Source organism: Moschus berezovskii, chromosome Y (genome assembly GCF_049115385.1).
Source record: "Moschus berezovskii isolate FMDL1 chromosome Y, NW_MosBer_1.0, whole genome shotgun sequence".
NCBI lineage: Eukaryota > Metazoa > Chordata > Mammalia > Artiodactyla > Moschidae > Moschus > Moschus berezovskii.
The window spans coordinates 3,337,758-3,408,563 of record NC_142489.1 but is presented as its reverse complement, the minus strand read 5'-3'; the positions used below and the strand labels follow the sequence as shown (position 1 = coordinate 3,408,563).

The following is a 70,806-nucleotide window of genomic DNA, read 5'->3' as shown; positions in this document are numbered from 1 at the left end:
ATCGGCAGACGGATTCTTTACCACCGAGCCACCCGGGAAGCCCCCTCGTGCAACTCACGACACTCAGCACGTCCGCAGAGCCTGGGTACAGAACCTTCCCCGTTGCCCCGAGGGAGACCTGTCCCCGAGCTGTCAGCCTCTACCCGTCGTCCCCCAGCCCCTCCGACCACGCACCCACTTTCTGCCTCCATGGACTCCCCCGCGCCGCTTCGCTTCCTATAAATGGACTCGAGTCATCCTTTGTGTTTTCACTTCTTGCCTGCTTTCCCTTCTTGCTTTGGTGATCACCCGGCCGCGCTTTCTTTCCCCATTTAAAGGTTTCAGTTTTACAGCCGTGTTGGAGGGTACTGACACCATCTCTCAGATTCAGGACACACCCTGGGGAGGGGGCTGGGTAACCGGGAAGCCGGTCCAAGGGGGACCCTTGCACGAGCTTGCCCGTGGAGCTCACCGTGCTTTTAGGCGTGCCAGGGAGTGCGTGAGTGAAAGTCACTCAGCCGTGTCCGACGCTTTGTGACTCCATGGACTGTATGGGATTCTCCAGGCCAGAATACTGGAGTGGGTAGCCTTTCCCTTCTGCAGGGGAAACTTCCCAACCCGGGGATCGAACCCAGGTCTCCCGCATTGCGGGCAGATTGTTTACCAGCTGAGCCACCAGGGAAGCCCAAGAAGACTGGAGCGGGTAGCCTATCCCTTCTCCAGGGGATCTTCCTGACCCGGGAATCGAACCAGGGTCTCCTGCATGGCAGGCGGATTCTTTACCCACTGAGCCACACAAAATGCAATGCCAGCGCCCCCAGGCAGCACCTGTAACCCCGACAGGCCCCTATCACTGCAGCACACACAGCTCGCAAACCCAAGTCTCGTTCCCATCCCGACAGGCACGGGCTGGCCCGGGGAACTCCGAAATCTCCCACCCGACCCTGGCCAAGTCCCCGGGAGCTCATTCGGGCCTGAGAACGCAGCGCCCCCACGCCACCCCTCACCGGTCACGCTGTCTGCCTGGGTGCCCGGCATCCGAAAGGTTTTTCACTGCACACCTTCAGGTTCCTGGGGCTTCCCAGGTGGTGCGAACGTTCCGGAATTCGCCTGCCCCTGCAGGAGACCCAGGGTTGACCCCTGGGTCAGGAAGATCCCCTGGAGGAGGGCATGGCCACCCACTGCAGCATTCTTGCCTGGAGAATCCCCACGGACAGAGGAGCCTGGCGGGGCTACAGTCCAGGGGGTCACGAAGAGTCGGACACGACTGAAGTGACTTAGCAGCCAGCACAGCAGAGCATTTTCGTTCTGACCCACCTGGAGCACCCACCGTCAACGGCAGCAACAGAAGCTGGAAAATGACACTTTGGAGGCCCCCGGGGGTCAAGGGGGACCAGGTGACACCCCTCCCCACCGACACACCCCCCACGCTCGCGTCCGCCGACCTGCGCTCCCCATCGCTGTCCTGCGAGGCTGCCACGTCTGAGCGCCCCGATGCATCTGTTGCTCATCCGACAGCGATGGCCCGGGGACGGCACGACCTGCAGCTGTGTTCCTGTTTTCTCCCCCTCAATTCCCTCCCCTTGCCACGCCCGCCACCAGGAGGAACTGGGACAGGCCCGTCCTCTGGTCTCCGCACCCCTCCCATCACTTGCGTGGAAAAGGTCGTCTGCTCAGAGTTGGACCAAACGCTTCACCAGATCTTCTCAGGTCAGGGACCAGGTGGGTCTGGTCTCACTGACCATTTTAATTTACTTTATTTATTTGATGTCTTGACTGTGCTGTGGTTTTCTCCAGCTGTGGTACACAGGCTTCTGACTGCAGTGGCTTCTCTTGCGCCGCGTGAGCTCCAGGGCCCCCGGATTTCAGGAGTTGTGATGCATGGGCTTAGTTGCTCCAAGGAACATGGGATTTTTTTCCCCCAATCGGGGATCGAACCCCTCTCTGCTGCTCTGGCAGGAGGGTTCTTTACCACTGAACCCACCAGGGAAGCCCCTCAGGGACCATTTTCATCAGAGATGTGGAAAGGGTCGTCCTCCCAGGAACTGGACCGGGTGGTTCACTGAGTCTACTCCGATCAGGCACCACGTTGGTCCCCTTCTCTCCGTTCAGTTCAGTTCCGTCGCTCCGTCGTGTCCGACTCTCTGCGACCTCGTGGACCGCAGCTCGCCAGGCCTCCCCGTCCGTCACCAAGTCCCGGAGCTTGCTCAGACTCACGTCCATTGAGTGATGCCAATGCAGGGGACGTTAAGAGACACAAGTTTGATCTCTGTGTCAGGAACATCCCCTGGAGGAGGAAATGGCAACCCGCTCCAGTCTTCTTGCCTGGAGAATCCCACGGACAGAGGAGCCTGGCGGGCCACAGTCCGTGGGGCCTCACAGACTCGGATACGACCGCAGCGACGTGGCACGCACGCCTCAACCGTGTATACCAGTCAACCTCAATTTCCCAGTTCGTCCCACCCCCGCCGTCCCCCCGTCAGAGCCCGAACGTCTGTGTCTCTCTTTCTGCTTTGCAAGGAAGAGCATCTCTGCCAGCTTTCTAGATCTCTCATACACCTGTCGAGACGCGATACCTGTCTTTCTCTTTCTGACTCCCTTCAGCCTGTATGACAGTCACTCGGTCTGGTTTTCATTCTCTCTGCTTTTTTCCATCTTCATCGCCCTGGCATGTTCCCGGATTGTGGCCATGGCGAACGACAGGGAAGGAGATGACGCCTGGTCCTGGGTGGCAGCCAAGGGGCCTTCGGGACGGTGTGCAGAGAGGTTGGAAGACGGGGCGGAGGGCCTGGGGGACAGAGTCCTCCAGAGTGACCACCGACTTACATGGGCTGCTGGCGAGTGGACGGTCCCTTTAACACAGCGCACGCGTGTTTTCATTTTCACTGCCTCTATGCTTTTGAACTGTGGTGTTGGAGAAGACTCTTGAGAGTCCCTTGTACCGCAAGGAGATCCAACCAGTCCATTCTAGGGGAGATCGATCCTGGGTGTTCATTGGAGGGACTGATGCTGAAGCTGAAACTGCAATCCTTTGGCCACCTCATGCGACGAGTTGACTCACTGGAAAAGACTCTGATGCTGGGAAGGGCTGGGGGCGGGAGGAGACGGGAACGACCGAGAATGAGATGGCTGGATGGCATCACCGACTCTGTGGACATGAGTTTGAATGAACTCCGGGAGTTGGTGATGGACAGGGAGGCCTGGCGTGCTGTGGTTCATGGGGTCGGACACGACTGAGCGACTGAACTGAACTGAACTGATTTGAGGCCTGGGTTTTTTTCTTTTTTCTCCCTCCGCCCCACAGAATACATTTTACCCTTTATTAAAGGTTAACTGTGAGATTCTGTAAAAAACTAGAAAAAGAACTGCCATACGACCCAGCAATCGCACTCCTGGGCATACACACCGAGGAAACCAGAATTGAAAGAGACACATGTACTCCAATGTTCATCGCAGCACTGTTTATAATAGCCAGGACATGGAAGCAACCTAGATGTCCATCTGCAGACGAATGGATAAGAAAGCTGTGGTACATTTACGCAATGGAGAATTACTCAGCCATTAAAAAGGATACATTTGAATCAGTTCTAATGAGGTGGATGAAACTGGAGCCTATTATACAGAGTGAAGTAAGCCAGAAACAAAAACACCAATACACTATACTAACGCATATATATGGAATTTAGAAAGATGGAAATATAACCCTGTAGACGAGACAGCAAAAGAGACACAGATGTATAGAACAGTCTTTGGGACTCTGTGGGAGAGGGTGAGGGCGGGATGATTTGGGAGAATGGCATTGAAACATGTATATTATCATATGTGAAATGAGTCGCCAGTCCAGCTTTGATGCATGAGACACAGTGCTCAGGGCTGGTATAATGGGATGACCCAGAGGGATGGGATGGGGGGGGAGGCGGGAGGGGGGTTCAAGATAGGGAACACATGTACACCCGGGGCGGATTCATGTCAGTGTATGGCAAAACCAAAACAATAATGTAAAGTAATTAGCCTCCAACTAAAATAAATAAATTGAAAATAAACTAATAATTAAAATTGGGGATAGAAAATAAAAACCACTACAATACTGTAAAGTACTTAGACTCCAATTAAAAAAAAAAGACTTAGCAACTGAACAAAAACAACAACAAAAAATGGACATATTTCAATCTTTTGGATGCTATTGCAAACAGACTCGTTTTCTGAATCTCATTTTTTGGATGGTCCGCCACACTTGGGTGTTTGTGTCTGAATCTTATACCCTGCTGCCAGGCCAAATCTGGGTCTCAGTTCTAAGATTTTTTTTTTTGTTTGTGGAGTCTCGTCAAGATTTTCTATATATAACAGTCATCTGCAGATGGATATAGTTCTACTTCTCTTTTCTGATCTGCATGTTAAAAAAAATTTGTTTTTCCGTTGAAGTAGAGTCCACATACAGGGCTGTGTCAGTTTAAGGTGTACAGCAGACTGACTGACTTACACATGCGTATATAGGCGTGCAAGCATGCCAAGTTGCTCAGTCGTGTCCAACTCCTTGCGACCCCATGGACTGCAGCCCGCCAGGCTCTGTCCCTGGGATTCTCCAGCAAGAACACTGGAGTGGGTTGCCATGCCCTCCTCCAGGGGGTCTTCCCAACCCAGGGATCGAACCTGAGTCTCTTATGTCTCCTGCATTGGAGGGCGGGTTCTTTACCGCTAAAGTACCTGGGAAGCACAGGGTACTATGCTCAAAACTTTGTAATAACCTATAATGGAAAAGAATCTAAAAAGGAAGATACATATGTGAATCCGAACGAAAGTATAGTACCCTGTACTAAAAACAGCAGATCCTTGTTGGTTGTGGCACAGTTTTCAAAATAATAAAATTTTAATCCGTTGTATATGTGTAAATTTGCTCACATTCTAATACATCTTTTGTCTAACTGGGCTTGGCTCCCGCTCCACACCCCGTAGGGCACGGGACTCCCCACATCACAGACACGTCCAGCCCCGGCTGTCGGCAGTGCTGAGGCTAAGGAACCCCGAGCAGGCAGGAGAGAGTCTGTCATCTAACCATCTGTCAGTCTCTTTGTCTGTCCGTCTGTACTCTCTAAGATTAGCGTAATTACGCCATCATTTCCCTATGATGTAGCATGGATATGTGCATATCTACGCAGCCGTCCATCCATTGACCAGTCCACCCACCGACCCACCCACTCATCCATCCACATATGCACCTATGGCCGTGGTTCACAGACTGGGAGGGCTTTACCCTCCGAGGGGACATATGACAACGTCTGGAGACATTCTGGCCGTGGCAGCGATGGGGGCAGGGGCTGCCCCTGAGGTGCGGTGGCGGGGGAGCCCAGGGACACTCCTCCACACCCCACACAGGGCCCAGGACGCCCCCCATCAGAGATTCGTTTGGCCCCAGATGCCAGGCGGCTGAGGCTGACCAGCTCGGCGCAGGCACTTGGTGACAGCCTCTCTTTGCCCTTTCTGCTGACACCAGCTCCTCCCCACCCCCTCATCCGCCAGAATCCCACTTTTCCGCCCTCCCAGACTCTCCTCCGGGTCAGAGAAGCAAAGGAGTCATGGGGAGGAAGGGGTCAGCGCCTCTTCCAGAGAAAAATGGAGCTGTGGTGGGCAGCAGGATCTCAGTGAGCCAGCGTTCCGGGGGAGGGTGGCGCCCACGAAGTTATAACATCCATTTTCCCAGAAAAGAAACCAGATACTAAGACACACATTTCCAAACAACCTCACAGTTTCTCAACTTCCTGATGGGCTGAGCCGGGCCTCACAGTGAAGGCGGGGGCCGGGGGGGAGGTGAGAGCTGGCTTCACTTCCTCCCAAACTCCGGGACAAAGATCTTCATGCAGCAGGAAGGCTGCGCTGCTGTTTTGTTTTTTTTTTTCTTTCTTTTTTTAAGTTTCATTTTATTTATTATTATTATTGGCCATACAAGAGGACTGCGAGATATTAGTCCCCTGACCAGGAATCAAACCCAGAACCTCCCCTCAAGTGCAAGCTCGCAGTCTTAATGTGTCTTTGAGTGTTTTTTAATTGGACTATGAAAGTGCAGTGAAAATATTAGGTGCTCAGTCGTGTCTGACTCTCTGCGACTCCGTGGACTGGAGCCCCCTGCCACTCTCCTCTGTCCACGGGATTCTCCAGGCAAGAACACTGGAGCGGGTTGCCGTGCGCTCCTCCAGGGCATCTTCCTGACCCAGGGATGGAACCCAGGTCTGCTGCATTGCAGGCAGAATCTTTACCATCTGAGCCATCAGGAAAGCCCTAAGTTGGCAAGCATAAGGTTTTCTCTTTTTAAGTCTGTGAGGCTCTTTCTGATTTTATAAATAAATGTATTTGCATCATTTTGTTTTAGATTCCACATATAAGTGACAGCATATGATATTTGTCTTTCTCTGACTTAGTTCACTGAGTATGATAACCTCTAGGTCCATCCCTGTTGCTGCAAACGGCAGTATTCCATTCTTTCTTATGGCTGAGGAGTATTCCCAGGTGGCTCAGTGGTAAAGACTCTGCCTGCCAATGCGGGAGACTCAAGTTCGATCCCTGGGTTGGGAAGATCCCCTGGAGAAGGGACTGGCAGCCCACTCGAGTATTGTGGCCTGGAGAATCCCATGGACAGAGGCGCCTGGAGGGCTACAGTCCTTGCGGTCGCAGAGTCGGACACGACTGAGCTGCTAAACGACAATTCGGAAGCAACCTTGGAGTCCATCGACTGATGGGTAGATACAGGTGATGTGGTCCATGTATACAACAGAGTATTACTCAGCCGTGAAAAAGAACGAAATAACGCCATTTGCAGCAATACGGATGATCATACTAGTGGAATAAGTCAGACAGGAAAAGACAAATATCGTACGATATAGCTTATATGTGGAATAAAAAAAGAGAGAGAGACACACAAATGAACTCATCTGCAAAGCAGAAACAGACTCACAGACACACACAACAGACTTGTGGTTGGCCAAGGGCTGATAAACTGGGGATCTGGAATTAACAGATACACACTGCTATATGCAAAATAAATAAAACACCAGGGCCTGCTGTACAGCACAGGAAACCACGCTCAACACCTTATATGAAATATACAGAAGCAAAGATCTACTGCACAGCACAGGGAACCACGCTCAATACCTTACATAAAATATACAGAAGCAATGACCTGCTGCACAGCACAGGGAACCATATTAAAATCTTGTAACAAGGTTTAAGTAAAGTCACTCTGTCATGTCCAACTGTTAGCAACCCTGTGGACTGTAGCCCACCAGGCTCCTCCATCCATGGGATTCTCTAGGCAACAGTACTGGAGTGGGTTGCCATTTCCTTCTCCAGGGGATCTTCCCAACCCAGGGATCGACCTGGGTCTCCCACATTGCAGGCAGACTCTTTATCATGTGAGCCACCATGGAAGTCTATAATGGAAAATAATCTGGAATGAGGATTCTCCAGGCAAGAATACTGGAGTGGGTTGCCATTGCCTTCTCCAGGGGATCTTCCCGACCCAGGGATCGAACCCGGGTCTCCCACATTGGAGGCAGACGCTTTAACCTCTGAGCCACCGGGGAAGCCCCTATATATATATATACACATATATATAATGTTTAAAGTCAGAAGACATAAGTAAGATCTGCTCTTAAAAATTTAACACTCAGGCCTTCCCTGGTGGCTCAGTGGTAAAGAAGCCTCCTGCCAAAGCAGGGGACATGGTCAGCATTCATCAACGGAGGAACAGATAAAGAAGACGCAGTCCATACACAGAATGGAATATTACTCAGCCATGAAAAAGAATGACGTGATGCTGCTTTGTAGCTACAGAGGTGGGCCTAGAGCTGATCGTGCGAAGGGAGGGAAGTCAAAGACAGACATCACGGGACATCACTTGGATGTGAAGTCCAAAATACGACACAAACGGACTCATCTCTGAAACAGACTCACAGACATACAGAACAGATCTGCAGATGCAAGTGGGGGGCGGGGGATGGGGTGAATGACAAGATCGGGATGGTCGTATACACAGCACAGTGACCTCTATTCAATATCTCATATGGCGGTGGTGGTCGAGCTAGCTGCTCAGTTGCGTCCGACTCTTTGTGACCCCGTGGACTGTAGCCCGCCAGGCTCCTCTGTCCGTGGGATTCTCCAGCCAAGCACACTGGAGTGGGTCGCCTATCCCTTCTCCAGGGGATCTTCCCCAACCCAGGGATCGAACCAGGTCTCCTGCATCGCAGGCAGATTCCTTAGCGACTGAACTACAAAGGAAGCACAAGTATCTTATAGAAAACATGGGAAGGCAAGGATTTACCCTGTAACACGGGGAAAGACGTTCATATCTCGTCATAACCTATGATGGAAAACAACTTGAAAAAAAATACATTATCTATAGAAAGCTGAAGGTCAGTAGACATAAGTAAGAACCATTCTTAGAAAGGGAAGAGTTGGGACTTCCCTGGAGGTCCAGTGGCTAAAACGCTGAGCTCCCAGTGCAGGGGGCCTAGGTTCGATCCCTGGTTCAGGGGACTAGACCCCACATGTAGCAACTAAAGATCAAAGAGCCTGCCTGCCACAGCTAAGGCTTGGCGATGCCAAATAAACAAATACTGCAGAAATAAAAAACACGTGAGACCTAGCTTCCTCACCTTCTGCCCTAGTTTGCAGAAAGAACTGAAAAAGCCTTCACAGATATTAAAGATGACATAAAGACATTACAGAAAACACGGCAAGCCACCCACAGGGTAAGACAGAGTCAGACATCCCCTGGAGCAAACGTTGGGCAGAAGAAAGGCCGGGGAGGACTCACAGAACAGTGTCCACGGCCTAACTTGTGCTGAGAACCCCTCTGGACACATAGTCAGAAATCCCCAAACCACGGCAGGTCCCTGGAGGTCCAGGGGTTACGACTCTTGCGCTTCCACCACAGTACGGGGGCACAGGTTCAGTCCCTGGTCGGGGAACTAAGATCCCACAGGCTGCAAAGTGACCAAAAAAAAAAAAAAAAAGACAAAAAGCAATCCCCAAACAAACCCCTGCTGCGACCCGCACCTTCAATGATAGCCGATGGAGAAAACGTGACCTCCTTGGGGCTTCCCTGGTGGCTCAGTGGTAAAGAATCCAGCTGCCGATGCAGGAGACACTGATTCACTCCCTGGTTAAGGGGAAAAAAAACAAAAACCCTCATTCCGTGAACCCCAATGAAGCCCTCACACCCCAACAAAGAGGTTGCACCTCACCCAACCACCCCAGCCTGCTCGCCTCAACTAGAGAGAAGCCCAGCGTGCAGCAAGGAAGGGCCAGCCTCAGCCAAACACACACACACAAATAAAATGATTGAATGCAACCTCCTTACCTGCAGCTCCTGGAGACGTGGAGGAGGCCAGGACTTGGTCTCGCGCTGGACGATCACTGCACGGGAGCCTCGTGGGCACGGCCACCTCTGAGCTGCACCCCCCGGGGAGGCATTCCTGGCCCAGCATCTGTCACCCCGGGGTCTCCCGGGGGTTAGACCGCGCATGTCGCATCTCCGCGTCCTCCGTCTCCCCAGCGCCCTGCACCCAGGCTGCCCACTTTCACTTTCAGTTTCTGTCCGTGGAGTCCAGCTCTCCTGGAGGAAGAAATGGCCCCAACCCCCAGTATGCCCGCCCGGAACTCCGCCACGGCCAGAGGAGCCCGGCGGGGCGCAGTCCAGCGGGGTGCGGGGGTCGCAAAGACCTGGACGCGGAGAAGCACGCCCGCGCGGGGTTTGCGAGGACCGCTGCTGACCTCTAGTGACCGGAACTTCCAGATTCCGCCACTGGAAGGACTGATGCTGAAGCTGCAATACCCTGGCCACCTGATGCCAAGAGCTGACTCACTGGAAAAGACCCTGGTGCTGGGAAGGATTGAGGGCAGGAGGAGACGGGGACGACAGAGGACGAGATGGCTGGATGGCATCACCCACTCCATGGACACGAGTTTGAGCAAGCTCCGGGAGTTGGTAATGGACACGGAGGCCTGGCGTGCTGCAGTCCATGGGCTCGCAGAGAGTCAGACACGACTGAGCGACTGAACAGAAACAATTCTAAACCACCCTCCACCTTCTGACTTAGCAAGCTCTGAGCTGCCCCGAAAGCCTGTGCCCTAGGGTCCTGCCGGGTGGAGCTGGGCAGGGTCAGTCCCCACCCCAGGCTCTGGAAGCGGCTGGGTGGGCGGGGAAGGGGTCTTGGCGCCTTTTGGAAGTTTTGGTCACTAGGGGTCAGTAGCGCTCTCTGCAAGCCCGATCCAGGCCAGCTGGGGTCCCAGGAGTTGCTGCCCTGGAAAGGGGCCTCCTATCCGCACTGATGTCTGGAACTCGTCTTTGGCCGAGCAGGAGTGTCCTTATGGCTGGGCGGAAGGAGCGTGGGGTTTCTGTGAGCCCACTCTCCCCGCTCAGACGGTAAAGAACCCACCTTTCCATGCAGGAGACGCGGGTTCGATCCCTGGGTGGGGAAGATCCCCTGGAGGAGGGCACGGAAACCCACTCCAGTATGCGTGCCTGGAGAATCCCCAAGGACAGAGGAGCCTGGCGGGGCTACAGTCCACGGGATCCCAAAGGGTCGGACATGAATAAACAATATACCCCCACCCCACCCCGCCGCTTGTGGCAGAGGTGTCACTGGGCACAGGGGTCATGCTGAAATGGGGCGGGGTTGTTCTCAAAACGCCCCCACCCCAGATTCTCCTTTAAATGCAAAAGCTCTTCTTCCCTGCTTTGAGCAAGCTCCGGGAGTTGGTGATGGACAGGGAGGCCTGGCGTGCTGCAGTCCACGGGGTTGCAAAGAGTCGGACTCGACTGAGTGACTGAACTGATTCTTCCCTGGGATGCACTGTGATGCAAACACAGGAGACAAACCATTGGCCGTTGGGTCCTAGGGTTTCCAACGTCAGCCAGAGACCACCCCCCAGCCCCCAAGGGACCCCGCCTGAGGTCACAGACTGTGAACTTGTTAGTCGCTCAGTCGTGTCTGACTGTTTGCCACCTTCTCCAGGCAAGAATACTGGAGTGGGCTGCCATTACCCTCCTCCAGGGGATCTTCCCGACCCAGGGATCGAACGCGCGTCTCCTGCAATGTAGGTGGATTTCCCCCTGAACCACTAGGGAAGCCCCAAGTTAATCACAAAGAACGCCCACCCAAATCTGGAGCGGGAAACCCACTGTGTACCGGCCACCCCGCCCCCAGGGAGGCCTCCTTCTTTTTCTTTTTTTAAAAAACAGTCATTTATTTTTTAACTGAAGGATAATAGCTTTACAGAATTTTGCTGTTTTCCGTCAAACATCAACATGCATCAGCCATAGGTATACCTCTGTCCCCTCCTGCTTCTATTCAGATATTTCTTTTCTTCCACGCCAGGCAGCTCGTCCCTGCCTGTCCACGCCTGCAGAAATAACTGCAGATTTTTTTTTTTCTTTCTGCCCAGGTGGTTGCAGAACCGGCTCACTCACTTTTTTTTTTTTAATTTAAACAGGAGATTAGCGTGCTTATCTGCTGGGCTCATCTCCATTGTCGCAGCAGTTTCGGAAACCCCCTCCCAGCCCCCAGGGCTGTAGTTGGAGGGGAGCTTCTGTTCCTGGAAAAATTTTTTTTTAAAAAGATAATTGGTGGGGAGAGGTTAGATGCAGGAGAGATTGGGATGGGTGGGGGTGGGGCATTGCTCTCTGCCGCTCGGAGGTGAGAGGGCATCTGAAAGCGCCTGGCTGTGCCTGGGGTCTGCGTGACCCCCACGGCCCCGGCTTTATCTCTCCGAGCTTTGATGTGTGTTCGCTGTTGTTCTCCCCTCTCCCCCCTGCCCATGTTTGTCTCCTGTGTTCACGTCTTGTCCAAGGATTAGGACGCGAGTCAGAGCAAGCTCCGGGAGCTGGTGATGGACAGGGAGGCCTGGCGCGCTGCAGTCCGTGGGGTCGCAGAGTCCACGGGGTGGGACACGGCTGAGCGACTGGACTGTGTCTCTCTCTCTCAAGGGTCGGGAGAAGAGATAAGAGTTGAGTGTTCTTGCACTTTCATGGTCAGATCTCTCGTGCACTGGCAGGTTTACGGTTACCCGATTTCTGACGATGCCCAGGCTCACTCCAGAGACACTCCCCTCCCAGTCACCCCAGCTTCCCATCTCTCACCCCAGAGACCCTCTAGTCACCCCAGGCTGTCTGCACTCACCCCCAGAGACGCCCACTCCCTTCAGATTTCTATCTCTGATCCCAGAGACCCTCGGGCTCACCACACACTTCCCCCAAACACCTCAGACATCCCCGTTCACCCCAGATTTCCATCTCACCCTAGAGCTCCCCACTCACCCCAGCTCTCCACCCCTCACCCTAAAGACCCCCATGCACCCCGCATTGGTATCCATCACCCCGGGAGTAACCCCACTCCCTCCAAATTCCTTTTCCCCACTCTGCCCAGAGATGGAAGCAAGAGCATCCCCGATTTCTGTCACCACAGAGACCACAGAATCACCCCTGGTTTTTGCAGCCCTCAGACACAGTGCCCGAGGCTCAGTGCCGAGCCCCAGGATAGGAGACACAGGGTCCCTCACGGGAAGGGGATCTTTGTCAGCCACTCAGCGTCTGCTTGAGCAACCAGCCTCCACCTCAGGGCTTCGTTAAACACCCCTGGGGTTTGTAGAGGAGCCTGGCGGGCTAGTGTCCACGGTGACGCAAGGAGTCGGACCTGACTGAGCTGTGTAAGCACACACACTCACACACACACAGGTCGTAGAGGGCCTGCGTGATGGAATCTCTTGATCCGAAGGTGAATTTGGCCACCTTTCTGAGGCCTTTGTTGCTGTTTCGTAGCTAAGTTGTGTCCGACTCTTGTGCGACCCTGCGGATGGTAGCCCCCGCCAGGCTCCTCCGTCTGTGGGATTCTCCGGGCAAGGATACTGGAGTGGGTTCCCACGCCCTCCTCCAGGGGATCTTCCCCACCCAGGGATCGAGCTTCTTGCCTTGCAGGCAGATTCTTTACTGTCTGAGTCACCAGGGAAGCCCCTGTTTTAGGTGCTTCTCTCCGGTGGATAACCAAGGCATTTAGCGCTTCATTTCTCCCTACCGTCGTCTGCAAGGAGCTTGAAAGGGCATGCCAGCTCACTAGCCCTGCAGAGTCCCAGCACCAAGCCAGAGAGAGCTGTGTGTAGGTTGGGGGTGGGGTGGGGGCTGCAGGGCGGGGAGCAGGTGATAGAGTTTTGGAGGGAAGGGAAGGACACAGTCACCCAATATTTTTTTCAAGCCTGGAGTGCAAAAGTTCGAAGGGTCGCCCGGGAAATTGCTGAAAACCCTCTCTCAGTCCACAGACAAGTGCTCTCTGAGTGCTTTTAAAGATTACAAAAGCCGGTTTCCCCAAAAGTCAGCCTCAGTCAGGGGCGATTCCCTGGAGGGCTATTTCCTGGGGTAAAACATCTACTTTCAGGGTAAAAATAATTTGGGATCAGGAGGTGGGTGCTTATTTTATAGTTCCCGCATGGCGGGCTGGAATTTCAATGACTGATACACAAGAGGGTAGAAATGTATTCTGCAGTATGTGTCTCGTGAAGAAGGGCTTCTGTATTTTTTTTGTGTGTGTGCTTATAATGCTGATGAAGCAGGCAGGAAGGCAGAGGGCTAACTGGGCTCTGGAGTTGCTAAGAACACGCTTCGTGCTGTTGGAGGAATACTGTGGGTGTCCCAGCCGCCAGCTCGGGGAGAAGGAAAGACACACATCGCGATCACAGCAACAGCAGAGAAAAAAAGCGTGACTTTCCGGGAAAAGGAGCGTGAAATTTTCAGGCAGTTTAGACCGTCAAACTTTTCACTCGTGGGGGCAGGCCCAGCTTTGTGTCAACAATTTGGTGACGGGTGTCTTTTTTTTTTTTCTTTAAATTATAGTTGAGAGTCCTTTTGGATGGCAAGGGAATCAGACCAGCCCATCCTAAAAGAAATCAACCCTGAATACACATATATATATATATACTTTTTCATATTCTTTTCCTGTGTGGTTTATCATAGGATATGGAATATAGATCCCTGTTCTCTACAGTAAGACCTTGTTTATCCATCATATATATATATTTATATAATATTCTGACCCGTTCCCTTCTCCAGGGCATCTTCCCGACCCAGGGATGGAACCCAGGTCTCCCGCATTGCGGGTGGATTCTTTACCACCTGAGCCACCAGGGAAGCCCAGGTTTGCAGCTGCTAACCCCAAACTCCCAATACTTCCCTCTCCTGTCTTCCGAGGAAGTGATATCTTTCGGGAAAGTAGTGGACGTTGTGCAGGAAAAGTGAACGTGAGCTTGAAGCAGAGCAGCAACCAGGGGCACATTTCGAAAAGCCTACGGGTTCCCAGATACCCCACCACCCGGGAAGGTGCGGTCTGAAGCTCTGACAGACAGGCTGCTGGGCTTGACTCTGCTGTGTCTTACCCCCGACTGACCAGCTTTGGGCTCCGGTCCCTGAAACCTCACGCGGGCTCCTGGTGCAATGCCCCCCCGGCCCCCCGTCACATGCCCATGAGTCAGGGCCGTGGGTGGCAGGGGATATTTGTACAAAACACACTGCTGGGGATGGTCAGTGACCACGGAGTTACACGTGGCCGTGACTCCAGAGCAGGTGACACACCCACAGATTTGCGCAGCTGCACCCCCGCCCGGCGCCCCACGGCCGGTCCTCAGAGGCATATCTGCCGCAAAGGGGAAGCAGGGGACACGGACGGTGAGCTGGAAAGACCCTGTGGCTGACGCAGGACATGTGCGTGCTAAGTCACTTCAGGCATGTCCGATTCGCTGCGACCCCATGGACCGCAGCACTCCAGGCTCCTCCGTCCGTGGGATGCTCCAGGCAAGGATACTGGAGTGGGTTGCCATGCTCTCCTCCAGGGGATCTTCCCGACAAAGAGATCGAACCCGCGTCGCTTGTGTCTCCTGCATCGGCAGGTGGGTTCTTTACCATGAGCGCTTCCTGGGAAGCCTGTGTAAGCTCGATGCCATAAAAAAGGACCAGCTTTAGCCACGGCATGCCGTGTAAGGTCACCCTTCTGCTGTTCTATAGGACTTCCCTGATGGCTCACACGGCAAAGGGTCTGCTACAATGCGGGAGACATGGGTTCAATCCCTGGTTTGGGAAGATCCCCTGGAGAAGGAAATGGCAACCCACTCCGGTACTCTTGCCTATAAAATCTCATGGACGGAGGAGCTTGGTAGGCTATAGTCCATGGGGTCGCAAAGAGTCGGACACGACTGAACGACTTCGGTTGCTTTCACTTTCTGCTGTTTTATAAACGAGGGAGACTTTAGAGTTGCTGGCTTTCCCTACTATTGGTCTTTTCCTTCCGCTTTTGGGTCCTTTGCCTGAAACAGGGACTCACCAGGTGGCTCGGCAGTAAAGATACCCGCCTGCCAATGCAGAAGACGGGGGTTCCATCCCTGGGTGGGGAAGATCCCCCGGAGGAGGGCTTGGCAACCCACTCCAGCATTCTTGCCTGGAGCATCCCACGGACAGAGGAACCTGGCGGGCTGCAGTCCAGGGGGTCGCCCAGAGTCGGGCACGACTTAGAGAATACACAACAAGATTAATCACGTCAGGCTCAAATGTAGCTGTGTATTCCCAGCGTCACTCTCATCATATCCTGACGGCCATCAATGTGTCAGTGACCCTGTATCAATATCCGTCTAACAGACGAAGCACCCCCGACCGAGGGCAGCTGTCGAGGCCAGGGGAACTCTCCGTGTGGGGGAAAGGGCGCACGTGGGAAAACCCTGTACTTCCCTCTCGAGTTGGCTGCAAACGTAGAAGTGCTCTAAAAATAACGTCTCTGCTGAAGAGAAAGGCACCACCTCTGGGGGCTCCCTCCACCGCCTTCCCCTGTGACCGTGAATGTGCTCTGCTGCTGGGTGCAGCGTGTCCAGAGAACACCGAAGTGTTCCTCCTCCGGGTGACTGCACCGGGGGTGGCGGGGGAGACGGTGGAACTGCCAGCCTGGTTCCTTCCAGAGGAAGAGCATTTGTCGTTTCTGCTGTTGAGTCACCAAGGCCCCTCAGTCTCTGCGACCCCATGGGCTGCAGCACGCCAGGCCTCCCTGTCCATCACCAGCTCCCGGAGCTTGCTCAGACTCAGGTCCATCGAGGCAGTGATGCCATCCAACCATCTCCTCCTCTGTCGTCCCCTTCTCCTCCTGCCCTCAATCTTTCCCAGCATCAGCGTCTTGTCCAGTGAGTCAGCTCTTCGCATCAGGTGGCCAAAGTATTGGAGTTTCAGCTTCAGCATCAGTCCTTCCAATGAACACTCAGGACTGATTTCCTTTAGGATGGACTGGTTGGATCTCCTTGCAGCCCACGTGAAGGAGCCCAACTTTGAGGTGGCCTGAGGTGACGTAGGACGCCACATCCAGACAGCATGGCACAAAAAAAAACAGATCCCGCATGTTGCCAGTCAACCCTGTACCCCTGGAACCCACTGTTTCTCTTTGCCAGTTTTCTTCTTGGCTAACCCAGAACTCTGAAAGTGAGTGAAGTCGCTCACTCGTGTCCGACCCTTTGCGACCCCAGGGACTGTAGCCCACCAGGCTCCTCCGTCCGTAGGATTCTCCGGGCAAGAATACTGGAGTGGGTAGCCTTTCCCTTCTCCGGGGGAATCTTCCCAACCCAGGGATCGAACCCATGTCACCAGCATTGCAGGCGGATTCTTTACCAGCTGAGCCACCAGGGAAGCCCAAAGCGGTTACTCTTCAATTAAAAAAATAAATCTTAACGAAAAAGATGGGCTTATGTTTCCTTGTCTGCGTTGGGTGGGGCTCAGCTTCGGCACTGATGCTTGTCACTCCGGTTCGAGTGGAGTCTGGTCCCCGCGGTGCGCCGGCTGCCTTGCCCCAGCAGGTGGGATCTGAGGTCCCCCGCCCAGGGATGGAGTTAGCTGGGGGAGGGGCATTTGCTATGACTGCAAAGTGGGCCACGCACCCACACACACACCGGCAGCTGCAACCCCGCCCAACTCCCCACGGCCGGTGCCGGGACTCTCCTGCCACGAGGGGAAAGCAGGGGCCGGGGAAAGTCAGGTGCTTCCCTTGCAGTGCAAAGCGGGTTCTTAACCAATGGGCCACCAGGGAAGCTCCAGTATACAGATTTCTTGGGGTGGGGGCGGAAAATCACAGATTCCCTTTCAGGGTGTTCCCACTGGATGGTGCTGGCCGGTCAAGCCCTCTTCAGGGGCATACAGGAGTTGGTGTGAGTCCTTCTGTCTTGCTGAGTATCCATCTCTTGCTTTCCACCTGCTTCTTCAGAGTCTCATGAAGTACTCGGGTTCCTCCGGACAAAAGGGGCTCCACAGACTACTCCTCAGCTGTGGGGTTTGAATACACCACACCCAAAAGATGACATTTTTGTGTGTCAAGATTACTGTAAGCTGAAGACCTTTGAACTGCAACAGATGCAGGAAAAAAAAAAAAAAAAAGTCTTCTTGGAGCTTCCCTATCTGATCAAAAGCAGCAATTTCTGAGAAATAAGGCTCCATAAATACCTCTCCTCCGGGGTGTATCTACTCCCAGGTGGGAGAAGACAGTAAAAACCCCCACCTCCACCGCGCAAATTGCATCTCCAAGGCAATTTTGCAGCCGTGAAGGAGGCGGAAAATTCACTCTTCTCTGTGTAAACACCGTCCCACTCTCTCATCTCCTGTTTCTTCTCCTAAAAAGCCACGTATGTATCTCAAAGCCACTGGTTTTCCCCTAAGTGTGCTTAACCCACCTCCCCATCACCTGCTGAGTTAGGCACGCTGTTGTTTTCTTGTTTAGTCGCTCAGTGCTGTCCGACTCTTTTGCGACCCGATGGACTGCATCCCACCAGGCTCCTTTGTCCTTGGGATTTCTCAGCCAAGAATACTGGAGTGGGTTGCCATTGCCTTCTCCAGGGGATCTTCCCAACACACGGATCAAACCTGCGTGTCCTGCATTGGCGGGTGGATTCTTCGCCACTGAGCCACCTGGAAAAGCCCAAGTGAGGTATATAAACCCCAAACTCTAGCCATTCCTTGGAATTACTCATCACCGAGTTTCTCCCCCATGTGTGCACGCTGAGCATGTAAACTCTGCTTTCTTCTTTCCTACAAACCGATCTTCTGTCAATTTAATTTGCGGGGCCACAGGGACAGAACCTAACAGGATACAGGCAAAGATTTTTCTTTTTTCTCTCTTTTTTTTTTTCTTCCATCCCCTTCTTGGACGTTTCCATCTCTGAAAGAGTCAATCCTCTTTCTTAGCCCAGAATCTTAGAGAACCGTGTTTCACTGGTCCCTGCCCGTGTAGTGAGTGCCCTTTGTCTGACGCACTTTCACCCTTTCCATCATTAGTTTGGGCGTGTGAAGGAAGTCAACGGAGGGTCGCCCAGCATTTGAATCTGACACGATACCAGGCTACTGAGGAGTCTTGGAGCTCACCACAAAAGGAGGCTCTTTTGACCTGGAGATCAAGGGAGCATTTGCCATGCTCAGCTATCTTAAAGGGCCTCCCATGGAGATGGGTTTTTTTTTTTTTCCGTGTGGTCAGAGGACAGGCCAGGTTGTGGGGAGCAACTGGACTTTCTGTCCACTGCAGCCGTTTGGACGCCAGACGGAAGGGCCAAGCTTCCTGCCCGTATAAGACTTAGGGTGACAGCTGTGTGAGTTCCCAGGATTGGTCGTAACACAGCACCACAGGCGGGGTGGCTGAAAGCAGCACAAATGTATTGTCTGGCAGTTCTGCGAGCCAGGAGTCCAAAATCAAAGCATCAGCAGCGTGGGGTCCATGCTCTTAAGAGGTTTTGTACTTGGCGGAGGAAGGCCCCAGTGCTCAGCGTTGCAGCTGTCTGGCCAAGACCTCGAGAGGTTGTCTTTTCTCTGCCTTGAGATGTGGGCATTCTGCACTGGTCCAGGTTCAATCCTTGGGTCGGGAAGATCCCCTGGAGAAGGGAAAGGCTACCCACTCCAGTATTCTGGCCTGGAAGATGCCATGGACGGAGGAGCCTGGCGGACTACAGTCCATGGGGTCGCAGAAGAGTTTGACACGACTGAGGGACTAACACACACCATGGTCTACCCGTCAGTCCTAAAGAAAATCAACCCTGGGTGTTCATTGGGAGGACTGATGCTGAAGCTGAAGCTCCATTGCTTTAAGTCACCCGATGCAAAGAGCTGACCCACCGGAAAAGACCCTGATGCTGGGAAAGATTGAGGGCGGGAGGAGAAGGGGACGACAGAGGATGAGACGGTTGGATGGCATCACTGACTCAATGGACGTGAGTTTGCGTAACGTCGGGTAGTTGGTGATGGGCAGGGGAAGCCTGGCGCGCTGCGGTCCACGGGGTCGCACAGAGTCAGACACAGCTTGGCGATTGAAAAGCAATGACAACCATGGTGTACGTGGCGCAGACCCCCTGTGACCCCCGAGTTCCACTCTTGCACTGCCTGAGGCCAATCCCTCCTTTCCCAAGGTTGTTGATCATGACCTCTGCCCTTCCTCAAGTCTCTCTCCCAACGGATGAAACAGCAGAGACCTTCCCACAACCTCTGTGCCCTACAGATGGGCCTCTTTTCTCTGCTGGGACGGGGAAACCCTGCTGTTATGTAACAGTTCTCACCCGAGTGTCAAAGCCGACAGGTGGATCTGATAGCAAACCGCTCTCAGGGCTCACGGCTCGCCTGGGGCTGTTCTGTGACAGCTGCCCACGACAACCTGGCCGGCCGGAGGAGAGATAAGAGGTCGTGTCACGCTGCACGCTCAGATAGATCTACGCGCGGGCCGGAGGCTGTGACGTGCAAGGCGGCGGAACCATCCCTGCAGTCAGCGTCATCGCCGTGAGCCTGTTTTATCTTGAATTCATGCAAGACTCGAGCGTCTTTTTTTGGAAGGCATGCTGAGTCTTAGCAGACAGACATCCGTATGGGTGTGGATTCATTTTTTTTTTTTTAATGTACATTTTTTTTGGACTGCACTGGTTCTTCATTGCTGCTTGCAGGGTTTCTCTACTTGCAGTGAATGGGGTTGGAGGGGCTATTCTCTAGTTATGGTGAGAGGACTTCTCAAGGCGGTAGCTTCTCTTGTTTCCAAACACGGGCTCTAGGGTGTGTGGGCTTCAGTCTCTGTGGAACATGGGCTCAGTAGCTGTGGGTGGAATCTCCCCAGAGAAGGGATCGAACCCGTGTCCCCTGCATCAGCAGGAGGAATTTTTTTTAACTACTGCGCCATCGGGGAAAGAAAGTGAAAGTCGCTCAGTTGCGTCTGACTCTTTGGGACCCCGTGGACGGTAGCCCCACCAGGCCCCTCTGTCCATGGGATTCTGCAGGCAAGAACACCGGAGTGGGTAGCCATTGCCTCCTCCAAGAAGGCAGATGCTTAACCACTGGACCACCACGGAAGCCCAGCTGCAAACTCTTCACAGCTCCTCCCAAGGACTCCCGGTGTGTCTCGAGTGTGGGCTGGCTCGTGACTGGCTCTGGCCAGCGGATGATAGCCGAAGTGACCAGACCCTAGGGAAGGCTGACCATCAGATCAAGTCTCCCAGCCAGGGAAGAGACGGCTCAAGCTGTCGGGTTACTTTGCAAGCCCAGCGGCCGTGCGTGTGTGTGTGTGTGTGTGTGTGTGTCAAGGTGCTCAAACATTCCCCTGCTCTCAAGCCTCCCGTTGAGAGTGGTCCCACCCGACCCTGAGCAGAGCTTCCCAGGCGCACCCCCGCCGTCAATCAGGACACAGGACCCGCTGTTCTTCACAGATGCCTCCAAGCGTCATGGTGCCACAAGAAGCACCCGGAGCCCACCCAAGTCATTCGCCCGCGAGGCAGAACGTTTCTAGCTCCGCTGGGACAACCACGGCTTCCCACCTCCGCCCTGCTGCCTTTTTTGGTTGCTGACCCAGTCCCCGCGCCTGACGGGGTGGAAGAACCGCACGGTGGGGTGTCGGCTTGTGGTTTAGAGTGGAACCCTCAGGGCGTGGGGAAGGAGGTTCCCGGGAGGGGCGGCATGTCATCCACATGAGGGGTGCCGCCACTGGTCTTCGGGGTTCGCGTGGAGTGAGTGTTTCCATCCTGGAATCTGGAAGGGAGCTGGGGAAGTTCGGGGCTGGGACTGGGGAGGTTTGCTTGCTTATTTTCTGCCCCCGTCTCCTCCAGGTTTATGTCCCCTTGAAGGGTAAGACCGGGGAACCTCAGAGGTTCCCGGGGAGTCCACCAAAACTGCAGAAGCCCAGCGGGTGCCCCTTCTTGGAGCTGTGAGCATGTCCAGGATGCTGTCTCTCTCTCACGTTTTCCCAGGAGACGCTGGAGGACACGGTGAATTCTGACCTTCCTTTGGTGCCCCTTGCATTCCCTCAAAGGACAAACGGACCCCAGGGAGGCTGGGAGACCCTGCCTTTGGGAACGACTCATCTCCGGCCCCGTGAAACACCCGGATTCCCAGCCCTGCCCAGGAAAGCAGCACTGTGGGTCTTGCCGAGCCCTGTGACTTCAGACTGCCCCGTCAGGGCCGCGGGCACGCCTGCCTGGGCATTTTTGTCCTTTTCAGGTGAAAACGTCTGAAATGAAGTGTCCCCAGAGGGTGAGGTGGATGGAGCCCCAGAGAAGGGCTCGAAGCTCCAGCTTCTCTGCGGGAGGCGCCAGGCAGGGAGGAGGGAGCTGGCAGAGACATCTGGGCACGTTCGAGTGTCACCGCTGGTGGCAGAGGGCCTGTTCCTGGCGCGCGGTAGGGGGACCCCAGGGATGCTGCTCCACGCCCCTGCAGGGCCCGGGACCCGGGACGCCGTGCCTCAGAGACTTGTCCAGCCTCAGGCGTCAGCACTGCCGAGGCTGAGAAACCCTGGACCGGCGTCACCGTCTAATCAGATATTTATCCTCCCTACGCGTCCATCCATCCGTCTATCCATCCATCCAGGCGTCTGTGAGCGTGAGGCTGGAAGAGGCTGACCTACATGAGGACGCTGTAATCATCCACCCGCTTTTCTCTATCTCCTTATTCTAGCTAGCTTCTTACAATACCTGTCTTCTTGTTCTATGGATCTAATTATTCCGTCTACTTCGTCCATTCTTGTACTTATTCTTTGTATCTACTTATTGTGTCTAGCTTGGAGAAGGCCGTGGCAACCCACTCCAGTACTCTTGCCTGGAAAATCCCATGGACGGAGGAGCCTGGTAGGCTGCAATCCATGGGGTCGCTAAGAGTCGGACACGACTGAGCGACTTCACTTTCACTTTTCACTTTCATGCGTTGGAGAAGGAAATGGCAACCCACTCCAGTGTTCTTGCCTGGAGAATCCCAGGGACGGGGGAGCCTGGCGGGCTGCCGTCTACGGGGTCGCACAGAGTCGGACACGACTGAAGTGACTTAGCAGCAGCAGCAGGAGCATCGTATCTAGCTCCTTATTCTATTTCTCTAGCTCTTATGCTATTTATCGATCCAGCTACGTACTCTACACCTGGATTGTAGCCCAGAGACCACAGCGTCGAGCCTCTGACCTCCAGAAGGATGGTCATGGCCAAAGCACCCCTCGTCTTGGGCCAGGAAGACCTGAATTTCATGCTGCACAGCAACGAACAATTTGAGGTCCATCAGCCAGGGATGGACATGGCCACCCACTGCAGTATTCTTGCCTGGAGAATCCCATCGACAGAGGAGCCTGGTGGGCTACAGTCTATGGGGTTGCAAAAGAGTCGGACACGACTGGACTGACTTAGCACGCATGCAGCCACTGTCAGCTTCTGGAAAACTCAGGTTCTAACTCTGAAATGGAGTAATTTATGCTCACTTTGTCCGTGGCTCACAGATCCCATCAGTGAATATCTGTGAAAGGGGTTGGTAGCTTTATGTGTGTGTGTTTTAATTTGTCTTAAATTTATTCATCTGGCTGTGTTGGGTCTCAGTTTCAACACGTGGGGTCTTTAGCTGCAGCCCACGCCGTCTTTAGCTATGGCACATTGGCTTGGTTGCCCCAAGGCACGTGGAAGCTTCGTTTGCCAACCAGGGATTGAACCCATGTCCCCTGCATTGGAAGGTGGATTCTTAACCCCTGGACCACCGGGGAGGTCCTAGAGCTTTGTAGTTCTTTAAACATGATTTTACAAGGATGGTTGTCACGCTGGGTGTTATTTTTAGTAAGAGTCGAACAGAGTCAGACATGACTTGTGGACTGAACAACGAGACGGACTCCCAGGAGTGCTTTTGGATGCAGGTGTGAGTTGTCGTCCAATCACTAAGTCGTGTCTGACTCCGTGACCCAATGGACTGCAGCACGCCAGGCCTCCCTGTCCATCACCAGCTCCCGGAGTCCACCCAAACTCATGTCCATCGAGTCGGTGATGCCATCCCACCATCTCATCCTCTGTCGTCCCCTTCTCCTCCTGCGCTCAATCTTTCCCAGCATCAGGGTCTTTTCCAATGAGTCAGCACTTTGCATCAGGTGGCCACAGTATTGGAGCTTCAGCATCAGTCCTTCCGATGAATATTCAGGGTTGATTTCCTTTAGGATGGATTGGTTTTATGACCGGAGGGTATGGGAGTAAGTTGGCCCCTGATGGTCAACCGAGGCTTTGTCCTGTGGGACAAAACCCACTGACAGGACAAAACCCACTGACAAATCTCCCTGAGAGCCTCTGGGAAGTGATTCTCCATTGAGACCCTGCAGACCAGCCCAGTTTGTCCCTGACACAGACATCATGTTGTCCCCTGCTTCCCTTGATGCCATCGGGAGCTGGACCAAACCTCCCTGACCCTGGATGAGCAGCCAGAAAGCATCAGCTAGATGAGACCTGTCTGGGCCTGCGTCTCCAAACACAGGACGCTCACGACCCACCAGCGGCTGAGAACCCTGGCCAGACGACATCCATTATCTGATCAGCCTCTGCAGACAGTTGTATCCAGAATGATCGGCAAGGCTGAAAAAATGATTCTGCATTTTTTTTTTTCCTTTCTGACCAGAGTCATCTTTTAAAATAAAAGTATGACTGTTTCCTGTAGTCATTTCCCCAGTTTCTTTTCCGCCTTTTAAAAAAAGGGGTGACCTTCGTACTTAGTCATGAGCTGAAGTCCCCTTGGAGGAGTCGACCTTCTGCTCAATGCCTCCACCTCCTGCTTCCACCATGAGGCGTGTCTTTCTGCCCTGGGTGGCCGCCGCTGTCTTCTTGCTGGGACACGCGAACGCTTCAGGGAAAACCAAGCCGGGTAAGTCTTGCTTGCAGCTGTAGCTGCCCGTCTGTGTGAAATGCCCTTGCTTTCAACATCTCTGCTTTTTTTTTCTTTTTTACAATGTCTTTTGCAAACTCATGGGTTTCTCTGTGAAACTGACAAGAGCTTTCACAGGTTCCCTTCTCTGGGTTGGAAAGATCCCCTGGAGGAGGGCATGGCAATCCACTCCAGTCTTCTTGCCTGGAGAATCCCCATGGACAGAGGAGCCTGAAGGGCTACAGCCCATGGGGGTCGCAAAGAATCGGTTACGACTGAAGTCTCTACAAACCTGAGTCTGCCTGTTGTAAAGGACCTCCTCTTCATGGCCTTCAGGATTAGGTTCAGATGGGAAAAAAAAGAAATACGAGAGTCCGTGTCTAGAAAACTGAGAATCTGGGTCGTTTCACTGTGCTGCTTGCCTGCAAAGAGGTGCAAGGATTTTGCTTAAATTAATACTTAGTTTATACTTAATTAATACTCTCTGTAGTGGGGCTTCCCTGATGGTTCAGACAGTAAAGAACCCACCTGCCAATGAAGGAGATCCAGATGCGATCTCTGGGTTGGGAAGATGCCCTGGAGAAGGGAATGGCTACCCACTCCAGTATTCTGGCCTGGAGAATCCCCATGGACAGAGCAGCCTGGCGGGCTACATTCCGTGGGGTTGCAAAGAGTTGGACACAACTGAGTGACTGATACTTTCACACTGAGGGTGGCCCAGGTGGGAGCTGGCGATGGCACGTTCCTGACGTTCTTTTTCTGAACTGTCCGCGGGCATCACGCCACACTAGACCATCCCTGTCCGAGATGAGCTTTTGCCCAGCTGGTTTGGACGGGTCCTCGGGGACCTTCCAGGCTGAAGCCCTGGCGGGGGGTGGGGGGAACTGTGCTTCCAGCAGATGCAGGGGGAGGGGGCGGGAGCCTGGCTGTGGGGTGTCCCCAGGCCTGACACTCACGTAATTTCCCGAGCTGTGTGCAGTGCCCACGCTCTGCCTTCACAAGCCCAGATCTGGCCTCCCGTCTTCCAGCAACAGACGTAAGGGAGGAGGACCTGGCTATGCTTGGCATGCCCGTGGCCACAGACTCCTTGAGAGCTGGAGCTTCCTCCTGACTGCCACTCCTGCACCTGGAGTTTGGGTGGAAAAGTGCAGTTTAGACCAGCTCTGGAATCTGAACCACTTGAAGCACAAACACAATACTAGGATTTTGTTGTTGTTCAGTCGCTCTGTCGTGTCCGACTCTTTGTGACACCATGGACGGCAGCACGCCAGGCTTCCCTGTCTCTCACCAACTCCCGGAGTTTGCTCAAACTCATGTCCATTGAGTCGGTGATGCCATCCAACCATCTCATCCTCTGTCATCCCCTTCTCCTCCCGCCTTCAATCTTTCCCAGCATCAGGGTCTTTTTAAATGAGTCAGCTCTTCGCATCAGGTGGCCAAAGGATTGGAGCTTCAGCTTCAACCCTTCTAATGAATATTCAGGACTGAGTTCCTTTAGAATGGACTGGTTGGATCTCCTTGTAGTCCAAGGGACTCTCAAGAGTCTTCTCCAACACCACAGTTCAAAAGCATCCATTCTTGGGTGCTCAGCCTTCTTGAGGGTCCAACTCTCACATCCATACCTGACCACTGGGAAAAACATAGCTTTGACTAGACGGACCTTTGCTGGCAAAGTGATGTCTCTTCGTTTTAATACGCTGTCTAGGTTGGTCATAGCTTTTCTTTCAAGGACATGGGAGAGACCTGGGAGAGACCTTGGAAGGGCAGAGAGCTCATTCCCTGTGAAGCTCGGCTCACTCAGAACCTTCATAGCAAATTCCTGGAAAATGCAGGGCTCACTTGATGAATGGCTTTTGTTTGCCTGAGGTCATTACAGGTGTGAGACCCTAAGAACCCACTGGGCGTGGTCTTAATAAAGCAGCGCCTCTTCCCACCCAAGGCCCCAGAGTTGTGTCAAGAGACCCCTCAGGGGCCATTTCCACTCAATCGATCCATTTTTAACAAACAGAGTCAGACTTCATGGCTGCAGTGGACTATCAGAGAGTATTTCCATCCGAGGCCATCACGTGTTGACGGCAGGGCTACTGGGCTAAAGATGAAGCACCTTTGCCCCCTCCCCCTCAAAAAAATGCCCTTGAACTTACAAGGAACAGGCATACACCCCCAGCCCTGGGGACCACACGTCTGAGGTCAAGGTGTCCTTGAGCTGAGCTCCCTGCAGAGTCTCCAGGGGAGGGTCCTTCCCGCCTCTTCCGGCTTCTGGGGGCTCTGGGCATCCGTCCCTGGGCTGGTGGCCGCCCCCCTCCCGTCTCTGCCTCCGTCTCCACGTGGCTTCTCCTCTGCGTCCGTGTCTCTCCTCTTGTGTGTCTTATAAGGACCCTGTTCCTGGGTTGAGGGCCACCCCCATCCAGGAGGAAGCTCATCTCAGACCCTTCACTCCATCACGTCTGCAGAGACCCCATTTCCTAGTGAGGTTCTGGGGTTAGCACACAGGCGTGCCATCTGCAGAGCCACGGTTCAAGCCCTACAGGATCTATTCAAGGGATGTAACATTTGACACAGACAGGGGTCCTTTTCTGTTTTGATAGGTGTTGCTGTAGTCGTCAGGGGAGGGAGGTCATTGAAGCAGATGACCTGGTGCCCAGCCTGAGTCCGTGGCAGAGACGCGGGACACAGGAACGGCTCTCGCAATGCTATTTTTTATTTTATCTGTGTATTTACATTTGGCCGTTGCTGGGTCTTTGCTGCTGTGCCCTTGGGTTCATGAACTGCTCTAGAAGCAAGAAGGTGGTGTGGGCAACAGATGGAGTGTGTGTGTGCTGAGCCGCTGAGTCGTGTCTGACTCTCTGTGACCCCAGGGACTGTAGCCCGCCAGGCTCCTGTGTCTATGAGATTCTCCAGGCGAGAACACTGGAGTGGGTTGCCATGCCCTCCTCCAGGGGATCTTCCCAACCCACGGATCGAACACAGTCCTCTTCGTCTCCTGCATCGGCAGGTGGATTCTTTACCACTAGCGCCACCTGGGAAGCTAGTGAGATGCAATTATATACATCTCTATATATATGGATCGGAGAAGGCAATGGCACCCCACTCCAGTGTTCTTGCCTGGAGAATCCCAGGGACAGCGGAGCATGGTGGGCTGCGTTCCATGGGGTCGCTAAGAGTCTGACACGACTGAGCGACTTCACTTTCACGTTTCACTTTCATGCACTGGAGAAGAAAATGGCAACCCACTCCAGCGTTCTTGCCCAGAGAATCCCAGGGACGGCGGAGCCTGGTGGCTGCCGTCTACGGGGCCGCACAGAGTCGGACCCGACCGAAGTGACTTAGCAGCATCAGCAGCGTGTATCGATGTAAAACCCGTGTGGTATCTGTAATAGCCAAGGCTGCTTGAACCGCCCCAACCTGCGGGGATGGAAGAAGACCCCAGGACTCTACCTCAAATGATGTAACAAATGATGTGCCGATTGCCCCCACGACCTGCCGCCCTGGATGACCTTACTCACACCCCCTCGGAAACACCCAGCAGGGCTGGGCTTCAAGTCCCTGTGAGCTCGCTGGAACAAATGCCTCTGAATCATCATTTTTCCATACGCTCTCCAAATTGGGAAGCGGGTTCTACCTCTGGGGAGGGGGTGGTGGTGAGGGGAATTCTTGGTATTTACACGACGTCTCTGCCTGTCAGAGGCCCGTAGCTGGTACGGTTTGTTCATGTCCAGATTGCTCGCGACCTTGGTGGTTTTCTAAGAAAAAGTTAAAAAAAAAAAAAAAGAAACAAAACAAAAAAACTCAGAAGTTACAGAACCAAAGTCACGTTTACAAAAGTCCCCAGACCTTTCAGAACCGTCTGGATCTATGAGATAGGAGACTCCCGTTTTCAAGACCCTCTCCGTGGGGTTCCCTGCTCACCAGTGTGAGTCGGATGTGAAGAGGATCTGGGGGAACTGAAACTAGGCCGAAAAGGTGGATCGGGGGACGGGGCATGGGTGATGCTCTGGTTCACGGCTTTGTTTCAATGTTAATTCACACACCAGATGATTCCGCTTTCTAAAGCACACAACTCAATCCTTTTTGTAAAAAAATAAAAGATTATTTCTTTTTTATTAGAAGGATAATTGCTTTACAGAATTTTTAGTTGACGTAGAGCTGATGCATGAGCTTTCCCGGTGGCTCAGCGGTCAAGATTCCGCCTGCAAAGCAGTAGCCCCAGAAAACTCCGGTTTGATTTCTGAGTGGGGAAGATTCCCCTGGAGGAGGGCATAGCGGACTCCAGGATTCTTGCCCGGAGAATCCCATGGACAGAGGAGCCCGGCAGGCCGTAGTCCATAGTGTGGCAGAGAGTTGGACACGACGGAGCACGCACGCTTGCACGCATACTAAGATGAGTTACAGGTGTACAGCATAGCGAGTCTCGTCTTTGAAAAGCGATGCTGCCTTCATAGTCACTATAAAATATTTTCTATACTCCCTTTGAAGAACAGTATCATTCTTGTTCTGTAAGTGCGAAACACACACAGACTCTGGACACATTGTAAAAATATAAACTGTCTTCATAATTGTAGATGACCAGATAGATACCTGCACATCGTTACACAGACAATTACCTAGGTAGTTGACGGAGGTGACAGATGATTGATGGATACGTAAATACAGAGAGGAGACAGATAATAACTCTGATATAATGATGATGATGAGTAACTTGCTGAAATGATAATATTCTGGTTGCATGCGTGGTTAGTCACTCAGTCGTGTCCGACTCTCTGCGACCCCATGGACTGTAGCCCGCCAGGCTCTTCTGTCCGTGGAATTCTCCACGCAAGGACACTGGAGTGGGCTGCCATTTCCTTCTCCAGGGGATCTTCCCGGCCCAGGAATCGAACCCGGATTTCCTGTGACTTCCGCTTGGCCGATGGCTTCTTTACCCACTGAGCTATCATGCAAGTCTGATATTCTGGTTATACTGGGCTACATGAGATGCATCATTAACTTTTTTTTTTAAAAAGCACCGTATCATTCTTACGAGTGCTGACATCATTTTACAAATTTCAAAGCCTTTCCAGAGTCACCTCACAGTCCTCTCTGCTAATCTTTTTTTGTGTGTTTTTTTCTGCACAGGAAGCGCATTGCAACTGCAGGTGATCAACTTTAATTTCGAAACCGTGCAGGTTACGTGGAACACAAGTGCATACGCTGGGATTAATTTCACGTTCATTTACAAGTAAGTGCCGTCACTGGGATTAATTTCAGGTCTGTCTGCAGGTAAGGGCCCCCCACCCCGGAAAACCATGCCTTTGGGAAGACGGCACCGATGGGGTCAGCCAGGAATTGAAGGCGTGAAATAAGGCCAAGTGTGAATGTGCGTGTGTGCCCTCTGGACCCTGACCCCCCCGTATCACCACAAGCAGGACTGCAGCTCCCAGACCTTCTACCCGAGGGATGACTGAGTCTCTCTCGGAACCACCCGGATCCTCGCAGGAGAGGCAGAGCGGTCTGACCCCACGGGGCCCTCGGCAACATCCCAGCAACTCTATTTGCCTGCGTCTCTGTCGCCTTCAACTATATTTCCTGCTCACCAGGGGCCGCCTTCCAAAGACACCCATTTCCCCTTTTCACAGGGCGCTTTGCCTTGCCTGACTCAACAGACCTGAGTGGCCACGTGGGAGGCGGCAGTTTTTTTTTTTTCCCCCAATGATTTTGGTCTCAGTTCTGTAAAGAGTCGGGTGTTTGGTGAGGGCCTGAGTCGTTGCCATCTGATAAAACACGAGATAGGCGGGAAGGCGAGCAGAAGAGGGAAATTTTTAAGATGAATTTGTTAGGAAAATGAGACTCACGGGGCAAAGAAAAAAGTGCCGCGTGGTATAGGTGGTCTCACAGATAGCTCACATCATTTTTTGTTTTTTTCCCTGAGCAGCTGTTTGTTCTGTCAGACAGGAGGTAACTGTTGATCTCATCACAGATCGCGGTTGAGGTCTTAAGGATGGAACGTAAGCCTGCCTCTAGGCTTCCTGTTAACACTGCAGGAGAGTCTCAAAGCTTTATCCAATTTTGGCACATCCGTATTAAAAATGCTTCCTTGAATCAAGGGCTTGTTTGCTCTGGAGGTCAATTGTTGATTGATACCAACGTATTGATTGCTCATGCTATTGAAATGTGACAGCAATTATTATTATTGATACCATTAATAGTATCCTAGATGGTCTTAACAAACTACAACAAGCTGGGTAACTTGGAATAACAGGAAAAACAAAAAGTATCCTCCCCTAGTCCTGAGAACCAGACGTCTGAGGTCAAGGTGTCCCTGAGCCGAGCTCCCTGCAGAGTCTCCAGGGGAGGGACCTCCCCGTCTCTTCCAGCTTCTGGGGGCTCCGGGCGTCCGCCCCTGGGCTGGTGGCCGCCTCCCTCCCGTCTCTGCCTCCGTGTCCACGTGGCTTCTCCTCTGCGTCCGTGTCTCTCCTCTTGTGTGTCTTGTAAGGACCCTGTCATGGGGTTTAGGGCCACCGCCATCCAGGAGGAACCTCATCTCAGACCCTTCACTCCATCACCGCTGCAGAGACCCTGCTTCTTAATAAGGTCTTGCTCACAGGTTTCAGGTTAGCGGGTAGGCATGCCATTAGCAGAGCCACTGTTCGACCCCTACGGGATCTATCCAAGGGGTATCAGCATTTGAGAGAGAGGGGGGTCCTTTTTTGTTTTGACAGGTCTTGCTGTAGTTGTCAGGGGAGGTGGTCGAAGCAGATGCCCTGGTGCCCACTCTGAGCCCGTGGCAGAGACGCGGGATACAGGAACGGCCCTCGAGATGCTCTTTAGTTTTTATTTTATTTGCGTGTGTGGTCGTTGGTGTGCTGAGCCTTTGCTGTCGTGTGGTCTTGTCTTCTCAAGGACACCTTCTCCTGTGGTGGCGCGCACCCTCTAGGGTGCAAGGGCTTCACTAGTTGCAGCTTGTGGGCGCTAGAGTGTGGGGTCCGTCGTTAGGGTTCACGGGCTTGGTTGCTCCACGGCATGTGGGATCTTCCAGGCCCAGGGATCAAACCCGAGTCTCCTGCAGCGGCAGGCGGATTGTTTTTACCGCTGAGCCACCAGGGAAGCCCCAAGATGTTACTTTCAAGGACGCTACAGGACTGAGTGAGTCTCTTTTTAAAATTACAGATTCGATAAAAAGGAGGAATACAGATCATGCTCCAACTATATGCTTCAACAGGGTTACAGTGCCGGGTGCCTCCTGGAGGTCCAAAGAGATGGACCTCTATATTTTTCCATCCGGAATGGAACACAGCCTCTCCTCACCAAGGACCTAGCGATTAGCGCTTACCGTACGTATTAAGTACCTCGAGGGTTGACTATGCATCTTGGGTTAGGAGCCATCGTACAAATGGAGTAAACTAGTCTCTGCAAAGATTGCTGTTTTGATCTACATTTCTGTGATGTAATGGTGCTTTCTTTCTTTTTCGTTGAGGGTTGGAATGTCAGAGGTCCATCTTAGAATCCAGTGAGAGGTTCCACCCTTGGGTTGGGAAGATTCCCCTGGAGAAGGAAATGGCAACCCACTCCAGTGTTCTTGCCTGGAGAATCCCCAAGGACAGAGGAGCCTGGTGGGGCTACCGTCCACAGGGTCGCAAGAGTCAGACATGACTTGCCGACTAAACAACAACAGAGCCTATTAACGATGCTGTGATGACTCCAGGTGGACAGCAAAGGGCCTGAGCCATCCACACACATGGGCCCACTCTCCCCCAAACTCCCCTCCATCCAGGCTGCCACAGGACACTGAGCAGAGCTCCCTCTGCTGTGCAGCAGGTCCTTGCTGCTTCTCCATGGTAAACACAGCAGTGTCTCCATGTCCATCCCAGACTCCCTGGCCATCCCTTCCCCCATCCTTCCCCTTGGTGACCATAAGGTTATCACAGAGGATTGAGCAGAGTCCCCTGTGCTGTCCAGCAGGTCCTTGCTGGTTCTCCATGTTAAACACAGCAGTGTGTCCATGTCCGTCCCAGACTCCCTGACTATCCCTTCCCCCATCCTTCCCCCTGGTGACCACAAGGTTATTACAGAGGATTGAGCAGAGCCCCCTGTGCTGTCCAGCAGGTCCTTGCTGGTTCTCCATGTTAAATACAGCAGTGTGTCCATGTCCATCCCAGACTCCCTGACTATCCCTTCCCCCATCCTTCCCCCTGGTGACCATAAGCTTATTACAGAGGATTGAGCAGAGTTCCCTGTGCTGTCCAGCAGGTCCTTGCTGGTTCTCCATGTTAAATACAGCAATGTGTCCATGTCCATCCCAGACTCCCTGACTATCCCTTCCCCCATCCTTCCCCCTGGTGACCATAAGGTTATCACAGAGGATTGAGCAGGGTTCCCTGTACTGTCCAGCAGGTCCTTGCTGGTTCTCCATGTGAAATAGAGCAGTGTGTCCATGTCCATCCCAGACTCCCTGACCATCCCTTCCCCCATCCTTCCCCCTGGTGACCATAAGGTTATTACAGAGCATTGAGCAGGGTTCCCTGTGCTGTCCAGCAGGTCCTTGCTGGTTCTCCATGTTAAACACAGCAGTGTGTCCATGTCCATCCCAGACTCCCTGGCTATCCCTTCCCCTATCCATCCCCCTGGTGACCATAAGGTCATTACAGAGGATCGAGCAGAGTTCCCTGTGCTGTCCAGCAGGTCGTTGCTGGTTCTCCATGTTAAATACAGCAGTGTGTCCATGTCCATCCCAGACTCCCTAACTGTCCCTTCCCCCGTTCTTTCCCCCTTGGTGAGCATAAGTTCGTTCTCTAAGTCTGTCTCTTTCTGTTTTGTGACTACAATCATTTGTATCACGTCTTTTTAGATTCTGCATATAACGGATGTCATAGGATGTTTTTGCTTCTCTGTCTGACTGTTCAATTCCATGGTCTCTGTGATCTCATCTTACATTAAACGGTTACCTCTGTAACGATCCTCTGTCCAGAGATCGTGAAGGGCGAGGAGCCAGGAGTTCACGGCGTCTTTTCCTGGTGGGAACACAGTTCATTTCATGACACGTCCCGTACGCTTTCTCCACCAGTTTCAGGGAAGCTCCTTCCCACGAGACCCCCCACGGGTCCTCGGAGAGCTGGCTAACCCTTCTGATTGTCCATGCGCTAAAGACAAGGAAACCTCACGTCTCATCAAGTATTCGGGACAGGATGGGGAGCAGGCAGAGAGGAAAGCGGATCGAAGCCCACGGGCCACTGTGAGTCCAGAGATGGGCCGTGTTTATCTTCGCGGCCGTGTTAGTCACTTTGCTGTTTCTCATTTTCAGTGAAACCCAGATCCCCCGGCGACCTCAGCTTCCGGTGGCGTGAGGAGGCCGTGACGGTGACCTGCTCCAACCTGGGATACAGCGATCTACAGTATGAAATCCAACACAAGACCGTCTTTGACACTGAGTGGCAGGTGAGGCTACATCGTCTTGGGTCGGGTGTGAGTAGGCACCCCCAGGGGTGGAGAGACAGAGGGGACACATATATCCACATTTGTTTTATGCCCTTGCTCAGGTGATTATGGGCTTCCCTGGTGGCTCAGACGCTAAAGAATCTGCCTGCCAATGCAGGAGACCCGGGTTCGATCCCTGGGTCGGGAAGATCCCCTGGAGGAGGGCCTGGCAAACCCCCTCCAGTATTCTTGCCTGGAGAATCCCACGGACAGAGGAGCAAGGCGGGCTACAGTCCATGGGTTCGCAGAGAGTCGGGCACGACTGTCCGGCTAGCACTTTCTTTTTCACTTTCCCTGGCGGTCCAGTGCTTAGGAATCCGCTGTGCAAAGCAGGCCACGTGGGTGGGTTCCATCCCTGGCCCTGGAACCCAGGATTCCACGTGTGTCAGGGAAACTCAGCCTGCGAGGCAATGACTGAGCCGGAGTTCTGTGATGAAGATCCCACATATTGCAACTGAAAACTGACGTAGCGAAATAAATAAATGCATTGTTTTTTTTAATTACATATTTTAAAAGGAAGAACTTAGAAAGTCTTCAAAAGCATCTTTCATCATATTTGTTATGGCAGATTTATTTCCTTTTTGGAGGGAAGGGCAGAGCCATCTCTGCATTTTTTTTTTTTTTTTTTTGCTGTTGGTTTGAGGATAAACATCTGCCCAGAGAGAAGTGAAACAGGAGAAGGAAGTCGTGGAAGCAGGAATCTCGTGCAAATCTCTGGGACAAGATGAACGTGTCCGGGTAAAGCGTCGGTCAGGGGTCACCGTGTGTGTTTTGTCCGCTCCAGTCCACAGAGGCAGAAAACTGCAACGTCACCATCGACGGTCTGGATACTGAGAAGTGTTATTTCTTCCGGGCCAGGGTGAAAGCCCTGGAGTTTGCCTACGGCTCAGAAACACACCCCAGTGACTGGTCAGAGGTGACGCGCCTGCAGAGGGGGGAGCTGCAAGGTAATGCTCGTCACGCAGCATTGCTGCCCAATACAGGCCAGCGGGCTACGCACGGGGAGGGTGGAATGGGGCGCCTGAAAACACGGATGGCCCCAAGGCCTTCTGCAGAGGGCACTGTGGAAGAAATGCCTCTTCCTGTGGCCGTTATCCTCGGACTAAGCTTCACTTTTATTTCTATTGACCCAACAAGAATAATAAGTGTAATTTATGAATGTTGTTGGGCTTCCTTGGTGGCTCAGCTGGTAAAGAATCTGCCTGCAGTGTGGGAGACCTGGGTTCGATCCCCGGGTTGGGAAGATTCCCCTGGAGGAGGGAAAGGCTATCCACTCCAGTGTTCTGGCCTGAAGAATCCTATGCACGGTATAGTCCATGGGGTCGCAGAGAGTCGGACATGACTGAATGCTGTTCTGTGGATATAGGTATAGAGAGCTAGATAGATCTATAGATAAATAGATGATAAATGGTTATTAGTTAATAGATGCTTAATGGGTAGATGATGATAGATTACAGACAGAGATAAGTAGGGGCTTCCCCAGTGGCTTAGTGGTAAAGAATCTGCCAGCAATGCAGGAGAACAGGAGATTCGGGTTCGATCCCTGGGTCAGGAAGATCCCTTGGAGGAGGGCATGGCAACCCACTGCAGTGTTCTTGCCTGGAGAATCCCACGGAATCCTCCCACCCCTGAAGGGCTACAGTCCATGGGGTCACAGAGAGTCAGGCAGGGCTGAAGTGAGTTAGGACACAGGTGTAGAAAAGTTGATGATGGATAAATGGGAGCGACAGAGACATGAGACATACAGATCAACACAGATGCATGACAGGCGGTAGACAAGCAGATGGAAAATAACAGATGACAGACAGACAGACGGCAGACAGAGGACAGACAGACGCGTGCATGCCTGCTCGTTCACTTCAGTCGTCTTCGACTCTGCGACCCCATGGACTGTAGCCCCGCCAGGCTACATGGACGCATGGGATTCCCCAGGCAAGAGGACTGGAGTGGGTTGCCAGTTCCTCCTCCAGGGCATCTTCCCGACCCGGGGATCGAACCCGGGTCTCTCGTGTCTCCTGCATTGGCAGGCGGATTCTTTACTGCTGACCCAGAGGGGACGTCCCAGGTAGACATAGCGATCGATGGGAGGTGGACAGACAGACAGACGGGTGGATAGACAGACAGACGGATAGAGACAGATAGATAGAAGCTGGACAGATAGATAGATAGACAGAGGGATAGACAGGCAGACGGATAGAGACTCAGACAGATAACCAGCTGGACAGATGGATAGACAGACAGACAGGTGGATAGACAGACAGACGGATAGAGATACACATAGATAGCCAGCTGGACAGATGGATAGACAGACAGACAGATGGATAGACAGACAGATAGAGACACAGACAAATAGACAGCTGGACAGATAGACAGACAGACAGATGGATAGAGACACAGAAAAATAGATAGCTGAACAGATAGATAGACAGACAGATGAATAGACAGACAGACGGATAGGGACACACATAGATAGCAAGCTGGACAGATAGATAGATGGATAGAGACACAGATAAATAGACAGCTGGACAGATAGACAGACAGACAGATGGATAGAGACTCAGACAGACAGACAGCTGGACAGATAGACAGACAGACAGATGGATAGACAGACAGACGGATAGAGACACACATAGATAGCCAGCTGGACAGATAGATAGACAGATGGACAGACAGACAGACAGACAGACAGAGAGACGGATAGAGACTCAGACAGATAGACAGGTGGACAGATAGACAGACAGACAGATGGATAGACAGGCAGACGGATAGAGACACACATAGATAGCCAGCTGGACAGATAGATAGATGGATAGACAGACAGATAGAGAGACAGACAGATGGATAGAGACTCAGACAGATAGACAGCTGGACAGATAGACAGACAGACAGACGGATAGACAGGCAGACGGATACAGACACACATAGATAGCCAGCTGGACAGATGGACAGACCAAATCAAGCCGTGCTGCCCTCAAGCACCACTGGCAGTCAGGTGAGTCTCTGCCCCCTTCTGCCTGACGTCTGCCTCTCCAGTGTGCCCACCTCCCCTTCCAGGACATTTCACACCGTAGTCAAGATCTGCTGACCCTGACAGTTCCCGAGGGCAAGAAACACGGCGCTGGCGGGGGGACTGGCGGGCGACCCGGCATCACGCTGAACACGTCACAGCCCTCATTCTGTTTCCCTCTAGATTCGTGCTGGGAAAGCAGCCTTTTCCCCAGATTTATTTTAGTTGCTGCCATGGTCTGCTTCCTGACGCTCTTCCTTCTGCTTCTGTCTCTGTGGAAACTACACAGGTGAGGACGCCCCCGCCAGAATCCTCAGACACATGGGCTTTGGTTCCCATATGTCGTGAGTTGGGGGGAAAAATAATTGTGTGGTGTGGTTATTAGCTGAATATCACTTTCTCTCTTATGCACATGGTATACGAGAAGAAAACGGAGAGGTGAATAGAGCCAAAGGTGTGGCAATACCTGCAGACTCTGTTGAGAAATATTCTCATGAAGATCAAAAGATGCAGAAATGTTCATTCCCATGAATGAACTTACTTCACTCACTGAGTTGTGTCTGACTCCGTGGACTGCGACACGCCAGGCCTCCCTGTCCATCACCAACTCCCAGAGTCCACTCAAACTCACGTCCATGGAGTCGGTGATGCCATCCAACCATCTCATCCTCTGTCGTCCCCTTCTCCACCCGCCTTCAACCTTTCCCAGCATCGGGGTCTTTTCCAATGAGTCAGTTCTTTGCATCAGGTGGCCAGACTATTGGAGTTTCAGCTTCAACATCAGTCCTTCCAATGAATACTCAGGACAGATCACCTTTACGATTGGTTTGATCTCCTTTCTGTCCAAGGATTCTCAAGACTCTTCTCCAACACCACAGTTCGAAAGCATCAGTTCTTCTGCATTTCGCCTTCTTTACTGTCCAGTTGTCACATACGTACATGACTTACTGGAAAAAAAACATAGCTGTGACTATTGAACTGTGGTGCTGGAGAAGACTCTTGAGAGTCCCTTGTACTGCAAGGAGATCCAACCAGTCCATTCTAAAGGAGATCAATCCTGGTGTTCATTGGAAGGACTGATGCTAAAGCTGAAACTGCAATACTTTGGCCACCTCATGCGACGAGTTGACTCACTGGAAAAGACTCTGATGCTGGGAAAGGTTGGGGGCGGGAGGAGAAGGGGACGACGGAGAATGAGATGGCTGGATGGCATCACCGACTCTGGACATGAGTTTTAGTGAACTCCGGGAGTTGGTGATGGACAGGGAGGCCTGGCGTGCTGTGATTCACGGGGTCGCGGAGAGTCGGACACGACTGAGCGACTGAACTGAACTGAACTGACTATACCAACCTTCATCAGCAAAGCGATGTCTCTGCTTTTTAATCGTTGTTCTAAGTTTATTGTAGTTAACGTTCTTCAAATGCACATCCCACTGAGCTCTGTCCTCCTATCATGTAAGAGTGACAAGCATATAAAACATCTTTTAATTTTTATTGATATTTATTAAACTGGACAATTTGGTGAGTGGTGTGAGGAGAACTGGACAAGCAAAGCTTGTAAATCCAGTTACAGATATAGCAAAACATGATTCTCTGAAACCGTAGAAAACTTTTCAAAACGATCATACTAAATAGTTCTCTCTGTTATCCTTCCAGGCAATAACTTAACTGCTGCCCTTTGCAGCCTTATTCAAGCTTAGTTGTGCTCAGGCATTTGACTGTTGATGATGTTTGAAGGGACTGATGCCCGGGTCTGTGGGCACCGCCTGTGTTTCTCAGGCTGCCGTTTCCATAGCAACAGTGGGAGTGATGCACCGAGAAAGACGGAGTCGCATTCTGGACCACTCACGCTGGGTCTGAGCCAGGCCGAGTTGGACAGTTTCAAGGGCCTTCCGTCATGGCTGGATATAGCATGGGGCTAATTCTCTTGATTCTTGCAAATTGCCCATTTGTTCTTCCGTCCAGATTCCCTGCTTTCACCGGCTCAGTCTGATGCCGCGTTTATCACTCTCTGTTTGCGAGCAGAGGGAGTGGGCAGGAGATGCAGCAGTCAGATAGGGCTGTTGACAAGTCACAGGTCTGATGTTTTTTTTGCTCTTGTTTTGTTTTGCTGTGGTGTTTTTAACTGAAAACGGAAACCACCCCTAAGGGAATCTGAGGAATACACTTCTTAGGGGGGAAAAAATAAACACTCCTCCTGTCTTTAAGAAAGCTTCTGTTCCAGTGAGTGTTCTAATCAACTGTATTATTTTCCCGGAGCTGCCATAACAAAGGACCGAAGACTGGGGGCTCAACAGCAGACATTTATTTCTCGCAGTCCTGGAGGCTGGAGCCTGAGGTCCCGGTGTGGGCAGGGCTGGTTCCTGCTGAGACCTCTCTCCTGGGCGTGTAGACGGCCGTCTCCTCCGAGCCCTCACACGCTCCTCCCTCTCTGGGTATATGTCTGTGTCCTGACCTCATCTTATTATAAGATTCCCACTCTCATCGGATTAGCATCCTATCAGATGAGAACCTCTCCTAGGTTCCCTTCCGAGGGGACTGCAAATTAAACAGGCCAACTACAGACAGTCACCGAAGAATTTGCCTGTCTTTCTTTTTTTGATGTAATATTTTTAAGTGCACAAGTCATTCACAGGAAGCAAGTGAAGAGCTAACCAGGCGGTTCATCTGGGGACTTTCAGAGCATTTTAGCAAAGGGCAATATTCTGTGGAGAAGTCAGCAGACAAGGGGACGGAGAGTCTGGATGGGCGCAAATTGTGGGGAAGTGATTAAGAGATGTGTGAGACAAACTGCAGGCAGATGAAGGCTGTCTCAATGGAATCATCTTGACACCATCTTGGTGATATGACTCACTGTCCATTTCCTGCTGCAGGAGAGGGTGAGCTTTCGTGAGTGGAATTATTGCCTTTTTTTTTTTTTTTTTCAAATCAGGAGGGAAATTAATGCTCTCTTTTCAGGCAGACGGGGGAGGGCAGAGAGCGTCTGCTGGCTCTGCTTTTTCTCAAGGGGACGTAATTCCGCCAAGGTGCTGAGTGTCCGAGATCCATATGCAGCTGTCCTGGGCCCCTGGTGGTGGTGGGGTCTTTCCATGTGGATGCCCTGCTCGGGGGTGCCAGCCCATCTGACCAGACTGTCCATGTCCATTTCAGGATTAAGAAGGTTCTCATGCCCAGTGTTCCTGATCCCAAGTTCTCTTTCTTGGGGCTCTTTGAATCCCACCAAGGTAACTTCCAGGTTAGTGGCATCTCCTTGTGCATGATGAACAAGCTTGCTCTGGGCAACCCTAATTCACCCCTCTTCAATATTTTATTTTATTTTGTCTACTTAGAGGTGTGTTTTTTTTTTTTATCAACTTTTTATTTTGCATTGGGGTATAGCCTATTAACGACAGTTTCAGCTGGACAGCAAAGGGACTCAGCCACACATACACACATTCCCTTCTCCCCCAAACTCCCCTCCATCCAGGCTGCCACGGGACATTGAGCAGAGTTCCCTGTGCTGTCCAGCAGGTCCTTGCTGGTTCTCCATGTTAAATCCAGCAGTGTGTCCATGTCCATCCCAGACTCCCTGACTATCCCTTCCCCAACCCTTCCGCCTGGTGACCATAAGGTCATTCTCTGAGCCTGTGAGTCTGCTTCTGTTTTGTGCACAAGCTCATTTGGATCATTTCTCTTTGGGGTCTGCATATTAGGGATGTCGTACGATATTTCTCTTCTGTGTGATTTACTTTACTTAATATGATAATCTCTAGGTTCATCTCTGTTGCTTCAAATGGCATTTATTTTATCCTTGTTGTCAGTAAGCAGCATTCCAGTGTGTGTATATATATATATACACCACCTGTCCTTTATCGGGGGCTTTCCAGGTGGCTCAGATGGTAAAGAATCCGCCTGCAAAGCAGGAGGCTTGGGTTGGATGCCTGGATCAGGAAGATCCCCCTTGAAAGAGGAAATGTCTCCTCATTACTGTGTGGATGGACACTTAGGCCGCATCCGTGTCTGGGCCATTGTAAACAGAGTTGCAATGAACACTGGGGCTGATTCACCATTAATGAAAAAAAAAAAACCCAAAAAACCAACAAACGGCTTTCATTCCTCTTGAAACTCCTGCAAGCCTCTTTGAATTCGAAAGCAGAGGTTTACTGGTTTTCTCTTTCGGTCAGAGAAAGTGAATCCCAGGGTCTCTGAGGGCGGCTTCTCTAGAAATCAGTCTTAGATCGGTGTCCCCTCTGCCCCAGGACCATGGGATTTTCCAGCTTCCTCGCCTTCTGATCTTATCAGAAGGTTCCATTCTTACTCTGTTCCCACTGCAGGGGGGCCAACAGCGAGACCTGCATTTCCGCTTTTCGACATTTATGGTCGTTAACTTCTTTCCGTGATAAACGCTTACAGGGGGCCGAGGAGGAACTGGGGAGGATGGAGCAAGGTGGGGTGGGTCCGGCTCCCCGCAGTGTCACCAGGCGTGGATTTGATAGGACGCCGAGATCAGAGCGCCGGGCATTCCCTGGGGCTGCCACAAACCTGGGGGTGCAAAGCATCACACGCTCATCCTCCCCCTGGTCCCAGGGACCACACGTCTGAGGTCAGGGTGTCCCAGGGCTGGGCTCCCTGCAGAGTCTCGTGGGAATGGTCCTTCCCGCCTCTTCCGGCTTCTGGGGGCTCCGGGCGTCCGTCCCTGGGCTGGCAGCCGCCTCCCTCCCGTCTCTGCCTCCGTCTCCACGTGGTTTTTCCTCCGTGTCCATGTCTCTCCTCTTCTGTGTCTTATAAGGACCCTGTCCCTGGGTTTAGGGCCACCCCCATCCAGGAGGACCTCATCTCAGACCCTTCATTCCATCACCTCTGCAAAGAAAAGAACTCGTTTCCAAATTAAGCCCTGTTCCCACGTTCTGAGGGGTAGCACTTGCATAAATCATTATTTTGGAAAGAGAGGGCACTGTTCAGTTTCTTTTGTTTGTTTGTTTTTGCTCAGTTGCTTCAGCTGTATTCAACTCTTTGTGACCCCATGGACTGCAGCCTCCGAGGCTCCTCTGTCCGTGGGATTCTCCAGGCAAGAATACTGAAGTGGGTTGCCATTTCCTTCTCCAGGGGATCTTCCCGACTCAGGGATCAAACTCCTATGTCTTAGGTCCTCTGCACTGGGAGGCATTTTTTTTTTTTTTAACTTTTTTTTCACTACTAGCGCCACCTGGGAAGTCTATTAAGCTTCCTAGAGGAGAAAAGTGAATTGTAAAAATGATTAGGTGTAGGAGATGAAAAGAAAGAAAAAGTTTTTTTCTTATACCCTCTTAAGTGCGGTCCCTGGGGCCCTGCAAATTAAACGGACCAGCAAGATTAAAGAGAGAGACGTGAACAGCCCCAAAAGGTAGTTAGACCTTGGGGCTGATTTGCCATTTTAACAAAGGATGATGGAGTGTTTGGACGAGATTAGGTAAAGGAAAAGGGGTTTGGGACCTGTGAGTGGCAGGTGAGATGTACGGAGGTGACTAGGAAATGCATGAGAAATGGGGGCTGTTTAGTGAGATTTTACGCAGACTCGAGCTCTCTCAGGTGATAAGCGTTGTCTCTGGAGTTGGAAGGGACCAGGTGGCTCTTCAAAATGTACATGTACTTCCCCAAAGGCGCATTAATTAATATTAATATCAAGTTTAGGGAGGACAAGTGGAGAGCAGAGAACACGTTCTGCAACTCTTCATACGTAACTGCCTTCATGTCAACATCCTCCGCACGTCAAAGGGGCATTTTTGGGAGTGGTGTCCCGGTCCCCCGCAAGGGAGAGGAAAGGGGGTTACAGCAGAATTTAGGACAGGGAATCTCAGTTTTTTCTCCAAAACTGGGGCTAGAAGAAGGAGCTGGGGAGGGATGTTAGAAGGTAGTGAGGAGTCCCCTTGAGGAGGGCGGTCCCATGGAGCGCCCAACCTCAGGAAATGTTGGGTCACCTGTTAGAAATTCAGCATCCACTCCCTCGGACCTGCTGACGGAAGGCCCTGCTTCTGACACGCGTCATCACTCCCATCTCAGACAGCATACCTGGGAGTGGAGAACGGATCTGGGTTTCTGAAAAGACGTTCAGCCGCCCTCGTGTGTCTGGAGTGACCCCAGGCCGGCACTTTGAGGCTGATGACAGAAGGCAGATGTGAAAACCAGAGGATTCCAGACACGAGAATTGCTAGACACGAGAGCTTTTTTGACCCAACTGGGCAAAGTGTCCACGCCGGGGACGTGTGTGAAGACTCAGCAGCTCTGAAGGCAGGGCTTTGCGACACAGAGTCTGAGCCAGAATAACTGTTTTTAATTTTAATTTTTTTAACACCAAAAACATTTTGTATTGGGGTATAGATGATTAATAATGTGAACAGAAAGTGGACTGAGCCATCTGTGGACATGTATCCATTCTCCCCAAACTTCCCTCCCATCCAGGCTGCCACGTGACATTGAGCAGAGCTCCCTGTGCTGTCCAGCAGGTCCTTGCTGGTTCTCCATGTTAAACAGAGCAGTGTGTCCATGTCCATCCCAGACTCCCTGACTATCCCTTCTCCCCGTCCTTCCCCCTGGGAGCCATAAGGTTATTACAGAGTACTGAGCAGAGTTCCCTGTGCTGTCCAGCAGGTGCTTGCTGGTTCTCCATGTTAAACACAGCAGTGTGTCCATGTCCATCCCAGACTCCCTGACTATCCCTTTCCCACCCTTCCCCCTGGTGACCATAGGTTATTACAGAGGATTGAGCAGAGCTCCCTGTGCTGTCCAGCAGGTCCTTGCTGCTTTTCCATGTTAAATAGAGCGTGTGTCTATGACCTTCCCAGATTCCATAACTGTCCCTTCCCACCGAAACCATACGTCCGTTTTCTACGCCTTTGAGTTTCTTCCTGTTTTGCCAGTGAGTTTATGTGTATCATCTCTGTTTAGATTCCACAGGAAAGGGATATCATATAATATTTTCCCTTCTCTGTCTGACTGACTTTATTTAGTGTGACACCAGTTAGGTCCACCCATGTTGGTGCAAACGGCATCATTTCAAGCTTTGCAACCATTGTGAGCAACAACGTCTCCTCCTTGCAGGAGTGGATCAAGGACACGCAGAACGTGGCACCCTTGAACAGAATGGAAGACGGGGAGCTGGAGTGTGCCCCTGAGGACGCCGTGGTGGTCCAGCCGGCAGAGGCCGAGACGCCCAAGGCCGTGGTGATGATGAGCCGGCTGTACCCGCAGACGGGGGAGGCAGACGCCACCGGGGCCTCCGGCCAGCTCCCTCACCAGCCGCCCCAGGGCCGTGGGGCGGTCTCTCTCGGGGATTTCACTTTTGTGATGAGCGAAAACTCTTACATGGTGCTATGAGGAGGTGCAAACTCACAAGCGACATCCCAGTCTATGATGATGCTTGACGACCTGGGAGAACATCTTGGGGGCCAAAACAACCACAACAGAGGGGACTCCCGGGAACCAAGGATGCTGATGTCTGAGGCCACCCAGCACCCCTACACCCCCAACCAGTACATCTCATTCATCCAAGGGCTTGACGGTGGACTGCCTGTAGGCGGCAGACGCTTCGTCCGGCCCGTTCTCGCTGTCACCTGGCTCACATAAATCATAAGGGAATATGATCAAGACCAGCCTGTTTTGCACACACCCACCCGCCCGCTCCTGCCCTTTCCATATTTCCACTCGCAAGTGGTTCCTGGATCTTTTGTCACTCAACACACGTACCCAGCAGGCGAGGTGCAGAACACCTGCTTTATTGACACCAGCCACCCGCCTCCCACCCCAGAGAGGCAGAAAAAGCCCCTTTCTGCAACCACCAAGGCATTTTACAAACGACGGTTCCCTTTAAGTAGTGACTCAGGACCTTGCTCCTGAGAGATACTTGAATGTAACCGCGCTCTGCAGGAACAAAGCGTCCCAGGTTGGATGTACATTATTCTTTTTTAAAAAATATTGCAGTGTTCTAAGATGGATGTGCATGAGAACTATGGTGGAATGTAACTGGGTTGCTGCTGTTCGTGGAGACAGGAGGATGGCAGTCGGATCCCCTTAGACTTCACCTTCAGGAGCTTTCTGCATGTCTAGAGTATTCATTTCTCAGGGGTTTTTTTCAGGCTGGCACTGAGTTTATCTTGTCTGTGTCTGCAGGATGCAGTAAACAAGCTTGATCAGATATACCTGGAGTCTGTGTGCGTGTGTGTTTGTCTCTGTGTGTCTCTGTGTGTCTCTGTGTGTGTGTGTCTGTGTGTGTGTCTGTGTGTGTGTGTCTGTGTGTGTCTGTGTGTGTGTCTGTGTGCGTCTGTGTGTGTCTGTGTCTGTGTGTCTGTGTGTATCTGTGTGTGTGCGTCTGTGTGTGTGTCTGTGTGTATCTCTGTGTGTGTCTGTGTGTGTGTGTCTGTGTGTGTCTGTGTGTGTCTGTGTGTGTGTCTGTGTGTCTGTGTGTGTATCTCTGTGTGTGTGTCTGTGTGTCTCTGTGTGTGTGTCTGTGTGTGTGTGTCTGTGTGCGTGTGTCTGTGTGTGTGTGTGTCTGTGTGTGTGTGTGTCTGTCTGTGTGTGTCTGTGTGCGTGTGTCTGTGTGTGTGTGTGTCTGTGTGTCTGTGTGTGTGTGTCTGTGTGCTGTCGAGGACGTCTAATTTAGCAGAATGTCTCCCCACCCTAGAAAACTCCTCCACAAAGGTAGAAATGGAAAGAAATCACCTTTATCAGCGAATAAACAGCAAGCCAGTGTGAAGTGTAAATGCCTCCTGCCGCGTCGAATAAACGAGACGTGTCACAGCCATCAGCGATTTCTCCCCTCTGAATGCGAATGTTGGTCAGTCACCAAATCGCGCCTGACTCTGCAACCCCACGGACCACAGCACGCCAGGCCTCCCTGTCCATCACCAACTCCCGGAGTTTGTTCAAACTCATGTCCATCGAGTCGGTGGTACCATCCAGCCATCTCATCCTCTGTCGTCCCCGTCTCCTCCTGCCTTCAATCTTTCCCGGCATCAGGGTCTTTTCCAATGAGTCAGCTCTTTGCATCAGGTGGTCAAAGTATTGGAGTTTCAGCTTCAGCAACAGTCCCTCCAATGAATATTCAGCACTGATTTCCTGTAGGATGGACTGGTTGGATCTCCTTGCTGTCCAAGGGACGAATATGAATGTAAGCTCCCAAAACTGAGATCCAGAAGATGCTATCCCCCAGCCCCCCACCCCATGGTGATCGCTAAGGGGCTGAGGGGCTGAGGAAAATGCAAGAATCAGCCATCTTTCACTCCTTAAGGTGAACAAGGAAACAGGCTTGGCCCCGGACAGCGCAGGTGGATTTGAAAAGAGTGAATTCAGTGAGCCCCCAAGCTTGCATCCTCCCTTACATAGAATGCTGAATTCCTTCCCTTCATACCTGTTCTTTGACGTTCAGACCTGCCTGCTCCCTCTGTTGTAAACTTGCTTGCAGCCTGACTCCCCCTCCCACCTCCTCGGAGCTGTATGCTCAGAGCTCTGGAGGGGCCATCCCCGGGCTCGGGCTCGGAGTCCTACACACACTCCCACCGAATCAAATACCCCTCTGCTTTCAGCTGCTCCCGGATGTTCAGTTGGCACCAGAATGCAACACCCGTCGCAGGAAGCCCGCTTGACAAAGTATTGCAAATGGAGAAAGACTCTCATCCCATTTGTTTTTTTTTCAGCTCAGCTCCCCATTCCCCAGGCCTTTTCCAGAAAACACTGCTGCGTGTCTCATATCTGTGGGACGTGGGTTTTGCAACTCGGGGCCAGGTTTCCAGCTGCAGTCAGGACCCTCCCTGCGCCTGCCCCTGAGGCTGGGCATCCACCTGATCGCTCCCGGCATGGAAGGGTCATTCCTGGGCCAGCGGTGGTGTGCTGGGTCTCCAATCGGGGAGCGGGGACCCCAAACGTCACTGCTCCGTGAGGCAGATCCCAAGGTGGGCGGTAGCGTCGGGCAGGGGACTTTGTGAGCCGAGAGAAAGTTTAGAACATCCTGTTTCAGAAAAATTGCTTTGTTCTGAAACCACTGCATCCCACAGCCCCCGAACAGTTCAGAGAAAGGAGGGTGTGAACGGATTTTTGCAGTCCTGCTCAGAGCTCTCACGGGCGCTCTGGGTTTGACCCTGTTTCCTGTGCTTGGTCTCCAGACTGGCACCAATGAAACGAGGGAGGCAGGGCCCCACTCCCCAACCTTGTGTGGGATCCGTTTCAACACCCCACCACTTCTTTTGTCCTTAACTGATTGATGTTTCATTGAAGGATAGTGACAACACGGTGTCGGTCTCTGGCCTACATCAACATGGATCAGCCGTGTGCTGTGCACGTGCTAAGTGGCTTCAGTCATCTCCGACTCTTTGCGGACCCTGAGGACTGCAGCCCGTCAGGCCCCTCTGTCCATGGGATGCTCCAGGCAAGGATACTGGAGCCGGGCTGCCCTGCCCTCCTCCAGGGGATCTTTCCCACCCAGGGATTGAACTCGCGTCTCCTGCTTTGGCAGGCAAGTTCCTTAAGGGATCAGCTATAGGGATATATATGTCCCCTTCCCCTTGAGTCTCCCTCACACCCACCCCACCCCTCTAGGGTGTCACAGAGCTCTGGTTTGTGTTCCCTGAGCCAGACAGCAAAGTTTGAACTTTTTATCCTGTATTGAGTTATCTCTGATTAACAGCACTGTGATGGTTGTAGGTGGACAGCAAAGGGACTCAGCCATCCATACACATGTATCCATTCTCCCCCCAAACGCCCCTCCCATCCCGGCTGCCACATGACATTGAGCAGAGTTCCCTGTGCTGTCCAGCAGGTCCCTGCTGGTTCTGCATGTTAAAGTCAGCAGCGTGTCCATGTCCGTCCCAAACCCCCCAACTATCCCTTTCCCCATCCTTCCCCCTGGAACCATAAGGGACCTCATGGTACCAGATCTGATTAATGCTCAGGGCTGAGGTCTGCTGTGTCAGAAACCTTATCATTTAAGGTATGAGATAAAGCCGCACTTAAAGTTCCGGGACTAAGGTTTAGGCCCTCAAGGCTCAGTGGGTAAAGAATCTGCCTGCAATGTGGGAGACCCAGGTTTGATCCCTGGGTGGGGAAGATCCCCTGGAGGAGGGCATGGCAGTATCCTTGCCTGGAGCATCCCACGGACAGAGGAGCCTTGTGGGCTTCGGTCTCTGCAGTTACATAGAGTCGGACAAGATCAAGCAACCAAGCGTGTGGCTGAAACCCTGGAGAAGGGGACCGAGGGTCCTGCCCCTGGTGGGCTGTGCAGTGAGCGGACCCGGGCCCGTTTCCAGGGAGCTCCAGAGTCCATCTTCATGCAGAGGGTCAGCTGTGGGGTGTTGGGGACCTCACTGAGGTCCTGCTCCCTAAAGACACCAGCACCCTCCCTGGCCGGGTAGGGGGGTGCGGTTTGAGCTCTGAGGCTTGGGGGTCCCAGCAGACGGACACGCGTGCTTGTCACTGAGCTGCAGGCCAAAGGCTCTGCTGGAACAAAGGCTGGTCTCTCCCGGAGGGGGTGGTCTCCCTTCCTGATTCCGCACGGACACGCCGGCCATGGAAACACAACTCTGATAAACCTCCACTGCACCCTACGTGGGAGCTCCGTGACGATCAATTCCAAAGACGCAAGTCAGGACAAGGGACTCTACCCCCAACTCCCCCGCGCTCCGACCCAGCACCCGAGCTCAAGGTTTTGCCTCTTTGAGAGGGGGGATGTCCTTGACGCTAAGCTCCTAACACACCCAGGATATCGGGTGTTGTACAGGACGGCTGTGAGTCAGAGATGCTATCTGCCCTCTCTCTCCAGCTACACTGTGTCCTTCTCCCTGCGCCCCGGTTCCCCTGGGCCCCCGGGGGCACGGTTATCCCCATGATCAACCTCGGAAATGACTGGCACGGGCTTTAGCTGCACACCCCTGCAAATCCCAGCTGAGCTCCCGAGTGCCCGGCGGTCTCCGGCGATGGGAAAAGGCAGATGGAACGTTTTTGCACAAAGGGTACAGGTCCACTCTCCGAACGGCACGGGACCGCAGCCCTGCATGGGGCCGGAGCTTGGGAGAGGGTGACTCAGCGGCTTGGTCTCAGATGGTGCTGTGCTGTGTGGCCTCAGGCAGGGTAGGGAACTCCCTGAGCCTGTCTGTTCTGAAAGCCTGCAGTCCTGCCCAGGGCAGTTGGAGGAAAGAACCAAGGAGACAGGTCCTCAGGCAGAGGGGTGTGCAACATGGACCAGCTGGAAGCAGGGCTTTGCAAAGCCCTTTATACTAGGGAGGTGGAGTGAGACTCCTCCTCCACCTGGATTTCCACACCTTTCACTTGCACTCCTGTGGGTGGGAGACTCTCCGTGGGGAACATTTATCTGTACGATTTACCAGAGAGAAACCTATTTTCAGATGAACAGATTTCAGGCTTATTTATAAAAGAGAGCATTTCTGTACCTCCCAAGAAGTTTGTAGAGTGTGTGTGTGTGTGTGTTCAGTTGCCTCTGGCTCTTTACAAACCTGTGGACTGTAGCCCACCAGGGTGCTCTGTCCATGGGATTCTCCAGACAAGAAAGCTGGAGTGGGTTGCCATTTCCTTCTCCAGGGAATCTTCCTGACCCAGGGATCGAACTCTCATCTCTTGCAATGGCAGGTGGGTTCTTTACTGCTGAGCCACTTGGGAAGTCCAGAAGTTTGTAGAGTTAATAATAAGCTTGGTTCCTCTTATGAAAGAGGAACCCATTGCATGGGATTTACTCAGCAGAACAGGTATTATACAATTATCCATATTGTTACCCATACTAACTATTATTTATCTTACGCATGATATTCTGGGTCCTCTGGAATTTGTTACTAATGCAAATAAAAACCAGCAAATGGCTCAGGTTCATTCCTTTTAATGGCTGTGTAATATTCCACTGTATTTGTGTTCAGTTCAGTTCAGTCCCTCAGTCGTGCCCGACTCTTTGCAGCCCCGTGGACCGCAGCACGCCAGGCCTCCCTGTCCATCACCAACTCCCGGAGCTTGCTCAAACTCGTGTCCATCGAGTCCGTGATGCCATCCAACCATCTCATCCTCTGTCGTCCCCTTCTCCTCCTGCCCTCAATCTTTCCCAGCATCGGGGTCTTTTCCAATGAGTCAGCTCTTCTGATCAAGTGGCCAAAGGATTGGAGTTCCAGCTTCAGCATCAGTCCTTCCGATGAACTTTCAGGACTGATTTCCTTTAGGATGTATATATGCACCACTTCTCATTTACGTATTTCTCTGTTGATGGACACTTAGATTGCTTGCGTGTCTTGGCTATTGTAAAGAGGTAAGGCTGTTATGAATATTGCAGTGTAAGTGTCTTTTAGAAAATGCTCTGTAGCGACCTAAATGGGAAGGAAATCTGAAATAGAGGGGATATATGTATATGTATGGGCTTCCCTGGTGGCTCAGATCGTCATGAACTCACCTGCCGATGCAGGAGACCTGAGTTTGATCCCTGTGTCAGGAAGATCCCCTGGAGAAGGGCATGGCAACCCACTGCAGTGTTCTTGCCCGGGGAATCCCATGGACAGAGGAGCCTGGCGGGCTGCAGTCCATGGGGTGGCAGAGAGTCGGATATGACTGGATGACTGACACTTTTCCTTCACTTTCACGTGTATACATATAATTGATTCATTTTGCTGTACAGCACAAAATAGCACAAGATTGTAAAGTAACTATACACGAATTAAAAAGTTTTTTTAGAAAAGGAAACGTTCTGTTGCAGCTGGGAGTTTGCAGGTACTGAACGTCATGCCAGATAAGACCGACTCTTGCCAACTTTTAAGAAAGACAGAAGTCTCCTGCTTTTGATGTTGTTGTTTAGTCGCCAAGTCTTGTCTAACTCTTTGCAACCTCATGGACTGCAGCACGCCAGGTTTCCCTGTCCTTCACAGTCTCCCTGAGTTTGCTCAGATTCATGTCCTTGGAGTCCGTGATGCCATCCAGCCATCTCATTCTCTGTCGTCCCCATCTTCTCCCACCCTCAATCTTTCCCAGCATCAGGGTCTTTTCAAATGAGTCAGCTCTTCGCATCAGGTGGCTGTACGTATTGGAGTTTCAGCTTCAGTCCTTCAGGTGAATATTCGGGACTGATCTCCTTTAGGATGGACTGTTGGATTTCCTTGCAGTCCAAGGGACTCTCAAGAGTCTTCAACACCACAGTTCAAAATCATCCATTCTTCAGCGCTCAGCTTTCTTTATGGTCTAGCTCTCACGTCTGTACGTGACTCCTGGGAAAACTGTAGCTTTGACTAGACAGATCCTTTTCGAACTGGCTTAACCATTATCAACATAGATTCTCAGTCCAGGTTCCAGGCACAGAACTCCTAAAACCCCCCCAGGACGTCCTGAGGATTGTGGAGAGACGGACATCTTTTGTTATTCATAGTAAGCCCCTTTCAACCCTGCAGAGGCCCCTGGAAGCCTTGGAGGCTGGTTGCCGGGGAAACCAACCCAGGGTTCAGAGGGTTGGAATTTTCAGCCCCACCCCCTGCCCTCCAGGGAGGGGAGAGGAGTGCCTGGAGACTGAGTTCCTCAGCTCTGCTCAGAGGCTTAACCCAAAGGGGATGCTCCGTGAACCCCTGAACCTCAGGGGTTTGAAGAGCTCGCGGCCCCCCCGTGACCTCCTGCGGGTGCTGCGGCGTGACCAGCAGGGGGCGCCCTCACCCCAGCCCCTTGCCCTCGGTGTCCCTGCCCGTCTGGCTGAAGCCGGGCCCATCCTGTGCGGCTGAACTCAAGGTCACCCCGGATGGCGGTACGCTTTTCCTGCTGTTCAGAGACAATGCAGACTCTCTCCACGTGGAAACCGTGCACACGTACACCCTGCTTGTGTCAGAAGCATCGTGAGCCGAGAAACGCGCGTTTTCTCCGGAGGAGGCTCAGACCCTCGGGGCTTCCCTGATAGCTCAGAAGGTCAAGAATCTGTCTGCAATGCAGGAGACCGGGGTTCAATTCCCGGGTCGGGAAAATCACCTGGAAATGGCAACCCACTCCAGTATCCTTGCCTGGAGAATTCCATGCACAGAGGAGGCTGGTGGGCTACCGTCTACGGGGTTGCAGAGAGTCGAACGTGACTGAGTGACCAGCGCTTTCACTTCACATCACACAGACATAGAAAACAAATTTAGGGTTCCCAAAGGGGAAACGTGGTGAAGGGATATATTAGAAGTTTGGGGTTAACAGATACATGCTGCTATATATAAAATAGATATTCCACAGTTGAGTCCAGTTCAGTCACTCAGTCGTGTCCGACTCTCTGAGACCCCATGGACCGCAGCACGCCAGGCCTCGCTGTCCATCACCAACTCCCGGAGCTTGCTCAAACTCAGGTCCATCGAGTCAGTGATGCCATCCAACCGTCTCATCCTCTGTCGTCCCCTTCTCCTCCCGCCTTCAATCTTTCCCAGCCTCAGGGTCTTTTCTAGTGGGTCAGCTCTTCGCATCAGGTGGCCAAAGGATTGGAGCTTCAGCTTCAGCTAAAGGACTGCTGTATAGCACAGAGGATTCTACTCAATATATTATCATAAACCGTAACGGAGAAGAATCTGAAAAACGTTACCGAATTGCTATGTTGCACGCTGAAAACTAACACAGCCTTGCAAATCAACTCTGCTTCAAGAAAGAAAAAAGTACTGCATAGTCTTCATTTCTGAGTGGGTGTAAATTCGGGGCTTTATGTGGGAAGATCCCATGGAGCCTCTTTTCTTGCTTTCTTTTGCACAGGTCAGGTGAGGAAAGCCCCCTGCCTGCGATTTCGGGGCTGCCTTGTCTGGCAGAGAGGAGTCTGGCTCCTCTGTGTCTGTCTAAACTGTCATCTGCGCACGTGTCCAAGGCCGCACCTGGTTCTGGCTGCGATCGCCCTTCCGTGGGGACGCTCTCGGCTGTGGACACGTGGTGGTCCTGTCTGCGGCCACCCGGCATGCCTGGCGGGGCCGCCAACCCCCACCCTGCGTCAGGCCCTGGGTGTACGAGAGTCCCTGGGCTGCGGTCTGCGCTGTCTAGAAAAATGAATGAGCAGTGTCCGTGTCACAGCATGAGAGAGACGGGAGGCAAGATCTGTTTGGGGCAGAACGACGTCTGCAGCCCGGAAGATAGCACCTCAGAGAGCTCTGAGAGGTTGCTCCAAAGAGGTCATGGGGAGGGTCCGTGTCTACGTGATTTTGGTGAAGGGGAAGTTTACGCCATTCTTTTACAAAAGGTTTTCTGCTAGTCACGAGTAGCTGCGGGACTTCCCTGGTGGTCCAGTGGCTAGGACGCCATATTCCTAATGCAGGGGGCCTGGGTTTGACCCCTGGTTGGGGAGAAGACTCTTGAGAGTCCCTCGGACTGCAAGGAGATCCAACCAGTCCATCCTAAAGGAAAAGAGTCCTGAATATTCATTGGAAGGACTGAAGCTGAAGCTGAAGCTCCAATAGTTTGGCCATGTGATGTGAAGAGCTGACTCATTGGAAAAGACCCTGATGCTGGGAAAGATTGAAGGTGGGAGGAGAAGGGGACGACAGAAGATGAGATGGCTGGATGGCATCACCAACTCAATGGACATGAGTTTGGGTGAACTCCAGGAGTTGGACAGGGAGGCCTGGCGTGCTGCAGTCCACGGGGTCGCAAAGAGTCGGACATGACTGAGCGACTGAACTGCCTGAAGGGAGTTCTGAGGTGTAATATGACTTGAATTAGGGGGTTCTGAGGAAAACTGACAGAAACTAGCGAGTTCCGAGGTAAAATCTGACAGAAACTAGGAGTTTCTGAGGTAAAAACTGACAAGCAGAAGGGCCTTCTGAGGTTTAAAATCTGACAGAAAAAATCTATTAGGTAAAATCTGAGAGAAGGACCTTCTGAGGTAAAATCTGACAGAGAGAAAGACCTTCTGAGGTAAAATTTGAGAGAAGGACCTTCTGAGGTAAAATCTGACAGAAGGACCTTCTGAGGTAAAATCTAAGAGAAAGAAAGACCTTCTGAGGTACAATCTGAGAGAAGGACCTTCTGAGGTAGAATCTGACAAGAAGACAGTCTTTCTGAAGCAAAATCCGACAGAAAGAAGGACCTCCCGGGGTAAAATCTGGCAGAAAGAAGGACCTCTGAGGCAAAATTTGTCCAAAAGGAGCACCTTGTGAGGCATGTCTGACAGAATTTAGGGTGTTCTGAGCCAAAATGTGACAGAACTTGGGGGCTTCTTTTGCAAATATGACAAAAGAAGGCATCTTCTGCAGCAAAATCTGAGAGAAAGTAGGGTCTTCTGAGGCAAAATCTGACAGAAACTGGGGGGGTGGTTTCTGAGATAAAATTTGACAGAAACTAGGGAACTCTGAGATCAAATCTTACAGAAACTGGGTGTTTTTCATTTACTATCTCACAGAAACTAGGGTCTTCTGAGAAACTAGAGTGTTCCTGAGAACGTAGGGTCTTCTGAGGTAGAATCTGACAGAAACTAGGGGGATCTCAGTTCAAATCTGATAGAATCTAGGAGGTTCTGAGCTAAAATCTGATCTGAAGTAGGTGTTGTGAGGCAAATCTGACTGAAACTAAGTCATTGTGAGGTAATATCTCACACAAATAAGGTACTTTTGAAATACAATCTGATGATATGTTGGTTTGAAGAATAATCTGATGAAAAGAAAGAGGCTTGAGGTACAGTCTTGAGGAAGAAAGATTTCTGAGGGAAACCTGAGAAGTAAGTAGGAGACGCCTTCTGTATACCTGACAGAAAGTAGATTTCTGAGAGAATCCTAACAGATAAACGGATAAATCTCTTGGAAACCTTGGTGAAATAATGTGATTTCTGAGAGAAATGATAAATTTTCTGAGGGAATCCTGATAGGAAGAAAGCGCTATCTGATGGAAATCTGACATAACAATGGATTCTAGGAAAAATAGTTGCTCAAAAATTCCACGAAATAAATGGGTCCCCCTTTTAATAATATGTTCTGCCCGTGTTTGTCAGAAGAATCTTTTGTACCTTTATCACCCACCAGGTGAGAAGTGCTGAATGCCCTCTGGGCTTGTTTCCGTCACACAGGGCAAACAGGATTTTAATAGAAAAATAATTCCAGACCTTTTCCAGGCCTTGTGAGGGGCCTGTGTTTTGTTTTGTTTTTTTTCCTTGGAAAAAAAAAAAAAACCAGGTAGTAAAAATGTCCATGTTTTGTTAACATCACCGCTGACTCTATTTTCACATTTTCTTCAATTAAAAAAAAAAATCCCCTAAGAGGCATATTTGAAGCCTCCACATCGTGCCTCTGTGTGCCTGCCAAAAATACCTCATGAATTTAAGAGCTGCTGAGCTGTATAAATTCAGAGGCTCCCAGTCTTAAGTCAGAAATCACATTTTTTAAAACCAAGTTCGTGGATGCAGAATCAAACTAGGACAGACACACTCACATATTCACACTCTAAAACCCCCAGATTTTTGTGGAGGGAATTTTGCAAGCAGTTGAATTTTATAACAAGGGAGTGAGTGATTTCCACGTGTGTTACCTGCTGACCCTACTTTCTCAAGTTCTCTATTTACCTTCCCTGGGCTGTGAGACCCAGAACTTGGTAAAGAGTGAATATTTCAATTTTCCTCCACTCTCTCACCTCTCACATCTCACATCTGGGTGGTCCCCAGCTATTCTGCTGGAAATATGGGATTCCGGAAGCTCATTTCAGCAGAAGCAAGGACACGTTTAAGGTCTGCATCATTTGCCTCCTGCATCTGAATCCCCTTGGAGGAAAAGAGTCGTAAATGTCTCCTAGGAAGACGGTGTTTCTCATACGATGACAGTCACTACATATCTTGGGCTCACCCACATTTAGGAATTCTGGCCATTGACAGACTCCTCTGGATTCCCTCAGACATAAAATCTGAAGGGTGATGACTGATGACCTGTGTTGAGGACGCTTTGCTTGTTCACGTGGAACAGAATATTTTTATGGACTCCTGCACTTGGATGCGTAGAATAATTTTGGTGTCTAGGGTGGGTGTCTGCTGTCTTGCTTAAACACACAATTTCCTATCCTGATGCCATAAATAAAGCTTCCTATTTCCTCCTAGAAGTTAAAATGGCTCCCTAACTGTAAGTCTGTGTGTATTCCATCTAGGTAGGTTTGCATATAAATTCTGAATTAGGGATTGTTTTATTTAGCTATACTGCATAGCACATTATGGCAAACACATTTGGCCATATTGACAACATATAATGTGTATGTCATACACATTTCTGAGCTGGGTTTTCTACTTAGGATCTGTTGCCATGACTGAAATCAACTAACTGGCAAGGTGTTAGGCTTTTGTTCTATTCAAAAGAGGTCAGACTTTTGTTCTATTCAAAAGAGGTCAGGCTTTTGTCCTATTCAGACTTTCAGCTGATTGGGCAAGGCCCACCCAGTCATGTCAGCCACTGGTTCCTGGTGAAGGATCAGGTCACAAAGATATGGCCACGTCAGGACCTCCTGGAATCCAGGCTCCTTTCTCCAAATATTTATAGACTCTGATAACCTGCGTTTTTTTTTTTTTACCAAAAGGTCCCCATTATGGACCTTCCTGCTGAGTCGAGGATGCTCTTAGCATGTTCCTCACACCCCAAGCCCATTGGGTGCGTGGTGGAGATGAAGCATTTGGGACAAGACCCAAGAATTTTGCCCAAGACCTAGATGGCTACAGAATTCTCCGCTTGCAAGTGGTTCTGAAGAGGATTTGGTCTGTAAAGACAGTTCCATACTGAGGTTTGAACTATAGGGGTAAAAACCATTTTTCCTCTACCCTCTTAGGCTCTGTGCCTGGGGCCTGTGAATTAAACTAACAAAAGATTAATAAGAAGGAGGGGAAAAACCACGCCAGAGCTGATTTATGCATGCAATGTGCATAATTCCAGCAGAATTCAGTGATGAGCATGTGGAACAAAAGACAAATTTTCCCTCCGTTCATCTGAAGTTCTCTGCGTGGAACCCTGTGACCGAGGTTGGCCACACACAGATTAACAAGAGAAAGAGAAACTCACGTTTATTAACACAGCATCTCAGTCATACTTGGCAGTCCCCAGAGGTCAATAACTCAAAGGGGTCCTTATATACCTGTTTAAGTGAATCAAAGGAAAACAGATTTGGGGAGAAGGCAAATTATGGGGAGCTGACCAGGAAAGTCTGGTGAAATAAGGTATTTATTAACATTTGTTATGCAGATTTAAGTGGCTGCATTCTCTGTTTTTTAGCTTTAAAAAATATTATTTTTTTAACTTGAAAATTATTACTTTAAAAATACATGGATATACGTCGGTGTTATTCTCTGCATTCGTTCCAGGCTCTCGTTCCCCTGCTGTGTCCACATGTCCAATCTTTACGTCTGCATGTCCACTTATTCTCCGCACAGAGGTTCATCCGCACCATTTTTCAGGATTCCATATATATGCGTTAATATGTGGTATTTGGTTTTCCTCTTTCCGACTTACTTCACTGTGTAGGACAGACTCTAGGTTTATCCTAAGTGGCCTCTTTGTCTATTGATAAAAGTTCTTAAGAGACCTCCTTTTTTCCCAGTATGGGAGACAGAGTCATTATTTGTTGTTCAGTCCCTCAGCCGTGCAAGACTCTCTGTGACCCCACGGACGGCCGCACGCCAGGCTTCCCTGTCCTTCACCATCTCCTGGCGTTTGCTCAAACTCATGTCCATCGAGTCCGTGATGCCGTCCAACCATCTCATCCTCTGTTGTCCCCTTCTCCTCCCGCCTTCAATCTTTCCCAGGATCCATCTTTTCCAAGGAGTCAGCTTTTTGCATCAGGTGGCCAAACGATTGAAGCTTCAGCATCAGTCCTTCCAGTGAACATTCAGGACTGATCTCCTTTAGGATGGACTGGTTGGATCTCCTTGCAGTCCAAGGGACTCTCAAGAGTCTCCTCCAACACCACAGTTCAAAAGCATCAATTCTTCAACACTCAGCCTTCTTTATGGTCCAACACCACATCCTTACATGACTACTTGAAAAACCATAGCTTCGACTGGATGCACCTTTGTCGGCAAAGTGACGTGTGTGCTTTTAAAAAGACGCTTGCTCCTTGGAAGAAAAGCCATGACAAACCTGGACAGCATATGAAAAAGCAGAGATTCAGCTCTACAAAGGAGCATTTCCATCGGACCTGGAAACGTGCTTTAACAGAACATCAAGAGCTTACTCGGAGTCTACTGCTTCTCTGCGACTGTTAGGTGCAGACCATCCATAGGCTGAAGTGGCATTGCCGGGGGTGATGTGCTGTGAGTCACCCGTGGGGTTGGCTAGGATTTCAGGGGCTTGCTTCTGTAACATCTTAGGAGGTGAGAGGGTGGGAGGCTGGCTGGGTCGAAAGGCACCACGAGGAAAACAAGTGACTTTCTGGAGAGACCAGTGGCTTTTCCGAGCACGAACCGAGATAAGACAGTTTGTGATGACGTGAATCTGTAGGGGTATGACACTTTTCCCGACTCCTTCAACGATATCAACTCTGCTGGAGAAGGGATTTGGTGGGGGAGAGATTCTTCTTATTTTTTTAATCTTTCTTTTAAAGGGAGGCGATTTTCTGATGTTCTGAATTCAGGAAGTAACTCCACCTTGAGGAGGCATTTGTGTAGCCTTATTCCCCAAGCTGGCTTCGATTCCTGGGTCTGCAGGAGGAAATGACAACCCACTCCAGTATCCTTGTCTGGAGCATCCCATGGACAGAAGAGCCTGGTGGGCTCCAGTCCACGGGGTCGCAGAGAGTCGGACACGACTGAGCGGCTAAGCTAGCATACCCCCGGATTTGGGATTTCTTTGGGTGTGAAATCAGCCTTTCTGTGCAACTCTGTTTTCTTATCTGCAACAAGACTTGACAGTTGGCGCCTGGGGTGGGGGGCAGGGGTGGTGACTTCCTGCCTCCGGGGATCAGATGGAAGCCGACGGAAGCCGTTGGAAGCCAGGATTCTGGTCTGACCGCAGCACATTTCTGTGACAACGAGCTCACCGGGGTGCATGTGCGAAAGCCACGCCCTCCCCAGATAAACATAAGCCTGCAAATAACACGGTGATAGGGCAGTATTAAAATAAATAAATAAATAAAACAATGCTTCTAAGAAAAAGGAAGAAAGACACACACACACACACTCTCCTAGAGATTTCTAGTCTAGTCTAGTGTTAGTCACTCAATTCTGTCTGACTCTTCGACCCCAGGGACAGTAGCCCATCAGGCTCCTCTGTCCATGGGATTCTCCAGGCTAGAACACCGTAGTGTGTTGCCGTGCCCTCCTCCAGGGGATCAGAGAGTTCTAAGAGGGTGCAGTTCTCGGTGTAAGCAAGAAATACGTTAGAAAGGCAGTAGAAGTGTTTGGAAGGGACTCGGGGAAAAGTCTCTAGCAGGAAATGAGGTTTCACCCTACTGTCCAGAGACGCCTGGATGGTCAGTCTTTTCTCGATTATCTTGTTCTTTTGCATTTTCGTATAAACAAGTCCCCCTTCCCCAGGTGGTACATCACTCCTCCTGTCTGAGTTTCTGAGTCCTCCAACAGTTTAATATGAAAAAGCAGAGATATTACTTTGCTGACAAAGGTCTGTGTAAACAAAGCTACAGTTTTTCCAGCAGTCATGTATGGATGTGAGAGTTGGACCATAAAGAAGCCTGGGTGCTGAAGAATTGATGCTTTTGAACTGTGGGGCTGGAGAAGATTCTTGAGAGACCCTTGGACTGCAAGGAGATCCAACCAGTCCATTCTAAAGGAGATCAGTCCTGGGTGTTCACTGGAAGGACTGATGTTGAAGCTGAAACTCCACAAATACTTTGGCCACTTTATGCAACGAGTTGACTCACTGGAAAAGACCCCTATGCTGGGAAAGATTGAAGGCGGGAGGAGAAGGGGACGACAGAGAATGAGATGGTTGGATGGCATCACCGACTCAATGGACAGGAGTTTGAACAAACTCCAGGAGACAGTGAAGACAAGGAAGCCTGGAGCGCTGCAGCCGATGGGGTCACAAACAGCTGAACACGACTTAGCAACTGAACAAGAGCAACAAATAAACGCAACATCTGACTGTTTGCTAGAACATGTTTCTTGTTTCTTCTCTCTGTCCGCCTCCTTTCCTCCTCCACCCCTTCTGCTGGGCGATTCTAAGCCCTTTGCATTTCCACACACCCTTTGTAAATAGCTTGTCAATAACAATAGGAAAAAAACTGTAGAAATTCTGATTGCAGTTGGGCTGGATCACCAGGTGAATTTGCAGACCAGCAGTCTCTTTGAAATACAGAGTGTCTTATGTGGAAACATGGTGAATCTTCACTTGATTCCATTTGCAGTAACATTTTGGAATTCTTTATCCCACCAGGGATATTTTACAGCTTTTTTCTCAGCTCTTTATAACTAAATGGGCTTCTCTGGTGGCTCAGATGGTAAAGGATCTGCTTGCAATGCAGGAGACCCAGATTCAGTCCCTGAATGGGAAAACCCCCTGGAGAAGGGGATGGCAACCCACTCCAGTATTCCTCCCTGGAGAATTCCATGGACAGAGGAGCCTGGTGGACTACAGTCCATGGGGTTGCAAAGACTCGGACATGACTGAAAGTCTGCTGGATGGTAGTCCTGCTTTGTTTGACTTCCCCCAGTAGTGAAAATGCCTCTTCAAATTTACAGACTCAGAAATCTAATTTCACCAGAATTCCCAAAGCCAGCCTTTTTTTTTTTTTCCCCCTTAAGGCCCAACTCACAGTAACTCAACTCACACAGGCTTGATGTATATGCCTTTGTGGGCATCCACTGGTGTACAGAGACAGTAGCTCAGCTCCCTAGCATGGAAAAGCTTTCTCCCTGCAGACAGTGGGCAGCAGAGAAGCCCATACAATAACCCAAGTCGCCTGAGAAGTCTGGCACCAAGACTGAAGGACCCGAGAGAGCCTTAGTCAAGGGTCTGGCTGTGGCTCCCCAAGTTTCCTGTTAGGGCCCCCTGAGAATCCTTTCCTGCAGTCCTGCCCATCACCAACGTCCCAGGGACTGTTTCCTAGATACTTGCAAGGGGAAACCTGTCACTCTGGTCCAGCATCAATGCCACAAGAGAAGTGATTTCAAGGAAGCTCAAAGTTTGCATGTTGTTGGTATGTGAAAAGTGAACGTGTAAGTCACGCAGTTGTGCCCAACTCTTTGCAACCCCTTGAACTGTATAGCCCACCAGGCTGCTCTGTCCATGGGATTCTCCAGGCAAGAATACTGGAGTGGGCTACGATTTCCTCCCCCAGGGGATCTTCCCCAACCCTGGGATCAAACCAGGGTCTCTTGCATTGATATCTGGGGAGGCAGACATTTGAAGAGGGGAAAAGGAAGAAAACGGAGGAAAGGTTACTCTGGGGGAGCAGAGGAATCTTTCCGTCTATCAATACTGTCAAGGAGAAACAACTTTTCCTCTACCCTCTTAGGTGCCTTCATCGGGGTGTGCAAATTAACCTGATAAAAGCTGGGTTAACAAGGGAATAAAACATTGAATGATGCATGTGTGTATACACACAGGAATTCACAGAGAACTCTGAATCACCAGGGGCTTTCTGTATCATGCTCAGAGGGAATTAGGGGAGCAAGAGGACATTTCTGGGAGAAGAAACGGCTTCCTGGAAATGGAGAGACAGAGGGCACTGAAATAAAAATGATTGGAAAGATAATTTCAGAAGCTCGAGGGCCTTTGGCTCAAAAAAGTTGTATGCCACAGTGGCAAATCCAACACCCGTTTCCCCTCAACGCAGAAACACCTTCCCAGGAAGTGACGGCTCCAGACAAAACTGAACCCAGCGTGTGTGGTCACACCTGGGACGCCGTCTCTTCCCCGGGCTGAAGGGGAAAAGGGAGTGTTCGGTCTCAGAGCACACGGTCGCCAACGCCATGTGCACAGTTTGCCCGTGGGGTCACCCCTGTGTTGAGATTCCAAGCTCTGGGGGCCCAGCCGGTCGCGTGATGGTCCTGCAGGTGGAATCCTGACTGCCTGTTTCTGAAACCTGCCCCGTGCCCCCTAACCTCTTCTGATTTATTTTTCCCCGGGGGGGATGGGGCACGCTTTCCCTGCTTCCAGACCGGGGTGCCCGCCCCCCTGCCCAGCTGCAGCCCTCGCCTGTCGGAGGGGAGGGGCCGTTGCCCCGTCCGCCTTCCACATGTGGCTCTGAGCACCACTTCTTCCCGGTGACCCCTGACCCTGCGGGCACCTGGGACCACAGTCCTTGTTTCCTTAGCCCTCTGACCCCTGGGCGGGTCACCATATGTGCAAGGCAATTCTTTTTTTTTTTTTTAGTAAATTGCTTTGTCTTTAGTTGGAGGATAATTGCTTTACAATATCGTGTTGGTTTTCGCCAAACATCGGCATGAACCAGCCACAGGTACACACGTGTCCCTTCCTTCTTGAACCTCCCTTCCCACCCCCGCTAGGTTATCACAGAGGCCCTGGTTTGAGCTCTAACAACCAATTCCCACTGGCTCCCTAATTTACATATGGTAATGCATATGTGTTAATGCTACTTTTAAAAAAAACCGGCAAAGATTTTTTAAATTACAATTCCCTTAAATCCATAAGCAACACAGGGAAACTGAAATGTGTACCATATTGAGTTTTTAACCACCAAACAAAATTGATGGTCATCATATCTATTGAAGTTTTATGAATGCTTTCTGAAAGAAGTGCTGGATTTATTTTGCTAGATTTAATGATTTATATTTGGAGTTTTTGGTGTATGTGTAAATTTTTTTTTTATATTTCTTTATGCATCAGTTTAAAATTTTACTTTCTAAGTTTTCATTAGCAGTGTGTAGAAATAGAGTAGATATTTTGCTAATCTACTTCTGTCCTTTCTTTGGGTCTTCCTTGGTGGCTCAGACGATAAAGAATCTGCCTGCAATACAGGAGACCGGGGTTGGTTCCCAGGTTCCGGAAGATCCCCTGGAGAAGGGAAATCGCAGCTCACTCCACTCTTCTTGCCTGGAGAATCCCACGGACAGAGAAGCCTGGCGGGGCTACGGTCCATGTGGTTGCAAAGAGTCAGACATGACTTCTCGAGACGAACGCTTTCACTTTTTTTTTTCCACTGTGTGCTCACTCTTAGCAGTTAATCAACTTGCAATCAATTTTATCCAAGGTACTATCAAATTTATCTGCCTGAGCAATTCACCGACTCTATTTGCTGTTTTCCTAAATTAATTTTAACTGGAGTCTAATTGCTTTTGAGGAGGGCATGGCTGCCTCAATGGCGTCTCGTAGTCGGACTTGACGGAAGCGACCGAGCCTGCGTAGTCGGTTTACAGCATTGCATTGGTTTCGGCTGTACAACGGCGTGAACCAGCTCTGCCTACACGTGTATTCCCTCTCTTGCACCTCCTCCCCACAGCCCCGCCCAGCATCCTACGCCACGGCACTTCTCTTCTGCCCCCAATCATTGCCTTTCAGCCAGTTTCTTGGCCAAGCTGGCGTTTGGATATTGCTGCTGATTCAGTCCCTCCTTGCTGGTCAGCTTTCAAATTTCCTTCCGGGAGAGAAGGTGAAGTTCCCTAAATTGAGTCTCCTGCTTTGTGTTCCTCGGGCTCTGTAAATTGTGTGCATAAATTCCTTTCCTGAAGGTAGAGAAAAGTTAGGAAGGAAGATTCCGGTCGAATGCACGTTTGTTTCCACGCCCTGGCACGCACCTGCCTTCACCAGAAGGAGCACTCCCCCAAGTCCCCCCACTGACCAGTCGCCTCCTCTGAGCTGCTGCAAGAGAATCACACGTCTTCATGATGGAAAATACGCTGTTGATGGCAGCAGGCATCACTCCCTTCTTTCATCTTTTTGTCCATTAAAAAAAAAAATGATACAAGACAGAGGCCAACACAATATTATAAAGCAATTATTCTCCAATAGGAAAAAAAAGAAAAAGTGAAGAAAAAAATGACCCAAGAGAATGTGCAAGAGTGATGTCCTGTGATCCAAACACAGGCAAGACTCCCACTCAGATCCTGGTACCCAGCGCAGCATCTCAGATGCTGAATTTCCCAGCATTCCCCAGGAGGGAATCATGGGCAGGGCACCCACAGCTGGCAGCCGAGGTCTGAGACGCCCTTTTATTTATAAGGAGCCAAAAATTTCATTTTATTTCATTCCTGATTCTGGAATGAGAATTAAGCTGTCCGATATGATGTAAAAGCTTTGCTTTTTTTTTTTTTCAATTGCTTATCATTCCTGTTTACAAAAAGCTTCCTCTTTAGGCAAAAATGTGCATAAAATTAGGTCTATTTCGTCCGCTCTACATTTCTACCTAAATGCATAGGATTGGATGTAGTTTATTCTAGTTATGTCTGCCTAAATGCATATAGTTTATTCTATGCTTTATTCCTGCTTAAATGCATAAAAGTGAGAGTGAAAGTCACTCAGTCGTGTCCGACTCTTTGCGACCCCGTGGACTATACAGTCCATGGAATTCTCCAGGCCAGAATACTGGAGTGGGTTGCCTTTCCCTTCTCCACTGCATCTTCCCAACCCAGGGTTTGAACCCAGGCCTCCCGCATTGCAGGCGGATTCTCATTGCAGCTGAGCCACAAGGGAAGCCCAGGTTACATGTGATTTATTTTACTATTTATTTCTACTTAAATGCATCAGTTTACATGTGGTTTTTTTTGTGGTTTATTTCTGCCTAAATGCAGACGTTTCAATGTAGTTTATGCTATTTGTTCTTGCCTAAATGCATAACATTAAATATAGTTTATACTGCTATCTATTTCTGCACGAATGCATGAGGTCATATATAGTTTCTTCCACTATTTACTTCTGCCTAAAAGCATAAGTTTTGATGTAGGTTATTCTATTTATTTCTGCCTAAATGCATAAGACTGGATATAGCTTATTCTAAAATTTCTGCATAAATGCATAAGATTGGATGCTTTTATTCTATTTATTTCTGCCTACATGTATAAAATTAGCTATTTTTGTTCTGCTACTTATTTCTGCCTAAATGTGCAAAGTTCCATGTAGTTTATTCTACTTATTTCTAGCCAAAAGCATAAAATTAGGTACAGTTTATTTTGCCATCTACTTCTGTCTCAATCCATAAAATTAGATATTTTTATTCTGCTATTTTGCTGTTGTTGTTTAGTCCCTAATTTGTGTCTGGCTCTTTGATTCTGCGTGAACTGTAGCCTCCCAGGCTCCTCTGTCCATGGGTTTCTCCAGGCAAGAATACTGGAGTGGGTTGCCATGCCCTCCTCCAGGGGATCTTCCCAACCTGGGGATCGAACCTGCACTGCAGGCGGATTCTTGACTACCGAGCCACCTCATGCGACGAGTTGACTCACTGGAAAAGACTCTGATACTGGGAGGGACTGGGGGCAGGAGGAGAAGGGGACGACAGAGAATGAGATGGCTGGATGGCATCACCGACTCTGTGGACGTGAGTTTGAGTGAACTCTGGGAGTTGGTGATGGACAGGGAGGCCTGGCGTGCTGTGATTCATGGGGTCGCGGAGAGTCGGACACGACTGAGCGACTGGACTGAACTGAGCCACCTGGGAAGCCCTCCTAGGAGACGGGCTGGGAGGATGGGCCATACTCCCCAGGTGCCACTAGGGGGCAGCAGATACCTGCAGCTTCTCTGCTGCTGCTGCTAGGTCACTTCAGTCGTGTCCAACTCTGATCTTATTTGGTTTAAAACACAAAAAAAGCAAAAATAAAAACACTTAAGGGCTGTTAAGAGCCCACTGTGCACCCTGCATGCCCTCCAACTCCACAGGATGTGAAAGACAGATCTCCCCACCCCAGGGGTAATCAACTCATGCCCAAGAAGCCTGCTCTTTCCCCCAAGGTCGGTCTTGCTCCCTGGACACTGAGGCACCCCGTGACTGGTCGCCCAGGGACACGGAACCAGGGCGTGCACGCCCACTTGCTGCAGTCATGTCCCAGCTCTGCGACCCCGTAGACTGCAGCCCGCCAGGCTCCTGTGTCCATGGGCTTCTCCAGGCAAGAACGCTGGAGTGGGCTGCCATGCCCTCCTCCAGGGGATCTTCCCCACCCAGGGGTGGAACCCGAGTTTCCTTCATTGGCAGGTGGGTTCTTTACCATCCGAGACACCTGGGATGTTCACATCGGATGTTCCCGCTTCAGCTCAGCGTCATCCGAGGGGAGCACGGCGGTTGGTCCTTGCATCCCAGGCGGCTGGAATTTGGCGATTTGGTCAGAAGATGTCTTGGACTACCGCGGATAGAGCTCCGGACTCTTCCCAGTTTACCCACCTGGGTCTGGTTGGGTGGTAGGTACCAGTATCAAAACCTTGCAGTCAGCTTGCTTTCAGGACGATGAAGGTGCTTTCGCTTTTAATTTTTATTTTAAAGCAGAGACACCACTTTGCCAAAAAAGGAGCTATGGTTTTTCTCATAGTCATGTAACGATGTGAGAGTTGGACCATAAAGAAGGTTGAGCGCTGAAGAATTGATGCTTTCTAAGTGTGGTGTTGGAGAAGACTCTTGAGAGTCCCTTGGACTGCAAGGAGATCCATCCAGTCCATCCTAAAGGAAATCCGTCCTGAATGTTCAATGGAAGGACTGATGCTGAGGCTGAAACTCCAACCCTTTGGCCACCTGATGCGAAGAGCTGACTCACTGGAAAAGACTCTGATGCTGGGAATGGTTGAAGGTGGGAGGAGAAGGGGACGACAGAGGATGAGATGGCTGGATGGCATCACCGACTCGATGGACGTGAGTTTGAGGAGGCTCCGGCAGCTGGTGATGGACAGAGAGGCCTGGCGTGCTGCAGTGCACAGGGTCGCAAAGAGTTGGACACGAATGAACAAGAGACAACTGGAACCGGGTGCCTGTAGGAGTCCACACAGGAGCCGCACTAGCAGGTTCTGTTCCTCTCCTGACTCTGCACTCTCCGGCTTTGTGCTTTCAAAAAATCCAAGCGTATGGTCCTTGTGAAAAATCTGCAATTGGATTAAGACTCATAAAAAAAAATATTATTAAAAAGCACGTAAAATGAAATGTCACTTTCTCTGTGTGCTTAACTAATTCAAAGTCTCCTTGGTTTTCTTCCTTTCTGTTTGAAAAAAAAACACGAGGCGGGGGTGAGTGTGTCGCTTATCCCAACAGTCCAGAGCGAAGTGTTGGGTTTCATTGCCCTAAGTTCTGAAATTCGGGGTCTGGCGTGACTTACACACCCGCCCCAAACAGGTGAAACTCATAATGGTTGAGCTCTATAGGTGGGATTTATGATTATATGATTTCTTAACGCCCAAACTATTTCCAGTTAAAATGCTACAGATTTTCCCCTGGTATTTTTGGGGTGGAAGGGTCTGGCGAAAATGATGTGAGTGAATTTTTAATCTCTGCCCGTTCCCCTTTCAGCGCGTTTTTTACTTCTGAAAATCTCCTCTTTTCTTGGCGGAGGAAGAAAGGGCTGTGTGGACCAGGTATGCAACCTGCCCTGTGGGTGCTTGGGTTGGGGTGACCGGCGGCGGAAGTGGGGACCGCTTGTTTTTTTCTTTCCCCCCGTCCATCTCCATAATAGTGCTTTGCAAAAACTCAAACCAGAGCACGCCGAATTCCTGACGGTTCGCTTACAGACGTCAAGGTGTTCCATCTAAACGACGCTGGAGTTGAAGACCCCGGCCTCCACTCCTCACGAGGCCGAATTCTCACAGGAAAAAGGGAGGTTTCTATTATCCTTCAGCAGGATTTTTATGACATCCTGAGGGCAACGCGTATTGAAGCCTCCGTCCACGTTAGAGCTGGGGGTGTGCGAGGAAAAGTCAAGGAGAAATAAGAGACTGAATTTCTGCAAGGAGCGTTTGTTGTGGTTCCAGATAGGTGGCACCACATTGACGTCTTAATCACTCTTAAAGCGCACAGTTCTGTGGCCCATGAAAGACTCTTACTTCACTGTGCATCCGTGACAACCATTTATCTCCAGACCATTTTTTGTCATCCGAAAGCAAGAGTCTGTCCCCATTAAATTTTTTAATAATTCTTTTTTTTTTTTTTTTAAAATCATGAAGAACTAGGAAGGAAAAATTTCCATGACATCTCAGTCTCTGGTGGGGTTGAAAATACGTGCAATGTATACACTGGAAAAGACCCTGATGCTGGGAAAGATTGGGGGTAGGAGGAGAAGGGGCGACAGAGGATGAGACGGCTGGATGGCATCACTGCCTCGATGGACCTGAGTCTGAGCAGGCTCCGGGAGCTGGTGATGGACAGGGAGGCCTGGCGTGCTGCAGGCCACGGGGTCGCCGAGTCGGGCACGACTGAGCGACTGAACTGCGCCAACAACAGTGTATAGTCGTGAACGAGTCTTTTTTTAGAAGATATATTTGCTTATTCATTTTTGCTTGCGCTGGGCCTTCACTGCTGCTCAGTGGCTTTCTCTCGTTTCGGCGAGCAGGGTTACTCTCCACTTGCGTGTGGGTTTCTCATTGCAATGGCTTCTCTTGTTGCGGGGCACGGGCTCAGGTGCTCCAAGGCATGTGGGATCTTCCTGGACCGGGGAGCGAACCTGTGTCCCCTGCCTTGGCAGATGGATTCTTATCTGCTGGGCCCACAGCGGAGTCCACGAAAGCTTCTTGGAGGAATGCAGCCTTCATGGGTAAGTAACAAGCATATAGGGTGATTTTAGAGTTTTCAATGCCTCAAAAATGTCACTATGAAAAAGAAACTGGTGTCAATAGAATTCGCTGAGTGTCTTAGAAAAAAAAAAGCCCATTTAATTCCCTCTGGTATTATATGATAGTATAATTTGATTATTTTTGATTAATAATTATAATCGATTATAATTTGGTTTATTTTTATTGGGCTTCCCCTGTGGTTCAGCTGGTAAAGAATCTGCCTGCAACGCAGGAGGCGTGGGTTCAGTCCCTCGGTCGGGAAGATGCCCTGGAGGAGGAAGTGCCAACCCACTCTGGTGTGCTTGCCTGGAGAATCCCTTAGGCGGAGGAGCCTGGTGGGCTACAGTCCGGGGTCACAAAGAGTCACAACAGAGCGACTAATACTTGCACTTCACTGTGTCCTTCCTTAGGATCGAAGGCATCGCTGAGCCACTGAGGACGAGCTGGCCACCCCCCCCCAGGAAATACAGCGACTCGCTCTTTCTCGGGGGGCCTTTGTGGGGAGCGATGCTGCGGACTGGGGGACGTGTGCTGTGCTCGCCTGGGGTTGGGGTGTCTGCAGTCGCCGGTCCTGCTTGGCAGGATGTAGGGTTCCTGGCTGGGAAGCAGGGATGGAAGAGAGGGACAGAGATGAGACCTGGACACGCGAGCTCGGCCACCGTCGGCATCCAGGCCGCAGGTGAGAGCCACTCACGCCTGCCCGCTCAGCCGCTCAGCCGCTCAGCCGTGTGTGACCCTTTGCGACCCCGTGGACTGTATGCAGCCCGCCACGCTCCTCTGCCCGTGGGATTCTCCAGGCAGGAACACTGGAGTGGGTCTCCATGCCCTCCTCCAGGGGATCTTCCAGACCCAGGGACCCAACCCAGGTCTCGTACATATTCTGTGTCAGCAGGCGGGTTCTTCACCACGAGCACCACCCGGGAAGCCCCAGTTCCATGTTCAGTTCAGTTCAGTCCAGTCGCTCAGTCGTGTCCGACTCTCCGCGACCCCGTGAATCACAGCACGCCAGGCCTCCCTGTCCATCACCAACTCCCGGAGTCCACCCAAACTCATGTCCACAGAGTCGGTGACGCCATCCAGCCATCTCATCCTCTGTCGCCCCCTTCTCCTCCTGCCCTCAAGCTTTCCCAGCATCGGGTTCAACGTGAGTCTGCATAAAATCCCGATTGTCCGCCAGCCCCGCGGGCTCCCTCCTCCAGAGGCGCAGAAAGAGAACTCAGTCCTCCCGGGCTGGCGGCCACAGTAGCCCTTTTAGGGGGGCCCCCCGCCCTCCCCCAGGGCCGGACAAGCTGCCCACTGTTAGCTCTCTCTGCACCCCACGCGGGAGCCGGCCAGCAGGGCCCTTTAGCAGTCGGCCAGGCCTCGTAATTAATGACTTGACCACCGAGGTGAGAAGCCAAGGACCGCATCGCCTAAATAGTTTATTGTTTGCGGGGCTAGGGTGGTGGAGAAAATAAATAAAGGAAGTGTTCTATGGTGCGTATTTTTTTCCCCCCTTAAAAAAAAAAAAAGACAAAGTTTGCGGCTATTACTGAAAGGGAAGCTTTCTTTCACAAGGTTTCAGTCAGACTAGAGTTTTCTGCAAAGCCTGGTAAAAGGTGATCTGTCAAGTGGGAAATGGGCCCTGGGCATGCTGGGTCACCTTGGGGCGAGGAGAATTATTTCCCAGATGGACCTGGGGAGACAGACGTGCCCCGAGCCTCCTTGGGGTTGAGACTCCAAACCGCCGTGTCATGCTTTCTTGCTGCAGAAACTCCATTCTGGACCCAGATGCCAGGAAGAGACTCGAGCCTTTCCCTTTCCTGGGCTGTAAATTCTGCAGGGTATGCGGGGTGGCAAAGCGTGACCCTGCCGGGGAAAGTGTTGCAGCCACGCGTTCCAGGAAAGAAACTCAGAAGGACACCCCAGATAGTGCGCAGATACTAAGCAGATAGTACAATACCAGCGTGCCCAAGGCACAGTCACCTTTTAGCCAGGGACCAAAACCAGTGTTTGTGAAAACCTTATATAACCTAAACAGACATGCCCAAACCCACCTCCCCAAATGCCTGAAACTAGTCTGAACAAAGGAAAATGAAAGATACAATCCAAGTTCACCCTTGATTCATAGGCCTTAAGCCTAGGTGGTTCACAGTGGACGATTATCAATAGGCCTGTGGTCGTTCCCCAGTAAGCATAATAGAATGTGTGGTTCTATTCGGTTACACAGATCATTAGGGTATTCTTTCAGGCAACGCAGAGTCCTGGGGCTCTTCCTTCCAGGGGGGCCTGGTTTTCCAGCTGGTTTCCTTAGAGACTGGGGATAGAGCTCAAAGTCCACAGTCCGGCCCGAGATGGAATCCTGCTTTCAAGACGGAGCCTGTTCTGTTTCCCCCTTCAGAAGCATTTTTGCAGCCCTGGAGAAGCACCGAGGGTGCGGGAGGGCCTTCCAGATCCACAGCAGAAAAGGCTCCGCAACAGGGGTTTTTTAAACAGGGCGACACCCCCCCGCCTGGGACCCTGGGTGACGTTTCCCGTTGTCACGGGTGGTGGGGGAGCGGGGCTCCTGGCCTGTGGTCGGAGGGGGGAGACCAGGATCGCTGGTCCTGAGACCAGAGGGGTCGTTCTGCCCCGGGTATTGAGATGCCGGCCTGGAGAACCTCTGGTCAAACCACAGGAGACTATCTGTCTGTCTG

The 70,806-nt window shown here is 51.2% G+C and overlaps 2 protein-coding genes across 2 annotated transcripts in view; one reads left to right on the top strand and one right to left on the bottom strand.

Moving 5' to 3' along the window:
- LOC148772995 (granulocyte-macrophage colony-stimulating factor receptor subunit alpha-like) overlaps window positions 1-9,529 on the bottom strand; it is a 55,683-nt gene extending 46,154 nt beyond the window's left edge. Inside the window, 2 exon segments of the mRNA XM_088834353.1 lie at window positions 9,028-9,130; window positions 9,332-9,529. Coding sequence (XP_088690479.1) covers window positions 9,028-9,130; window positions 9,332-9,496 — 268 coding nt within the window. The 5' untranslated portion in view covers window positions 9,497-9,529.
- Window positions 9,530-22,665: 13,136 nt separating this feature from the next.
- Window positions 22,666-44,196, top strand: LOC148772994 (cytokine receptor-like factor 2). The gene is made up of 8 exons (XM_088834415.1): window positions 22,666-24,142; window positions 29,258-29,360; window positions 31,289-31,452; window positions 33,420-33,553; window positions 34,377-34,539; window positions 36,783-36,888; window positions 39,750-39,834; window positions 43,656-44,196. The coding sequence occupies exons 1-8, from the start codon at window positions 24,037-24,039 to the stop codon at window positions 43,929-43,931; spliced, it is 1,137 nt and encodes a 378-aa protein (XP_088690541.1). The 5' UTR covers window positions 22,666-24,036; the 3' UTR covers window positions 43,932-44,196.
- Window positions 44,197-70,806: the final 26,610 nt, after the last annotated feature.

Bases quoted from the DNA above. Each gene is read 5' to 3' on its own strand.
- LOC148772994 (XM_088834415.1), top strand. From the start codon at position 24,037: ATGCCTCCACCTCCTGCTTCCACCATGAGGCGTGTCTTTCTGCCCTGG. The intron at 34,540-36,782 runs GTAATGCTCGTC...GTTTCCCTCTAG, and splicing joins GCAGAGGGGGGAGCTGCAAG to ATTCGTGCTGGGAAAGCAGC. The intron at 36,889-39,749 runs GTGAGGACGCCC...TGTCCATTTCAG, and splicing joins TCTCTGTGGAAACTACACAG to GATTAAGAAGGTTCTCATGC.